General features: G+C 34.4%; 1 protein-coding gene, 1 long non-coding RNA gene, 1 other non-coding gene and 1 pseudogene across 7 annotated transcripts; 2 read left to right on the forward strand and 2 right to left on the reverse strand.

The window, feature by feature from the left end:
* Positions 1-16,910: 16,910 nt before the first annotated feature.
* LOC105804801 (sugar transporter ERD6-like 14) lies at positions 16,911-20,770 on the reverse strand. Of its 4 annotated transcripts, none has more exons than XR_008191149.1 (18): positions 20,506-20,770; positions 20,363-20,425; positions 20,196-20,285; positions 20,063-20,122; positions 19,781-19,846; positions 19,621-19,686; positions 19,478-19,553; positions 19,328-19,392; positions 18,973-19,065; positions 18,807-18,887; positions 18,637-18,721; positions 18,500-18,543; positions 18,352-18,414; positions 18,210-18,269; positions 17,888-17,941; positions 17,659-17,806; positions 17,357-17,471; positions 16,911-17,269 (listed from the first exon to the last, which is right to left on the reverse strand). XR_008191149.1 is itself a non-coding variant. In XM_012637573.2 (18 exons), exons 1-18 carry the CDS (start codon positions 20,695-20,697, stop codon positions 17,145-17,147), a joined length of 1,455 nt encoding a protein of 484 aa, XP_012493027.1. In that variant the 5' UTR covers positions 20,698-20,767; the 3' UTR covers positions 16,911-17,144. The 4 variants fall into 4 exon arrangements, 3 of the variants coding, with proteins under 3 accessions (XP_012493027.1, XP_052480213.1, XP_012493028.2); XM_012637573.2 differs by having other exon boundaries at positions 17,750-17,806; positions 20,506-20,767; XM_052624253.1 differs by having other exon boundaries at positions 17,750-17,806; positions 20,591-20,741.
* Positions 20,771-24,406: 3,636 nt separating this feature from the next.
* On the reverse strand, positions 24,407-24,513 carry LOC128035066 (small nucleolar RNA R71). Its single transcript, XR_008191471.1, has one exon. It is a non-coding gene; the product is annotated as a small nucleolar RNA R71 (small nucleolar RNA).
* Positions 24,514-34,212: 9,699 nt separating this feature from the next.
* On the forward strand, positions 34,213-47,877 carry LOC128034726 (calpain-type cysteine protease DEK1-like; annotated as a pseudogene).
* A 9,567-nt stretch (positions 47,878-57,444) lies between these two features.
* LOC105804808 (uncharacterized) lies at positions 57,445-58,194 on the forward strand. Of its 2 annotated transcripts, XR_008191154.1 has the most exons (3): positions 57,445-57,515; positions 57,631-57,693; positions 57,790-58,194. It is a non-coding gene; the product is annotated as an uncharacterized LOC105804808 (long non-coding RNA). The 2 variants fall into 2 exon arrangements; XR_008191153.1 differs by having other exon boundaries at positions 57,631-58,194.
* Positions 58,195-62,061: the final 3,867 nt, after the last annotated feature.

Genomic DNA, 62,061 nt, shown 5'->3' on the forward strand with positions numbered 1-62,061 from the left:
GAGTCAAATATAGTATTATATTGAATTGTGATTTGATATTTTTTGTTAATTGAACGAATATTTAAGTACAAGTGGTTTATCCCTAAAGTCAAGTGGTTTTGGAAAATGACGTATCGAGATCTTGGTTTTACAAATCGAGCTTGTAAATATTTTTATTAAATATTTACAGAGTTACTATATAGGTGTATTGAAGTTTGGTCTGAAAATTTTAGTGATTTGATAGTTAATTAAGGAAAAAGGACTAAATCATAAAAGTTACAAAAGTTAATCGTTATTAGGTTATAAGTGGCTAATGTATATAAAAACATGAATTGGAGGCTTTAAAAGGTAATTAAACCTTAAGTAATCTAAGTGGATGGTTAAATGGTCAATTTTAAGTATTTTATTTTTTTAATTATTAATAATTATATGTTAAGTAATAAACAAAAGAAAATATTCATTTTCCTGGTTTGGATACCACAAAAATAAACACCCAAAACACCATTGCTAAAACTTCCCAAGTTCGACCATACTAAACTCCATGCATGCAAGTCATTTTGTTAATCGTTTTCAGTAATTTCTATATTTTTAAGATAGTTGCAGCTTAATCTAGCTAACACATGGACTAATTTGTAAAAATTTTAAATGTTTTGAAATTGGTCATTGATGAATTTTGATGTTTTTGAAGTTGAATGATAGATTTAAGAGTTTTGTTGTTAAATAGGACTATTTTGTAAAGACATGTTGGTTAGTTTTAAGTTTAGGGACAAAATTGATAAAATAATAAATTTAACATGAATTTCTTGTGAAATTTTAATAACTATGGGTTGTGTATGTATAAGTAAAAATTCGCCTCAGTGAATAGCTAGGATACAAATGACATGTCATTAGGGTGTTCCTGGCATTAAGTGTTAGTGGTTATAGTTTCCAAGTACAATGTATCAGTGTCATAATTCTAGGCACTTTGTGCCAGTGATTTCAGTTCCAGGCACTAAGTGCCGGTGATTACAGTTTCTAGATTGTAACACCCCAAAATAGGAACTAGGAGTTTTAGGGGTATTTTAGGAATTTTAGCCTTAGAGTGGTTGGAACTTTTGTGACATGGTATATCGGTAATGTTTTTTATTATTATGGTTTTTAGAAAACTAATTCAATTCCTAAAAATGAGTTTAAATACCTTTAATTTTGAAATTAGGAATGATTTGTAAAAGAGTCAAAACTTAGAGTTTTTAAGAGACAATTAAACCAAATTTTAATTTTCACCCTATTTTCCTCCTTTTTATTCACAAAACCCACGTTAGTCTTCTCCATATTTTTTGTTGTATCATCCCTAGTTCTTCCTTGCTCTCCAATTCGATTTTTGATTCCCAAACTCTAATCCTTTGATTCCAATCACTTTCCAAATCATTAAACCTCCATAAAATCCAGAAAAACACCTAAAAGCACCATAGATTACTCTATTGTCAAGCTTGTGGATTTTTTAGGTTTTCGATCAAATGCTCAGTTTTTTGTCAACTAAGGCAACGATTCAATTCCTAATTATTTTTAAATGATATCTAGTCTTTTAAACAAAATTTTTAACCATTAAATCGCATGTTTTAAACAAAATTCAAAAATTAGGTTGTTAATGGTGGATTTCAGGATTTTGGGTAAAAATATGGTTTCAAAGTGTTTTTAATTAGTTTTGACATGATTAGAAGGTTTCCAAACTTAATTTGAAATTTTATTAAAGAATTCTTGAGTTTTAATGAATTTTCAGAAAATAACCATAAAACATGTCGAAAAAGTCGATATCATGAATTGAGTATTTTATTGTAGTTTAAAGGTTGGAAATTTGTCATAGGTGAATTATAAGATGAACGAAATTGGTCTTAGGCGAAAAGATTGAGTATAGACCGAGATATTTGAGTCTTAAGGTTGTTATGTTAAAGGTTTTGGTTATATGAGAACTTAGTTTAGGCTTATGTTTTTGATTGCTTGTGGTGAGTCTTTGGTTGATTTTTAAATGTATTGTTATGTGAATTTGTTATGTTAAAACTTTAGATTCATTAAGACCTTATACGTGTAGACATAAAGGCAAGGAAAAGCTAGCTTGAGCTTTCGGCTTTTTGGCAAAAGCAAAATTGGTGAGTGTTTGGAATAATTTCTCATGGACATGATTCAATGCGTTATTTGGAATTTAGTAGTAGCCTAAACCCCTACTCTAAATTCCGAGTGTAAACTTTCTCAAACCTATGTTATCTTGTGAACTATGTGCTTATGTGTTTGTGAATATGTGAATTGATATGAGATGTTATAACATGTGATATATGGTTATGATAACTATTATGAAAGTACAAATGTGTACATGTTATGATAGAGGGTTTGCGCGCGAACCAAGATCGAGTTGTCAAGTCACGGGAAACTCCTACGAAAACTCTAAAGGTTTGGATCTGAAACAAAACAGCAAAACTTAATTAGAATCAATTAGATCTGAAAACTAAAATCCCCAAATTAATAAAGAACAACCAAGAATCAAAACACTTATGAATAGTTGTTCTTGGAAGGCAAGAACATGAAATTGAGCCCCAAGATTAACTTCCAATCAGTCGAATCTATCAAAGAACACAAAACAACAAATAAATTAAAAACAAATTGCAGAATCAATGGAAACTAGTTTTAGGGATTGGACGGCAAGAAAAGAGGGATTTTTGTGATTCAAAGACGTTTCTTTATGCCCAAGGAAGTGCCGAATCAGATCTTGAAGTTTGAATGTAGTTGGAAACACAATAAAAGAATTTAAATAAGTTAGATAAGAAATCGGCACAATCAGAATTTAAAAGAAAGAATGAATAGCAAGAAATAAAGATAAAGTCCTAAAAAGCCTTGAAATCTCGAAGATTTTACAACTCCCTTCAAACGGCTCTAATCTCCCCTCCAATGAAGATCAATGGCAAGAAGAAGGCTGAAGATGGCTCCCACAATCAAAAAAAATTGTCAAAACTACTTCTAAAGAAAGCTCAAGAGAAAATTCTTGGAGAACTCAAAGAGAATTTTCACTCAAAACAAATCTGAAATTTTCAATGTAATTGTAATGTGTGTTACAAGGGTGGCCGGCCATGCCTATTAATAGGCCTTATAACTATTTCCTAATCTCATTAGGAAAACTTAAAAAAAACCTAATTAACAAATTAAGAGGGAAATTCGGCCAAGGCATTTTAATGGGCTGCTTGGGTTGAATTTTTTTACATATAATAATTCTAAAGTCTAAAAATTAAACTAATATTTAAACAATTAAAATTTTTACAAATTGGGCCACTTTAACAATTTGGCCTGATTTTTCAACTAAGTATGGTTTGACTTCTTGGTTGGGTTTGGAATCCTCTTATTGGGCCTTGCCTTCAAGAACTTGGGCTTGTAGTCCATCTCCTACCGAAATTGGTTCGTTGATGCTCGTAACGGAGATCCAATGCGCTTTGGCTGCAAGATTCGGTTTCTTGGACCAAGATTTCCAAGATTTGAAATCTTGATTTTCTTGATTCTTGAAATCGCTCCAAACAGTAAAATTGGGCCAAGATTCGGTTTCTTGATTTTCTTGAAAACAAAAAAGTGAATCTTGATTTTCTCTTTCTTTCGTGTACGCATCTAAGGCCTTGCTAACAAATTCCTGAATGGTCCCATTTAGTTTGGAACATATTTGTCTGGCCTTTGACCTCGTTATTGGGCCTTGTGGTAATTTGAGCCCATCACGTTCTTGAGGTTGGGTGGGGCCTTTGTGACTCGTGTCATTCCCCCTTCCTCAAAAATATTCATCCTCGAATCTGAAAAATCAAATGGGGACAAGTCAGCCACATTAAAAGTAGAACTTACATTGTACTTACCAGGTAGATCAATTTTATAGGCATTGTCGTTGATCCGCTCGAGTACTTGGAAAGGCCCATCGCCCCTTGGGTCCAGCTTGTATTCTTTCCTCATATGGACCCAAACCCAATCTCCGGGTTCTAGGACAATCTGTTTGCGCCCCTTGTTTGCTTTGTTGGTGTTGGCATCATTTGTTTTGGCTATTCGTTGCCTAGCCTTCTCATGTAAGGATTTCACCAACTCAGCTTTCTGTTTCCCATCTAAATTAACAATGTGTTCAAGTGGTAATGGCGCAAGATCGAGTACTGGTAGTGGGTTAAAACCATAAACAAGTTCAAATGGAGAATAACCAATTGTAGAATGAATAGATCTATTATATGCAAATTCAACAAATGGTAGGCATTCTTCCCAATTTCTAATGTTCTTTCCTACAACAGATCGTAACAAGGTTCCTAAGATCCGATTAACTACTTTAGTTTGGCCATCAGTTTGGGGGTGACATGTAGTGGAATAAAGTAATTTCATACCAAGCTTACCCCACAATACCTTCCAAAAGTGGCTAAGGAATTTGACATCTTTGTCAGAAACAATTGTTTTAAGGATGCCATGAAGTCTTACCACCTCTTTAAAAAATAAGTCTGCCACATGTGTAGCATCATCTGTTTTGTGACAAGGAATAAAATGTGCCATCTTTGAAAACCTGTCAACAACAACAAATATACTATCTCTTCCTTTCTTAGTTTGAGGCAAACCTAGAATAAAATCCATAGATAAGTCTATCCAAAGTGAAGTAGGAATCGGTAAAGGAGTGTAAAGGCCATGAGGCATTACCTTAGATTTTGCTTGTTTACATGTAATGCACTTGGAACATACCTTTTCAACATCCTTCTTCATATGTGCCCAATGGAAATGTTCTTGCAAGATGTCTAGTGTTTTGGCCACTCCAAAATGTCCTATTAAACCTCTACTATGGGCTTCATGAATCAATAAGTCTCTCATGGAACACTTTGGTATGCACAACCTGTTTATACGAAAAAGAAAGTCATCTACAAGATAAAACTTTTCAAAAGTAGTATGTCCACAATTCTTATAGATATGGCCGAAATCAGCATCATCATCATATAACTCCTTAATATGTTCAAACCGTAAGACTTTAGCATTTAATGTAGTTATTAAAGCATATCAACTAGACAAAGCATCTGCAACTACATTATCTTTACCTGATTTATATTTTATCACATAAGAGAATGTTTCAATGAATTCTACCTATCGGGTATGCCTTTTACTCAACTTTCCTTGTCCCTTTAACCATTTAAGGGATTCATGATCTGTATGTATGACAAACTCATTAGGCAGCAAATAATGTTGCCATACTTGAAGTGCACGAACCAGTGCCAACATTTCTTTGTCATAAGTTGAGTAGTTTAATTGTGCACCATTCAATTTTTCACTAAAATATGCAATTGGTTGCTTATCTTGCATTAAAATGACGCCAATTCCAATTCCTGAAGCATCACACTCAAGTTCAAAAGTATTAGTAAAATCATGTAATTTAAGAAGATGAGTAGAACATAACTTAGCTTTTAGGATCTGAAAAGCCTTTTCTTGGGTTTCACCCCATTTGAAACCCACGGATTTCTTTATAACATTTGTTAATGGGGCAGTAATAGTAGAGAAATCTTTCACAAAACGTCTATAAAAACTAGCTAAACCATGGAAAGATCTCACCTCAGTTACCGATTTAGGAGTCGGCCACTCCTTGATTGCCTTGACTTTGTCCTCATCGACATGAATACCTTGAGCACTAACTATGAAACTTAAGAATATTAGCTTATCACAACAGAATGTGCATTTATCAAGGTTGGCAAACAATTTTTCAGCTCGCAGAATATCCAAAACGGTTCTAACATGGAAAACATGATCATCTAATGTCATGGAGTAAATTAAAATATCATCAAAGTAAACTACTACAAATTTACCCAAGTGAAGCCTTAAAACGTGATTCATTAATCTCATAAATGTACTAGGTGCATTAGTAAGGCCGAAAGGCATAACTAACCATTCATACAATCCAAATTTTGTTTTAAAGGCTAATTTCCATTCATCCCCTTCCCTCATTCGAATTTGATGATAACCACTTTTTAAATCAATTTTTGTAAATATAATTGAACCATGTAATTCATCAAGCATATCATCAAGTTTAGGAATTGGATGTCGATACTTTACCGTTATTTTGTTGATTGGGCGGCAATCAACACACATTCGATACGTACCATCTTTTTTTGGTTCCAATAAGACAGGAACGGCACAAGGGCTTAGGCTCTCACGAATGTACCCTTTGTCTAGTAATTCCTCAACTTGCCTTTGCAATTCCTTTGTCTCCTTAGGATTGCATCTGTAGGCTGGTCGATTTGGTATTGAAGCTCTGGGTACTAAGTCAATTTGATGCTCTATCCCACGTAAAGGTGGTAAACCTTTAGGTGCCTCATTAAAAACATCCTCATAATCCTGCAAAAGGCACTAAAACACATTAGGCAAATTTTTGTTAATGTCAGATAAAGATAAATAATTTTGCCTAAACCTCACAAGGATACAAGGTTGTTTATTGAGTAGGGCTCTCCGCACATCTTTTTTCGTTGCCATCAAATTTTTTCTCTCATTTTACCACTTGTGGATTCACTCATATTTGGGCTTTTTAGATTTTGATTTTTTCTACTACTAGCCTCTTTTCTCTCTGTCTTTTGTACTTGTCCTTTCTCCCTTACCCCCTCGCAAAATTTCATCATCTTCATTTGATGTTTATATACATCAGTGGGATTTAAAGGAGCAAACGTGAATTTTCGGCCTTTAAACACAAGGGAGTAACGATTAAGCTTACCTTGGTGTGTAACATCGCGATCAAATTGCCAAGGCCGTCCAAGGAGCAAGTGTGCCGCATGCATTGCGACCACATCACACCATATTTCATCCTCATAGTTCCCGAGTTTAAAAGTGACCAAGGACTGTTTCGTAACTTTAACTTCGGAGCATTCATTAAGCCACTGAAGGTGATATGGCTTAGGGTGTTTGGTACAAGGCAACTTTAAAGAATCTACCCAATAGCTGCTCACTACATTCGAGCAACTCCCACTATCAATAATGAGTGAATAAGTTACCTTTAATAAAACACCGAGAATGAAAAATATTGGTCCTTTGGTTATCAACATCATCTTTTATCTAGATGTTAAGGGTTCGGCGAACTACAAGGCATTGAAAATCAGCAAAGTCCCCTTCTTTTGGTGGTTCAACCAACTCTTCGCCAATATCACTGTCATCCACAAGTTCTGGCATATCTGGATCTATTTTATCAGAGTCGGAAGTGTACTCACCATTATCTTTCAGAAGAAGTAATCTCGTGTTAGGGCATTCCCTACTATAATGACCACGCCCTTTGCACTTAAAACATTCAATCTCACAAGTTCTCTTCACATTCGAATCACCTAAATTGGGCTGCTTAGAAGGTGTTTGCGCTTTAACAGAAGCCCCTTTTTTCCAATCTGATTGCTTACTTCCATTACTCAAAGAAGACTTATTAGTAACAAAAGGTGATTTTGAACTTTTAAAATCAGAATTGGAATTGTTACCTCTGTAATATTGTGAAGTAGAGAAGGAACCAAACCTTTGTTCCTTTAATTGTTGCTCGATCTCAATGGCTTTATGAACTGCTTCTTCCAAATCAATGTAAGTTTGTAGCCTCAATGTATTAGCTATCGGCCTGTTCAAACCATCAATAAATTAAACCATAGTTGTTTCCTCATCCTCCTCCACATTAGCTCTCTGAATGAGCATCTCCATCTCCTTAAAATATTCATCCACCGTCCTACTACCTTGAACAAGTCTTCTAAGCTTTGTTTTAATCTCTCTATAGTAATGAGGTGGAACAAATATTTTACGCATAATTTGTTTCAACTCATCCCATGTCGAAATCTCACCTTCATAATTCCGATGACAATCTACCCCAAGTTGAGTCCACCAACTTAATGCATAATCTGAAAATTCCAGCATCGCTAATGCTACCTTTTCATCATCCGAACATTTATAATAACGAAACATAAGTTCAATCTTAGATTCCCATTCACAATAAGCTTCTGGATCATTCTTACCACGAAATTGGGGAATTGTGAACTTTGGTTTTGCCAAAGAGGGTTGCCCATGATCATGAAAATCATAATCTGTTCTAGGAACACATCGAGGAGCGTGCCTATGAACAGGAGGCTGGTTATCCACATCTTCTTTAATTGGGTCTCGATATTGAGGCTCTTGATTCAACCACACCTCATTGATAGTAGCATTCAAAGTTATAAGTAAGACCGCCTGTTCGTCTAACTGTTGTTGGAACTTTGTAAATGCATCATTATGGTCATTATCAACTCGACCAATCCCAGACATTTTTTTATTCAAGAACCTGCAAAACAAACACTCAACACTCAAAAGGAAAATTAGCAAACCTCACCGTTAATCACTTAAAAAGAAAAATAAAATTCACAATGAGGTAGAATTTAGTCTTGTGAGTTCTTTAGTAGAGTCTATATCAACCAATTAGAAAGTGTATGAACCGAAACTACCAAAGAATCCTAATTTGCACTAGGATGCCAAAAACTGACGAGACACCAATTGATTTGTGTCGCACCGAGGAAGAATTGTGCACACCTTAAAATCCTACTAACACAAGAAACAAGAAGGTGCTAGATAGTGTAAAGGGAGAATAAAAACCAAACAAATGAAAACCTACAGCTAAGAATCAATAAAAATTGCTAAAACCAGAAAACCCAAAAAACTGCGGAGTAACTTGACAACTTCGTTCGAGGTGTTCCCGATCTCCAAAAATCACGAAATTAAAACTGGAATGTCCTTAAATATTGAATTTTTGATCTGGAAAGTTTGGGCACCAAAATCAACCCGCTGGATATTTTTTTATTTTTTATTAGATTTTGTCTTTTTCAACTTTTTTGACCCTTTCGACTGTTTTTTTGCGGGAAATATTTTTTTTATATTCAATCACAGTTCCAAAAATATGCATGTAAAATTTTAGATCAATCAGAAAACGTTTACCCACTCGAATGAAATTTTTTCCAAAAAGTTTTCTGGGTAAAATTGCTGTTTGTAGTTTAAAAAATAGAGATCAGTTTAGAAATCAACCAAGAACACCCAAAACGCCCAAAATCTGATACCAAATGATAGAGGATTTGCGCGCGGACCAAGATCGAGTTGTCAAGTCATGGGAAACTCCTACAAAAACTCTAAACTTTTGGATCTAAAACGAAACAACAAAACTTAATTAGAATCAATTAGATCTGAAAACTAAAATCCCCAAATTAATAAAGAATAGCCAGGAATCAAAACACTTATGAATAGATGTTCTTGGAAGGCAAGAACACGAAATTGAGCCCCAAGATTAACTTCCAATCAGTCGAATCTATCAAAGAACACAAAACAACAAATAAATTAAAAATAAATCACAGAATCAATGGAAACTAGTTCTAGGGATTGGACGGCAAGAAAAGAGGGATTTTTGTGATTCAAAGACGTTTCTTTATGTCCAAGGAAGTGTCGAATCAGATCTTGAAGTTTGAATGTGGCTGGAAACACAATAAAAGAATTTAAATAAGTTAGATAAAGAAATCGGCACAAGCAGAATTTAAAAGAAAGAATGAACAACAAGAAATAAAAATAAAGTCCTAAGAAGCCTTGAAATCTCGAAAGATTTCACAACTCCCTTCAAATGACTCTAATCTCCCCTTCAATGAAGATCAATGGCAAGAAGAAGGCTGAAGATGGCTCCTACAATCAAAAAGATTGTTAAAACTACTTCTAAAGAAAGGTTAAGAGAAAATTCTTGGAGAACTCAAAAGAGAATTTTCACTCAAAACAAATCTGAAATTTTTAATGTAATTGTAATGTGTGTTACAAGGGTGGCCGGCCATGCCTATTAATAGGCCTTATAACTATTTCCTAATCTCATTAGGAAAACTTAAAAAAAACCTAATTAACAAATTAAGAGGGAAATTCGGCCAAGGCATTTTAATGGGCTGCTTGGGCCAAATTTTTTTACATATAATAATCCTAAAGTCTAAAAGTTAAACTAGATATTTAAACAATTAAAATTTTTACAAATTGGGCCACTTTAACAATTTGGCCTGATTTTCAACTAAGTATGGTTTGACTTCTTGGTTGGGCTTGGAATCCTCTTATTGGGCCTTGCCTTCAAGAACTTGGGCTTGTAGTCCATCTCCCATCGAAGTTGATTCGTTGATGCTCGTAACGGAGATCCAATGTGCTTTGGCTGCAAGATTTGGTTTCTTGGACCAAGATTTCCAAGATTTGAAATCTTGATTTTCTTGATTCTTGAAATCGCTCCAAACAGCAAAATTGGGCCAAGATTCAGTTTCTTGATTTTCTTGAAAACAAGAAAGTGAATCTTGATTTTCTCTTTCTTTCGTGTACGCATCTAAGGCCTTGCTAACAAATTCCTGAATGGTCCCATTTAGTTTGGAACGCATTTGTCTGGCCTTTGACCTCGTTATTGGGCCTTGTGGTAATTTGAGCCCATCTCGTTCTTGAGCTTGGGTTGGGCCTTTGTGTCTCGTATCATGTTATGTATATTTTAAACCTTCGTAACAGTGTTTTACTATAAATGCAAATATGAAATGATAGTGCACGGATAATCGGTAAGTGATATGTGTTTGATTTCAGATATTTTGGCCTTGTGATCTTGAAATCATTAGATATAGTTGGCATGCCATAGGATTGTAAGTACTCACTACATCTACAGTGATTTTGGGTGTTGAGGCCCTGGGACATGTTGGAAGGATAAGGGAATGTGAGCTAAGCTCTATTCAACGAGACATGTGAGGGGAAATAAGGAGAGTGTTAGCTTTGTGCTTCACTTTTGAGACATGTTTGACTCTGTGAGTCTATGTGATGTATTGGACATCCGTATATCTGATGAGTGATGATAAAGCTCACTTTTATATTTCATAGCTCAAGTGTCAAATTATCTTAAAATGTATATATATGTGTATTGTGATGTATGCCTAAATAAGTAGGTGGTTGCTATGCAATTTATCTATAAACATGCTATGAGTATTGTAATATATGCTTGAGTGTTGTGTGATTATATGAGTATTGTGATATATTCTTAAATGTTATGTGATTATATATGTAATGTGATATATGCTTAAAAGTGAATATGATTACCATGTTAATGAACTAGAAATAATGTACAAGTATATTATGACACTAGAACTGGAACTGTTGAGGTTGTGCTATATAGTTGTTTCGTTGATGCTGGATGAATTGTTTGCATAGTAGTTGTTCTAGGCATTCACTGAGCTTGTTAAGCTTACGCACTCCTTTCTTAAAACCCTTGCAGGGTAGTTAAGTGTCGGTGTGAGCGGTGTGGTTCCAAGAGGTGATCCAAGCAAGTACGTTTTCATTTTTTCGTAGGTGTTATTGTTATTTGTTTATGTTTTGGGAATAAGGAAATGTGGTAGACTTTTAATGATATTTTTCAAGATGTGTTGAAAGCTCCATAGCTTAATTGCTCTTAGGATTTTGAGAATTGAATCGTATTATGCTGATTACATTTTAAACTTATTTTCGATGTTTGAGACTATTATTACGACCGTTTTGATGTTTATTTGATGATAATATGATATCATGATGAATTGGTACAAGTGAGAGTGACTGATATTCCTAAAAATATTGTATTTGTATTGGTCTGAAGTAGGGGTATCAATATTCGTGTTGTAAACACGGTACCTCTGTGATTTTGAAATGTGTAGGAAGCCAGAATCGCAAATTGTTATTGATACCATATCACGATTATTGATACTCGAGGTAATTTTATCTATACTTTTTCAATTGTATCTATATTTTCTTGTGTTTTGATTTTAGACAAGAAACAAAATGAAAATTTGGTATCGATTTTCCAGGTGGTATTGATACCACTTAAGGAAAATATCGATTCCCATGGTTTAGTATCAATACCTACGTGATTGTCTTAGAAATTTTGCTAAGTGATCCTAATGCATATGTCTTAGAAATTTTGCTAAGTGATCCTAATGCATGTTTAATTATTATTATAAGTTTATTTAAAGTATGTTTGACATGTTCTAATGATGATTGATAAATGTTTGACTAAAAATTTATAAGATCACTGGTAAAGAGGATGATTTCTTAATAATGTGACAATTGACTATGAGTATGATATGAGACGGTGGTGTTGCATCTTGATATTAGGGCTTGGCGACCAAGCTGGGTATAGGGTGTTACATAGGTACTATATATCGGTGGTGGATACCATACCGATGGTTGGAATCTAACATTTTTTATAGATTCTTGTCAACTTGTGTGAGCATCATCGAGTATTGGTTAATGTCCCGATTGCCAGCCTCTGTGAGCATTAATTTCTCGTGTATCTGAAATTAATTTACTATAATTCTTCAGACAAAACAGTTAATGAACTATTCAAAAATGGATCTCATGGCATTAAGTGGTTGTACAATTACGTGGTAATGAATTTTGGCATGTGAAACAAGTAATCTTAGTATCTTGCAACGTTGTATATACATGTCTAACCATGTGGTATGATAGGGAATGTGGAACGAGGCTTGGAAATTCTAGTTATGCCATATTCAAATTGTATGATTAAAATGACAGGTAAGTGTTGTTTAATTATACGAACTTACTAAGCTTTATGTAAGCTTACCTTATTTTGGTTTTCTTCCTTGTAGATTGTTAGATTCATGCTATCGATTGGAACATCGTTGGAGATCACACTATTCGTCAAATTTTTCGGTAGCTATTTGTTTATTTTGGTCTGGTTATAAGTGGCATGTAAATAGGGTTTTGGTATATGTATGTTTAAGATCATTTTGCCATGTTTTGTGCTATTTGTAATATGAAATATGTTTGTTGATGTAAATCCTTAATGGTATTTTGGTTTGGTTTGATATTTAATGGCATATGGGTGTTTGAAACCTATAATGCATTGTTAATTTGTTGAATTGTGTAACACGCCAAACCCGGCCTAGAAGTTTAAACTGAATCTGGACAAGTTACACCAACGTATTGAAAATTGATTTTAGTAATTATCCAGAAAACATTCAAAACTTTACTTGATTCGTGGCGGAAAATCTTTTGGAGTTTAAGGTTGAAAACCAAAATCCGTTTTATCGAATTGAGTGATTTTTTAGTTTCGCGTTAGAAATGATCAACTACTAATGAATTTAGCAAACATTAAGACGAACTCAGAAACAGATTACAAACTCAAAAGATCAAAAACATTTCTACATTATCGCAAAACAATCAAAGCTCCCACACATTGTTCGGTCCTAAGTTAAAGCCTTACTTGAACGAACTAAGATAAAACCAAGAGGTGAGCTATAAAGCCCAATGTATAGCCAACATCAATTACGATTAACATAACATAACATATAAGTCAAAGTAACACAGAAAACTTAAAAGCGATTATAAGACCAGAACGAAACAGATCAGAGTATCACGGAGGTTTCCATCATGCTAATACAACAAAAATCCCAAATAGAACAAGACAAAGCATAACATAATAAAATAAAACAGAGTATAGCAGAACTGAATAGAGCTACGTAGAGGATGTATTTTTATGAAAATGTAGTATTTTTCAAAACAAATCAGAATGCAAATTTATCAGAAAACATCCTACCCAACTCCGCTACACACCAAAATAGAGTTCCCCTGGGACTCGTCCAACCAAATCACACAAACAGATAACTGTGGACAGTGCCACCAGAATTTTGCAAATAAAACTATCATATCAGATATATGTGATCAAGCCCCTACATTGCAATGAAGCTGCAAGAATAGAATCGTGGATGAACACCAGATAATACATATCATCAAACTGCCAGAAACTTCCCACTTTCACATCATCCCAAGTTCCATGCAATGTGTCATGTCATGCATATACAAAATCAGAGTGATAAGTATGTAAGTCATGCTATCATACAGTAACAGAGTTAGTAAGTATGTGAGTCCATGCATTATAAAACAAATTATCAAAAAATAAAAAATAATATCATATTTTCCATGAAGTCATATGCATGGTTATAAATCAGAATCAGTACCAATCAATTCAACATATTCGGATATCACATGTTCTTAAAAAACAGAGTAATGTAGAGGCGTACCATCAAACTTAATAGAATACAAATCGTACATAAATAGTTCGTATACCTTAAACAAGAACACATTACGTTTTGACTGACCCTACTTAATTAGGTTCAAACATAGAAAATATACGTACAGATCACAAGTTGTTCATCATCAGATATCAAGTTATATAACCTAATTCAGATTGTACAAACCTTACAGTAGGCTTGCATTCGTTTTGAACGATGTTTGTAGCCCGAGGGAAAAATCCCAAATATTGGCCCACACACCCGTGTGGTTTCACACGGCCCAAAAAGCTGGCCTGTGTGACTCCACATGGTCTGGATCACACCTATGTCACTTGCTCATGTGGTCCTAATTCGTAAATTGTGAGTTACACGGCCTAGACACCGAAATAAAACGTTTAAATTAACATCTAAACTGAAGTACGTCGAAGAACTTCAACACCAAATATCAAACGGAGTTAGACGCTTACCTTTACTCGTAAACTGAAACACGAAACTTAAATCGTTAAAGAAACGTCACTCTCAAGATCTTTGCCTAACAAAACTTATGCGAATAAGAAAATTACCCTTTAGAAAAAGGAAACATAACTTTGTTTATCATAACTTAAACAAACCAACTTCAGAGAGGACACTTACAGTTCGATTGAAGATTAATAGCACAAGGGAATTTGGCGTAACATTTTGGAAAGATTCAAATAACATATCAACGAAACGAGGGAAAAGAAAAATATAATTGCAGTGAAGAAAAACAAAAACAAAAGAAGGGAAGAATGAACGTTTTGAAGAAAAAGAATGGGGAAGGAAGTTAATCAACCTCTTAAAGAACATAACAAAACTAATTTAAGGAATATCATAAAAACATTTTCCCCATTGCATACGCAAAAATTTGAACACAAGACCAAAGGTATACTTAAACTTAACCACTAAATTCTTAACATCAATTGATCAAAAATAACTTATAACCCATATTTCCAAAGCAAAGAGGTTAATAAAAAATAGAAAAATTTCAAGAAATAGGATTCGAACCCATAACCTCACACACATAACAAGAACATCTAACCACTGAACCAAATCAAGTTACTTGTTCAAAATTTCCAAAATCTCAACTCAAAATCGAGACATGACTACTCTTGATTTCACAACTCAATTTCTTCTAACTCAATTTTTGGCATGTTATAAATTGGTATTTATATGATAAGCTAATTGGTGAATTTCAATTGATGATTTTGGCATTTAGTAATTGGTGTTGATTTGGTGAATGTACAAGTATGGAAAGCTAGTTTTGTTTAGGTTTGGATGGTTAATGCTTATGATTAAATTGTGGTACCAATGAGGGCATATTGGTTAGACACTTAGTTTGAATGTGATTTTCCATGTTTTGAAAAGTTTTGGTACATTTTATGTAGGTTGTTGGCTGACAATTGCATGACTTGTGGTCTAAGTAATTTAGGTTGAAATTGCTTGTTTTATACGCTACTTTCACATATGCACGGCTTGTGACACGGTCTGCCACATGGGCGCGTGTCCCACATAGTTTCATGACACGACCATGTGGTTTGTTTAATTTTGGTACAGGTTTGTCTATACGGCAACAATTAGTTACATGGCCTAGGCACACGATCGTGTGTCTCAGGAGTACACGACTTAATTTTATTACACGGTTAGACACACGACCATGTTATGGGATCACACAGTCTTAACCTTGTCACACGGCCATGTGACCTTAAGACCGTGTAACCCCTGTTTTCACTTTTCACCTGAATTTTTGTAAAAGTTTCAAATTAGTCCAGATTTGTTTCTGGGCTGTTTTAATAGCTTCTTATGCTCGATTATGATGGATTATCATTGAATGATTGTAATTATACTATGTTAAGAAGTGTTTAATCATTTATGTTGAGATAGTGAATAACATTGATGTTTTACAGTTGTAATACCTTATAGCTCAGGTCAGGTGATCAAACCGGGTATAAGGTGTTACATGCGAACCCTTATGTTAGAAAATGAAATATTATGCCCCAAGATGTGATTGGATTTGTAAAAACTTAGTGTTTGCATAATGTTAATTCATTTTTTTTCTAATTCCTTATGTGCTACCATGTAAAGTTGTTAATTTAGTGAAGTATTCTGCTGTTGTGAACCCAAAAGCCTGCAAAGTGAGTTCGCAAGCTTGAGTTGTCTTATTTTTGTGCATATTTTACTTTTGTTTACACTTATTTATGAACCCTCAATTATGCATGAGAAAACTTAACTTCTTTTTTTTTTTGTATGCGAGACCCCCACAAGTATGTGAACTCTTATTTGTATGGGAGCTGGTTAATAGAGTTTTGCTGTAAGTACTTATTTGTCATTCTGCGGCACATTAATAACTTAAGCACATTCTATGTTGTTATCTGCTGGTGTGTTGGAGGTTAGATTGAGAGTTAATGTAGAGTCACTTAGGTGACTAATGTGAAGTTCTATAGCTCTGGTTTGACAATCGGACCAAGTATAGGGTGTTACAATCAATTCATAAATTGTATTCTAAATAACATAAAAAAATTATGCAACAAATGAAACAACTAGTTTACTTGTATTATAATCAAATAACGAACAACACTTGTAATTTATAACCATATATAGAATATTTATTGTTTTAACATTAATCTTAAAGCATATATCAGGGCGATAAACCATTATTCTTTCTTTATATATTAAATTCTTATAAGAAAGGCATGATATAAAAATCTTAAAATGGTTAGAAAAAATAAAAATAATTTTTAAAATATAATTGCTTTGAGGCGTGCAGATCACTTCCAAGATAAAAAAGAAAAAGAAAAAAAACCTTGAACACTCCAAACAGAATTGTAAAATTGACTAATAGAAAAGTCATTTATCTAGACATCTAATAAGTGTATCTTTTCATGATATACTCTTTCATAAATATATATCTTTTGATGAGATACTCTTGGCTTGTGTTGTTTTACAATACAACTTTACATAAAGTTATACCTACAAAAGTTGTCTTTATAATCCAATTATTTGATCAATAATTATTAATTATTACTTAGCAATAAAATATTATTATTACCAACATTACTGTCTAGTAACACCAGCAGCTAGAGTGATCAATATTTAAATCAAATTGCTATTTCAATCTGAAGAATGAGTAATTGATGCTCGTATTTCCTCCAATGTTCGTCCTTTAGTCTCGGGTACCATTGTTGCTGTTAGGATGAAATTTGCAAAGCTAAAGGCTGAAAATATAAAGAATATTCCTGAAACAATGGCAAAAGAAATGCAGTGGTTGTTAAGGTCAAAAAGCTTGAGAAATATTATGAAAAAAATGAATAGGCATCAATCACCTGTTGAGCTCCATTCAATTAGGAAGTTGAAGTAGTATGCGACAAGCCAACCAGTGAAATTGCCCATAACATTACAGATGCTTCCTGCTGAACCTTTTACATTTATTGGAAATAACTGTGGCAGAAGTAAATATATTTCAATATGATGCAAAAATGGATGACCGAATAAGTAAACAAAGGCAAACACCTATGTTACTTAGAGTGAAGTGTGAGTGTCGGGTGTTGACATGTATCCGACGTAGGTATACTCAAATTTTAGTAGTTTTTTTCATTTATTTGAAAGGCTTTTGGTATCCTCATACCCATGTCTGGATATGGTTGGACACAGGTGTCGAATATGGTTACTTCAAGAAAAATGAAGAGTTGGAGCAACATGGAACACAATTTGCAGACCTCTGATAGTAATAGCAATGGTAGTACTCCGCCAAGTGCATATGAGCCCATGTACATCTGAAAGCATTATCCAATATTTAGAATTGCTAAAGGAAAAGGGGAGAAAAACAGAATGGAAGGGGAAAATGGATGACTTGCCAATACGCCAATGAATGCCACAATAGGACTACCTTGATCCCACCAATTAAAATCCTGCTCAATATTGATCATTGTATTTGATATGTTAGGACATAGTGAAATGCAGTAATAATATCATCTGGGGGAAAATAAAGGCACGTTTTTAGTTATAATGACCGGGCTTCGAATGTTTCTCCTGCATCATTGCACGATATCCCCTTGCTTACGCTTACATTGATTCAAACTGAGGGAGAGGTCATAGGTACTTGTGAGGGAAATAGAACTATCTTAAGGGATAATACCTTTGATGTAAGCATACGCGAGGGTGATGAAACATTAGTACCTTTAAGAAGAATGATACTCCTGTGAGGAAGCTACTAAAGCATAATCCAGCTGATGAAACCTGATTGACACAGTTAAATCATTGTTCAGTAACAATGCATTTTACTTGGCAGATCATTACAAAAATTTTATCCTTGGCTAACCAGTAGGAGTGGTCGTCTTCCTAATTTATCAATTAAGGTTGCACCCAAAATACCAATTACTGTCTGTAAAACAGAACATTTCTTTAGTTACTGAGACATCATCTCATCAATGGAGAAATTTTCTATCCAAAATGACAGTGAAGCAAACCTGAGTAGCAGCTAATGTGATGAGCCCGACCATGCTAGATACACCTTTCAATTGTCATAAAATAGAACTTAATGTAGTTGAACTATTCATAAATTTTCTTGAAGTGCTATGGAGATTGTTAAGGCCAGTAATATTACCAGCTGAGACAAAAATAGCACCAGAATAATATGCAAGCGCATTGATTCCTCCCAAATTCATCAGGACCAACACTCCAGCAACAGTCTTTAAGGAAAACAAGAGATATATCAATGGATTATATAGCAAATATAGAGAAATTGATCAATTTCAACCAAGTTACGTGTCTTACAAGTAATGGCCGAACATACTGCTTTTGAAATATGTCTAAAATTCCTTCACTCGAGAAACTTTTAAGAGATTCCACATAATCCTGTAAAAAGATAAGCTCAGACAAGCAGAAATTGAACCATTATAAAAGTTTATACTTTTTTCCTAAGAAAAAAAACAAAGGTTACTTTTATTTCAGTTGCTTCATGAGAAATATCAGCTTTATCTCCCCTGAGGCACAACAAAGCGGCTTCAAGCTCTTTCTCACGACCAACTTTTGCCTGCACAGAAATATTCTCAGTGGCCATATATCACAGAGGAGATTTCAACCAAAATAGAAAACTCATGATGATCTGCTATGATATATTTGTAGAAACTCAAAGCCATTTGGTAGCTGTAGGACAAAACTAGACATTTCCATAACAAAACGGACAATATCTTGCTGGTTAGTAATGAGATTTTCTGTTTTCTTTTTACTTGAGCCTTTAAGATAGGCACCGAATCGTAGCTGTAAAATTTAAAAGAAACTCGAATTGTACTCACCAGCCATTGAGGAGATTCTGGTATGAAGAAGAGAAGTAGGAGTTGAAGCAGACCGGGAATCGTGGCTGTATGTAAAATCATTCAATAACTGTTACAAAACTATCTGATTGCCTAACCAATTTCCAATGCAATTCAGGAAGTTCTAGTTACCTAACAGAGCCAATGTGCGCCAATGGACAAAGGAACCAACAACAAACATGAACGACGCGCCCCAACCAGTTAAAAACTGCAGAACAAGTAGTATAAGAACCATGAGCCAATAAGTGCATTACAGGCAATGTTTGATTAATGACCTGCACTATGATTGTAAACCTTCCCCTGACATTCTTTGTTGTTATTTCTGCAACGTAGATGGACGCCTGTTTGAGATCGAAATGGTAATCCATTGTAATTCAACATTTCACAACTAATGGATAAAAGAAAATGTATCAAAGCAGACTTCAAATGAGTTACCAAGTAATTGGAAATTCCATTTGTGAATCCTAGTGATAGTCTTCCAAGGTTAAGCAACAAAGGGGCCTTTTGAAAACAAATGAAAGCAAGCAATGTTAAATTGATCATGACAGCTTAAATAATCCTGAAAATCCTCTAATGGATCCATCATTGCCTTACAGCCAGGATCCTAGTTAGCATTGTGATGGAAAAAAACCAATGCAACTTTATATCCGACTTTGTACATAACTCGAGCATGTCGTAAAGAAAAGCTTATGAAAGAATAAGCAGAAGAGCTGAAACCTTTGTAAATGCTATGGCAAGCCATCCACCGATGTAGAACAAATTCAAGATCCACATGGTCTGGTTCGAGACATGGGAGCTAGTTTGTAAGATTTTAGCAAATTAATATTCAATAATTCTCCAGAAGGCTTACCATTTTCCGACCAAACAAATCTGTTATCTTCCCACTTATTGCAGCACCTATTAGTGATCCAATACTTAGAATTGAACCAAAAAGTGAGAACTGCAGAAACAGAGAACTGGCTGTCAAATTGAAACCTCTTAAAAATCGGAACATAAATAGTGGATGGGTTGTTTAACCTCAGCCACAGAAAGTCCCAAGTCTTCCATGATTGAAGATTGAGTAGGCGATGAATATCCTATCTGCCATGCAATCCAAGAAATTAGTAAGTTCCATCATTTTTAAAACTGTTCAAAGAACAGTTCAACGAAAAGGCACGTACGGCACAGCCAAAACCAAAGGTAATGCAAGCAGCCGTAAGGGTGCTAAGACCAAGAATGCTGGTAAAATTGGAAACAGTCACCAACCCTTCATCCCCGACACCAACACCACCATTTTCCTCATTGTAAACAAGGTTGTGGTGTCCTTGTCTGGAAAGCAAACGCTCAGTTGCCTCGTTTCTTTGCTGCTCCATAGATTGTTCCTCTTCGAAGATGCTAAAAGAATCAATAGTAAATTTCAAATAACAATTTGTAAAAGAACAAAAAAATTCGTTTTCAAAATTAGTGCCGTAGATATAACGTTACCACTTAAGAAGATTGTACAGTCATGTGGTAAAACTTTTAATTGATGTGACAATCATTATGATTTAAAATATTATTTATATGAATATATATTTAACTGTTAAATTATTTATATAAAATAAATAATTAGAAAATTTTAATTTATGTCAAACTTATATATGGAGAATGAAATATAGTAGATTGGATTGTTAATATATAATGGAGAGGTGTCCACTTACACCATTCTAAATTTTAAGCGGTTTTATATCCTTTCATAACTTATTATTATAAGTTTAATATTTTAACAATCCAACCAATGAATTTATCAAATTGTTTATACTTGTTATGCATGTAAATTTTTGAATCAATTCGATATCCATATCACATCAATACAAAATATTATCTATATTAATATATTTTTAATAGTTGAATTTTTTTACATAAAATGAATAGTTAAAATATTTTATTTTATGTCAAATTTAAAAGCATAATCTATATTATTGAAGCATAAAATATAACGATTGAGTTGTTAAAATATTAAACATATAAAAAAAATTCTGAAATAGTGTAAAATCACTTAAATTTTACATTGGAAGTGAATTCCTCCCTTTAATGGGTTTTTTTTTTTATAAAATTGACCAAAAAGTTTTTATTAATTATGAAAATGATCCACTTTCAAAATCATGTATATAAATGACTTGTTTGCTACAGTGAACCTCAGTTGTATCGTTGCCATTGGTGGCACCACCCCTAATAACTCCCCAATCATTGGCTAGTTTCTTAAAAAAATAATTTCCAAGGGTGCCTCCATTGATATTGGCGGCAGCAGTATATATACAGGTAAGCATTAGCAACTAAAACCACCGTATTCTGAAGGAAAAAGAAAGAATATACATTTTAATAGGTGTCGCCGTTGTCATTGGCGACACTAGTTTATATATTTGAAAAAAAAAAGCCTGCCAGAAAGTAATTTTGGTATTGCCCTTGGCATTGGCGACACTGATCTCTTTTTTGGTGTTGTCATTTTTATTGGCGGCACTGATTTAAAAAAATTAATTTTTTTGGTCCCTCTATTTCCATTGGCAACATCGGTGGCAAAAAATGGTTTTTTTTACCTACATTACCATTGGCGGCACCAGTGGCACCGGTGGCAGAAAGTGATTTTTTTTTCTACCTACATTACCATTTGTGGCATCGGTGGCAGAAATTCAATTTTAAATTGAATTTTATTTGGTGTCGCCAGGGTCTTTGGTGGCACCAACCCTTACATATACTGGTTTTTGTGGAGCATTGTTGTAAGTCTTCAACTGGAAAAGAAAAAAAAAAGAAAGAGAAAGTTTTGGGTTTTGTAGAAGATGAGACAAAAATTGTTTTAAAGATGTATAACTCGTTATTTTTTGTGTACGTTATTTTTGACGGGGCAATTATAGAACTGACGTTGGTTGTGTATTTCAAGGTTGGCAGAAAGTAGGGATGAGATTTAATAAGAGTGTGAAGCCGGAACAAATGAGACGAAAGATCAGTGCAAAAATAGCTCTCCATCGTGGAAAGGCGATGTCAAAATTATTCTACAAGTTTCCAATTTCCTCAAATACATGAAAATGTACGAAGATGGAACTGGTAGATGATTATTGATAAGCTATAAAAGTAACAAATTTTAATCTAATTCTTAATGCGTTTTTGGATGATTAATTATGCAAATTAGTGAATTTGATGCTTCTAATACTTTAAATTCATGTTTCTATACTTGGGAGAGCATTTGGGAGTGAAAAGAGCGAAAAATGAGCCAAAATCGGACAACTAGAGTTGTTTTCAGGAGCCGCACGACCTGGGCATTTCCATACGGGTTGGACACACGCTCGTGTGAGCCATATAGGCTGGACACTCCCATGTGCCAGCCCATGTCGATTTCGCACCTTGCTTCCCAAATACGTGAAAAATCCCAATTTTTAGGCTTTCTGAGCATTCTAAAGTCTATAAATACCCATTAGAAGAAGACATAATGGGTCAATCAGAGAAGATCGAAAAAAACACTCGAAGAACGCCATTGGAACCAACTCGGAAGCAGATCTCTATCAAGATTGAAGATCTCCCTTTAATTTCTTTTGAAGTTTTATTGAGTTTCTTTATGTCTTGTGGTTATTCTGATTTTGAGATGTTTCTATTTAGGATTATGAATTAATTCCCTAGATGCCTAGGGAGGATGAAACCTATGATGAATCCTTTTATTTAATGTCTATTTTTACGCGATAAATATTTGATTCTTGTTCTCAATTATGTATGCTTATTTCTTGTTTTAATATTTCTAGGATATTAATTCATGTTTAATTTTTTTAATTTAGTGGAGCAAAAGTCCCTGCTTAAGAGTAGATATAGCATAATTGAGTGGAGTTGCATGCAATCCTAAAAATAGGACGACATAAATATAACAAATTAGAGTCAAATCTAATAGGGGAATCCATAAATCAAGTTAATGCAATGATAAGGGTTTTAATTAGAAAGATATTTCAATTAATCAACCTAAAGTCAGTTCTTCTTACTCTCGAAAGAGATATTAACATAATTTAGGGATTTCTATGGATCAAGACACAAGTGAATAAATCGTTTAATTCAGATTCATAATAAAAGGTGAAGTCTAAGTGGATTCTTTCCTGGGTATTGTCTATCTCATTGGTTAATTTTTTATTATTTCTTTGATTCATTCTCTGTTGCGTTCTTAGTTAAATTAGTTTATAAATTTAGATTAAAGCACATCACTCCAAATTGTCGGCTAAATAATAGAAAAACAATAATTACTAATACTTCTAGTCCTCGTGGATACGATATTCTCTACTCACCATAACTATACTATTGTTCGATAGGTGCGCTTGCCTTTGTCGTATTTATAGTTAGTTTAGTGACCATCAAGTTTTTGGCGCCGTTGCTGGGGAATAAAATATTAGGAACACTTTATTTTTATTAATTTAGCCATTTTTATTAATTTATTTATTCTTTTAGTTCAATTTTTACGTTCTAATTTCTCTTTTATTTGTTTCTGGCAGGTTCCTTTAGTTTATGACTAAAAGAAACCCGTATGGACCATTGTTATTTGATACTGAAATTGAAAGTACAACTCGTAGAAACCGTAGAGAAGCAAGGCAGAGTCAAGAGAATATAGTAGACGAACAAGAGGAAATTATTATTACTGAGGAAATGGGTGATAAATAGAATAGTCAGCTACCTCCCGCAGTTGTTGTAGTTCCAGATCTTGTTCCTCGTACTATGAATGACTATGCCAAACCCACTCTAACTAGGGTTGAATTGAGTATTCTGAGACCCACCATTGCTGTAAATAATTTCGAACTGAAGCTGAACACTATTCATATGGTACAACAGTTTATTCAGTTCGATGGTTTGCAAGACGAAGATCCAAATACTCATTTGGCTAATTTCCTAGAAATCTACGATACTTTCAACATTAATGGCGTCACTAACGATGCCATTCGTTTACGGTTATTTCTTTTCTCATTGAAGAACAAAGCTAAACATTGGTTAAATTCTTTACCACGAGGTTCCATTACTACATGGGCTCAAATGACCGATAAGTTCCTTCTGAAGTAATTTCCACCGGCTAAGACAGCCAAGTTGAGGAATGATATCTCCTCCTTTATGCAGATCAATTTAGATACCCTATATGATGCATGGGAGAGGTATAAGGATTTATTGAGATGGTGCATTCACCATAGGTTACCTCTATGGCTACAAGTTCAAACCTTCTACAACGGTTTGAATCCCTCAACAAGGTAGTTAATTGACGCAGTAGCTGGTGGTACTCTGAATAATAAAACACCCGAAGTGGCTTATGAATTTATAGAAAAGATGGCACTGAATAATTATCAGTGGTAAGTTATGAGGATGAAGCCGGTGAAAGCAGCCGATGTTTTCAACTTAGATGTAGTCACCATGTTATCAAATCAGATAGAACAATTAAATAAAAAATTGATGGCTTCTATGTTTCAACGCAGGTACATCTAGTGATGCAATGCGATACAAATGGAGGAGGAATAAATAATCTAGAATGTTTACCCTTCGCTCCTAGTACAGAGAACGAAAAATCAATTATATGGGTAACAACTCTAGGCCTCAAAATAACCCTTATAGTAATTACTATAATGCAGGTTGGAGGAACCATCCCAATTTCTCTTAAGGTGGTCAAGGAAATCAAAGAGCACAACTCCCTTCGAGCTTCCAACAATAACCTTACTAGCAAGACAAAAAGCCGAACCTCGAGGAGATGTTAACAAAGTTTATCTCGGTGTCAGAAACCTACTTTCAAAATACTGAGGCAGCATTGAATAATCAACAAGCATCAATTCAAGGGCTCGAGAACCAAATAGGTCAGCTTGCTAAGTTAATCTCAAAAAGACCACAAGGTAGTTTGCCTAGCAATATCGAAACTAACCCAAGGGAGCAGCTTCATGCAATTACTGTGCGAGATGAAGAACGGTTACTTGAATCTGAACTAGAACCAAGGGAAGAAATTGTGATAAATAACGATAAGGTTGAGGTAAGCCAGAAAGAGCAAAAACTAGTTGTTTGAATATAAACCTTTAGTTCCATATCTTAATGTGACAAAGAGAGACCACACGAACGAACAATTTGGTAAATTTTTTGAACTTTTAAAGAAATTACATATTAACTTACCATTTGTTGAAGCTCTTTCCCAGATGCCCAATTATGTCAAATTTTTAAAGGAGCTTTTGGCAAACAAAATGAAGCTAGATGATTCATTGACTGTGGAGCTAACTGCAGTTTACTCAGCCATATTGCAAAATAACTACCCAACAAACTGAAAGATCCAATGAGTTTTACTATTCCTTGTTTAATTGGTAGTTTGAATATTGATAATGCTTTGACTGATTTAGGGGCTAGTATTAATGCCATGCCCTATAAAATGTCTATGCAATTAGGTCTTGAGAAACCCAAACAAACTAGGATGAGTATTCAATTAGTGGATAGAACCATTAGATATCCTAAGGGTGTTATTAAACATGTGTTTGTTAAAATAGATAAATTCATATTCCCTGTTGACTTTGTTGTTTTAGACATGGATGAAGACAGTGAGGTACATTAAATTTTAGAACGACCCTTTTTAACAACTGCTAGAACTATAAGTGATGTTGGTACAGGTGAGCTAATACTTCGTGTAGGTGACGAATCGATTACTCTTCAAGCTCGTGATTCTGTTAGAACATCTAGTGGTCAAGATGATTTTAAATCTTTTGTTAATGTTAGTGACCATGTGGCTCAACCTTCTTTGTAGGAAACCCCTCGAAAAACCGTAATGGAGCCATGTTCCAGTTAATGCGACAGAAACAAAATGATTTATGATGAACAAATGTTACAAATCAATGAACTAGATGAATGGCGAACACATGTTAAGGAGAAATAAAAAAAGCAAGATGAAGAGCTAAAGAGATGTCATGATGAGCATGTGGATGGAACACACCAATTTAAGATTGGAGACAAAGTACTACTAGACAAAACAGATCCAGGAATTGCCCCTTCGAAGCTTGATGCAAACGGATCAAACCCATTTATGGTACTGAATGTCTTCTCCCATAGTATAGTCGAGGTAACTTATTCTGAATTCGGCACATTTAAGGTAAACAATATTCGAATTAAACTTGATTTTGGTAATAACATTGATAGCGAGAAAGAGGAGCCTCGGCTTCGTAAACCACTGTGATCGTGCGAATACAAGGTAAGTCGAGCTTAGACTCTAAATAAGCGCTTCTCGGGAGGCAACCCGAGTGTTAACACTCTGCTAATTCTTTTAATTCATGTTAGTTTTTTAACTAATTAATTTTAAAAATTAAAAAATAATTTTGACCTACACGGCCTGGCCACACGGGCGTGACCTAGGCTGTGTGCACAATAAGGGGTTCGACAGTGAGTTACACGGCCTGGCAACATAGCCATGTGACCTGAGACTTAATTTTTCAAAAATTCGAAGGTTACATGGCCTAAAATGGTCCACACGGGCGTGTCCTAGGTTGTGTGAAACATGGAGATAATTTTTTTCAATTTTAAATCAAGTTAGAGAGTTACACAGGAAAGGCACATGGCTGTGCGAGAGACATGGCCGGGCCACACGGGCATGTGGGTGGCTATGTGACCCACATGACCTCTCCCACTAGTTAGGAGAAGCGAAGGAGATACACGACTTGGGCATATGGCCGTGTCTGCCACACGGCCTGGACACATAGACGTGTCTGAGGCTGTGTGAAGACTAGGCTTACTTTTTAATTGCACACGGGTAGAAAACACCTTAAATGGCCGTGTGACCCAAACCTTAAAATTTCTTCCTCAATTTGTCTCTTTCTTCTTCCCCAAACAAGCCAACTCCTTTTCCCCAATCACCCACCTCCTTTCCCTTCTCCCCATAGTTGACTAACCCTGCCACTTCCCACGCGCGACGCCCCATCGTTACTCTGGCCATTATTTTTCGTTGGTCTTCCCCTTTTACCCTTTTTTATTTTATTTTATTATTTATTATTTATTTATTATTTTTTATCTAATTTAATTATTTGTTTTATTTTTCTTATGCTTAGATTTTAATTTAATTTTAATTTATTTATGTTATTTCTATTATTTTAGTATTTTTACTATTACCTTTAATTTTATTAGTACCATTGAGTTTATTTCTTTTCTTTTTCGTTTTCGTTTTATTTTTATTTTAGCTTTGCTTTTATTTTTTTAGTTCCTTTATTTTTATTTTTTAGACTTATTTAATAAATTATCTTTTGAATTATGGTTTTATTTTTATTTTTATTTTTATGGTTGTTTCGATTGAGTTGTGCCCTCTTAATCTTCTTTACTATTTGTGTTTATTTTCTTATTAGTTTGCTCGGAATCATGCACTACGTACAATTCTGCTTTTCACCATTCTGGCAATTTTATACAATATTCAAGGCAGGTTCAGTTTTCTCCCTCTCTTATGATATTCTACTTATACTATGATTATATCTGTTTGTACATTGAGGACAATATACATCTTAAGTGTGGGTAGATTATTTATATAATTATTAGAAAATCCCTGAATTATGTCTTGTATTTAAGTAATTTTCTCATACTTCTATTAGAATGATTTTTTGTCACTTTGGGAATTTTTGTTGATGTGTTTTGGATTAATTTGTAGATATTTGTGTATTGGTTGATTTAAAGTTTAAGACATGAGAGAATCAAGCATGATAAATTATTTTTCAAAAATTAAAAGTTTTTAGGTTGTTTCCCTAAATTGAAGTATTATCTTAAAGTTTGAGATTTGCAAGTTTGACATAAAAAACCATGTTTTTTTTGTGAGATTTTGAGCCTTTAGAGCATGCATTTTTCTTGCTCATTTTATTATTGGTTATGAATGTGTCAACCTGATTTGTTATTTTAGAACTTGTTTCTATTATGCATGTCGAGACCACACCTTTGATTTGATTTATTGAGATGATAAAGGCACCAAGGTTTTAACCCACCTATCCCATAAAAGCCTACCTTCGTAATTAACCCTTAGTGAACCCCGTTGAGCCTAACACACCGTTTTTCTTGATTCACCCATTAATGTTAACCCATAGCTCATGTTTTCGTTGAGACTTTTTCTCGTTTTATTGACTCTCTTTTTGTCAAGATTTGATTTGGTTAGTTGCCTAACTATGCTCTTCTATTTGATTTGCTGAATTATTTATGATTTTTCTGGATAAAAAAAGAGAGAAAAAATTGAAAAAAATTGATTATTATTTAGTTCTACGTTGATTGAGCTTGGATAGTTAAATTTATATTTTGAGGAGAAGCTCATTTTTATTCTTGAATAATCCTTGATTTATGCTTGTTTTTAATTCATCATTTGTCTAATTTTTCTAGTTTGGTAATTCATCAATTCGATCTCAATTATTACCAAATTTTCTGGCATTTCTCCACACCCTTAACCTAAGCCCTGTTACCTCTTTAAGACCTTTTGATTTTTGTATCATCTCATTTTATAGTGGTGGAGATTTGATTTTTCATCCAAGCCTATGGTAATGACATTTCTTGTTCAACTTTTGAGCGCATATTATTCCCTAGATACCTAGGGAGGATGAAACCTATGATGAATCCTTTTATTTAATGTCTGTTTTACACAATAAATACTTGATTCTTGTTCTCAATTATGTATGCTTATTTCTTGTTTTAATATTTATGTGATATTAATTCATGTTTAATGTGCTTAATTCAGTGGAGCAAAAGTCCCTGTTTAAGAGTAGATCTAGCATAATTCAGTGGAGTTGCATGCAATCCAAGGAATAGGACGACATAAATCTACTGGATTAGAGTCAAATCAAATAGGGGAATCCATAAATCGAGTTAATGTGACGATAGGGGTTTTAATTAGAAAGAGATTTCAATTAATCAACCTAAAGTCAGTTATTCTTACTCTCAAAAGAGATATTAACATAATTTAGGGATTTCTATAGATACACAAGTGAATAAATCGTTTAATTCAGATTCATAAAAAAAGATGAAGTCTAGGTGGATTCTTTCTTGGGTATTGTCTATCTCATTAGTTAATTTTTATTATTTCTTTTATTCATTCTCTATTACGTTCTTAGTTAAATTAGTTTAGTAAATTTAGATTAAAACATATCACCCCAAATTGTCGGCTAAATAATAGAAAAACAGTAAGTACTAATACTTTTAGTCCTCGTGGATACGATATTCTCTATTCACCTTAACTATATGATTGTTCGATAGGTGTGCTTGCCTTTTTTGTATTTATAGTTAGTTTAGTTACCATCAATGACCTAGGCACTATGTGTAACATCCCATTTCTCAATAGTGTCTTAAATAGTAGTTTCGGGGCCACAAATTCGAAGAGTGAGTCTGTAAATATTATTATTTAATATTTACGAGTCAAATATTGTATTATACTTTATTTTGATATGGTAATTTATGTTATTTGAAAGAATAAGTAAGTTCAAGTGGTGTGTCCCTAAAGTCAAATGATTTTAGAAAATGAGGTTTCGGGACATCGTTTCTATAAACCGAACTCAGAAATATTTTTAGTAAATATTTATGGAGCGATTATATGGGTATATTAAAATTTGGTTAAGAACTTTTAACATTTAAATCATTGATTAAACGAAAAGGACTAAATTGTAAAAGGTGCAAAAAATTAAATTCCATTATTCAAATGGATCGAAAAGCTTTGAAAAGATAAACTAATGGGCTTGAGTGGTAATTACACCATATTTAAAGTTAGTGAATATTCATGGATAGGTTTCTTGGGAAAATCTTCGGCCAAGGCTGATTTCTCTTGCATGGTAAGATTTTAAACCCCGTTTTTAGTAATTTTATGTTTTTGAGATCGAATTAGTTTAATCTAGCTAACCCAGGGGTAAATTTGTAAAACTGTTAAAATTTTAGGGGCTTTCCATGAATGATTTTTGGGTGATTGTGAATTTATTCGATACAATATTAAGCTTGGTTGATAAATAATCTTATTTTGTTAAGTGATTTCTAATGATATTAATGTTTAGGGATTAATTTGTTGAAATATTAAAATTCATGTAAATATTGGGAATTGATAATGGATATGGGCTGACAATAAATCATATGAAATTGGGCTATCTAGTATTTTGATTACATGTGGATAATTCATGAAATTCAAGATTTAAAACTAAATTGCATAAAAGGTAAAATGACGGGGTAATTTTGTAAACCGATGATAGAATGACTTAATTGAATAAAAGTGATATTGTATTAATTGAATGAAAATTATTATTTAGATCAATAAATGCTACAATTGGATTTAAATCAAGGAAAAAAAATAAGGTTTCGATTAGTCGTCGACTCTATTTTAGTAACCATTCTAATCGAGGTAAGTTTGTAGAAGGATTAAATTTTTATATCTGTTTTGGATGGAATGTTAATTAATATTTGTGATATACATAATTAGATGGACAATTGTGTATTAATTTGGTATAATGCATTAAGTTGTGAAGCTAATGAAATTAAAGTCTATATATGAAAAATATGAACTTCACTAATGTGTAATGGAATGGTACAATGGGATGAAAGGAAAGAGTTTGGATGTGTAAAATTAAAAAAGTTGTATTTCATGAAGCATGTGTGAAATGATATAATATAATGAAATTTAAAGAATCGGATATATGAAAAGGTCTCGTTTGAACCTTGTGAATACTTAGGATACAAATGGCATTTCATTAGAGATTATACGGTTTTGGGTGCTAGTCATGGATGTCCTACTAATGACTGAGGTCCTACATTTGTTGCGGATTCTCCATAGCTCGTCTGAGAAGCATCGTGTAACTAATATCCCGTCTCACAGCTCATGTGAGCAGGCCCATTTTACAGCTCGTGTGAGCACTAGTGGAAAGGTTATGGTTATATGAAAAGGCACACTTTGTGTGAGTATTCACGAGTATCCAATGTAATTTTATATGGCTCAACGGGTAAGTAAAGGTTAATAGAAATGCATGTATAAAAACTTAATGTAACTAATGTTCATACGAAATGGAAAGATGAATATGCATATATGAAATAAAAAGGATGAGAATTTATCATGTGATGGATGAAATATGCATGGAATTAATTTCTTAATATATGATATGTTTCATATATGTTATGTTTACTTATTATCTACTAACTATGTGGATTCAAATGAGAAGAATTTGTAATGGATATATATATATGGGATGGATGATATATAAAGCCTAAATGCTTATTATGTATATTCCATGAATTATTTGAAACTTATATGTAATGTTATACTTGCTAACCTTATGAGGTGGTGTGTATAGTAAAGGAAGTTTGGCATATGATATGACGAAAGTATGTCTGGTTGTTTAATTTAATATGTTTGGTAAGTTTAAGTTTCCTTTATACGAGCTTAGTAAGCACTGGTTGCTTATATAGTTGTTTTCATTGTTTTGCAGATCATTAGAAAGCTTGAATAGTTGGAATCAACATCAGATCACGACCACACTATCCTTTGATCTATTTTGGTAACTTTTGAAGATATTGAAATGGTTATAGATGGCATGTATAGGATTGTATGTTAAATTGGTATGCTTTGGCTTGTTCCAAGCTTTGGCATACCTTAATATCTTTTGTTAATGGTTGTGTATGGTCTTTTGAAATTAGGAAAGAAATGGTTAATCGATATATGTGCTTTGGCATGTATAGGGATTGTTGCTACTTTGGTAATTTGGCATTGTTATGAGTTATGCCAAATTTGAACATGTTTAATGCCTTTTGTGTTTTGGTTTGTAAATGTATATGAAATAATTATATAGGGCTTGATGTCAATGAGGCCAATTGGTATGTTTGGTGGTTTGGCAGGTGCAGAATTTGGAGAAAGAAATAAATGAGTTAAGGCTTGACGGGGAAAAAGGTTGGACAATTTGCCACCTTATAGGCCGTGGCAATTCAGGGAGATGACTGAGTCAACACTTATTGCTGACCAGTTTAGCCCAGATTTACTTATACTAGAAAAATCTATCTAAAAAAGAGGAAAATATATCGTGAGCTGTTGGAGCTATTCTGGGAAGGAAAAGCCTATAAAAATCCAAAAGAGGAAACCCTAAGTGTTGAGATCTAGAGGCAATAATAGAGGGTAACGACATAGTAGAGATGAAAAGAGGAGACTAAAAGCAATCCCATTCAGCTATCATAGGACACTGTGTCGTAAATTGAATTGATCAAAACGATGTTGGGTGTTATTTCAAACTTGAATTTTAATCGCCAACTCATGAGTTAAATCTCATAGGGTTAGGATTACGTGATGAAACTTTTATTTTCTTTAATAGTTGATTCATGTGTTTGAGTTAATCTATTGTTTCATTCAATTGTTCTTATTTTTTAAGTGTATGCGTACGTTCCCTAGAAATAGATGAATGTGCAGTACACTATAAAACTGAAGCTAATTCTGAAAAGGTTAGATTAGTTGGACCGTAATTGAATGATATGAACAAGTGCTCAACAGATACTTGCAATAGACTCTAGACATAGAGTAACGTTCATGCGGAAAGAAGACAAAACGATGTAGGGTACTATGCTAAGGCCTTTAGACGCAAGCCAGGTAGCTTGAGATTTTTCTCTCGAAAGAAGTAGGTCACTTTAAGTCTCTTCTAAGTAGTAGATTAAGTACGATTATGCTGAGGCATTACTAAAAGTAAGAGAAGATTCTTAGTAATCCCAACCTTCCAAATCAACATCGTAGACCTTCTATCCATTACCGTAGTATCTTTGCAGTAGAATCCTTAGTTATTTATTTATTTGTTCTCATATTATTGACAAAATTATTCTCATCATTGCCATCACATATTTTTACTCATACTTTGCCTTAGCATTTTCCCATATCAGCCCATATACAATTCGCACTCATCTTTATTATTTTAATCTATCACTGGATACTTACCTCGGTTTTGCCATAACATTAATCATTATCATAACTTGACCATTTCTCTACCTAATTCGATCCCTGTGGAGACGATCTCACTTATCACTTTATTACTTGATTCGACGTGTATACTTACACAATTCACATATCATATTCACACACGATAAGTTTTTGGCGCTGTTGCTGGGGATCGACAATTTGGTGAAAATTGGTTTTGTTATTTTACTTAGTTCCATTAGTTTTATTTAACTTAGTTATATTTAATTTCTACAGGTTTTCATCAGTGCATGAAAAGAGACATTCTTACTAACAAGGAATATCCTTTTAACCTAGAGATCAAAAAAACTTTACGAAGAATACAGAAAGAACTTCAAAAAATAGCTAGGAACAGGAATGATCCTGGTCTCAATGATATCTGAATGGTCAAAATGGTAATCCTCCTGTTCATAGGGTGATAGATGACTAAGATAGACCAATCCAGGAGCATGTTGTGCCAATTTTAAATGACCTGAATCCAGGGATAGTTAGACCACAAATATAGGCTCAGCAGTTTGAACTAAAACTAGTAATGTTTCAAATGTGGCAAATAGTAGGATAGTTTGGTGGACTACCCACTGAAGATCCAAGATTGCATTTAAGACTTTTTCTAGAAGTTTGTCACTCATTTAGACAACAGGGTGTGCCTGAAGACGCCCTGAGACTTAAACTTTTACCATATTCTTTAAGAGATCGTGTGAGAGCATGGTTGAATGATTTGTCGTCGAAAACAGTGGCATCATGGAATAATCTTTGCCAGAGGTTTTTGTTACGGTATAATCCTCCAAATATGAATGTCAAGCTTAGAAATGACATCACATCTTTTCGACAATTGGAGGATGAAACATTATTTGAAGCTTGGGAACAATTTACAGACTTAATTTGAATGAGTATGATGCATGGATTTCAATGCTGAACTCAGATGGAAATATTTTATAATGGGCTAAATGCACATACGGGGATGGTAGTTAATGCTTTCGCCAATGGTACTTTGTTAGATAAATCCTATAACGAAACATCTAAGATTTTGGAAAAGATTGCCAACAATGGTTATCAATATTCTACCACAAGAGTTGGGACGGCAAGAGAGCTACTGGTACTATAGAGTGGGATGCAATCAGCTCTTTTACAGCCCAAGTATCTTTTTGGCTAATATGATTAAAACAATTAAAATGCCTACTATCGCTCAAGATGAAATTAGTCGAGCTATCGTGTGTTTATTGTGGTGAAGATCATGTGTTCGATGAATGCCATCAAACCCAGCATCCTTGTGCTACATGGGTAATTTTGATCGAAATAGTAATCCCTATTCCAACACCTATAATCTAGGGTGGAAGTAACATCAAAACTTTAGTTAGAATAATCAAGGTGATGGGAATTTTAACAATGCGGCAAGACAGAGTGTCAATAGTGCGTCACCTGGTTATAATGAACCTATGCCGAGGTAAAATGTCCAGTAAATTCAGGCTTCAAGATCATCATTTATTGAAGAATTGCTGAAGGAATATATAGCCAAGAATAATGTTGTAATTTAGAGTTAGGTTGCATCTCACCGAGCTCTTAAGAATCAAGTGGGGAAATAGTGAATGCTCTAAATTTGAGGCCACAAGAAGCATTGCCAAGCGATACCCGAATTTCAAGATTAGAAGGGAAGGAACAGTGCAAGACCATCACTCTTACAAGTGGAACTCAGCTTAATGACGTTGCTCAAAATGCCACGGTAAGAGAGGATAGTTCGAATAACAACCATGTAAAGATCCCAGAGTCATCTAACAAATGAATTGAACCTAAAAAGGATAAGCAACAAAATGTTGTGGCAGAATCAAATCAGGTTGTCAACAGAAATGCCATGGCAAAACACTATCAGCAACCTGAAGGACAACCACATTTACCTTTTCCTCAGTGATTTCACAATTCCAAGCAGGATATTCAGTTCAAAAGATTTTTAGAGATTTTGAAGCAACTCTATATCAATATACCGCTAGTAGAAGCTTTGGAGCAAATGCCCAACTACGTGTAATTTATGAAAGATATATTGTTAAAGAAGTGCAGATTGGAAGAATTTGAGACTATTGCTCTCACTGAAGGGTACACAACAATGCTGACAAATAAATTACCTTCAAAGTTGAAGGACCCAAAGAGTTTTACCATCCCATGTTCAATTGGAAATCATTATGTTGGTAAGGCGTAGTGTGATGTAGGAGCAAGTATAAATCTAATGCCTGTGTCTATTTTCAAGAAGCTAAGAATTTGAAAAGCAAGACCTACTACAGTTACGTTGCTACTGGATGATCGATCCTTATTTTTTCTATAGATTTGAAGAAGGGAAATTTTAAGATGTACTAGTAAGAGTAGATAAATTTATCTTTTCTATGGATTTCCTTATTTTAGAATACGAACCTGACCAAGATGTGTTGGTTATTCTTAGAAGACCTTTTCTTGCTACTAGCAGGACTTTAATTGATGTACCGAAAGATGAACTGACCATGAGGGTAAATGATCAGTATATTACCTTCAATGTATTTAATATTTTGAAATGTGTTGATGTTAATGATGAATGCTATGCCGTTGGGTTAATAGAAACAACAGTGGAGGAATTCATCAAATATTGCCATAGCAATTCTAACAGTTACGAAGACTTGCTTGAAAAGAGTGATACAATAAGTTCTAGGGAATTCGGTGAATTTATGGCAGCCAAGCAGATAGTGGATAGACCAAGGAAGAAATTTGGACCTTTGGATTTGTCAAATCGACCTTTCCATCCTTCTGAACCTTCTATAGAGGAACCTCCTACACTGGAGTTAAAACCTTTGCCACAGCATTTGAAGTATGCATATCTGGGCGACAACAGTACTTTAGTAGTGGTAATTTTTGTGGAACTAACACCTGAGCAAGAGTCAAGGTTGTTAAAAGTTCTTCAACAATTTAAGAGGCCATTAAGATAGGCCTTGGCTGATATAAAGGGAATTAGCCTTGCACTCGACATGCATAAGATTTTGTTAGAGGATTGCCTTAGCAATTCTATTAAACAGAATTGAAGATTGAATCTGATCATGAAAGAAGTTGTCAAGTGGCTTGACGCTAGCATCATTTACCTGATTTTCGACAGCTCATGGGTGAGTCCTATGCAATGTGTACCCAATAAAGGAGGTATCACAATGGTAAGTAATAACAATGAGCTCATATCAACTCGCACTATCACGGGATGGAGAGTATGTATGGATTACCACAAGCTTAATAAAGAAACGAGGAAAGACTATTTTCCCTACCATTCATTGATCAAATGTTGTATAGGTTAGTTGGGAAAGCTTTCTACTATTTTTTGGATGGTTATTCAAGATATAATCAGATTTTCATAGCCCACAATGACCAATAGAAGGCAACTTTCACATGTCCATATGGCTCTTTTACGTTCAGACGGATGTCGTTCAAGTTCTGTAATGCCCCGATAACTTTTTAAAGTTGTATGATGGGCATATTCTCTAACATGGTGGAAAATTTTCTTAAAGTCTTTATGGATGATTTTTCTGTGTTCGGTAATGATTTTGAGGATTATTTGAAAATTTTGGAATTGGTTCTGTGCCGTTGTGAAGAAACAAATCTTGTTTAAATTGGGAGAAATGTCACTTCAAGGTTCGTGAAGGAATTGTACTGAGGCATAGGATATCGCAAAGAGGAATTGACCTTTTAGAAGTTTATCAGAAGTGATAGAAAAATTGCCACCTCCCACTAGTGTCAAGGGTATTAGAAGTTTTTTAGGTCATGCAGGTTTTTATAGAAGATTTATTAAGTATTTTTCGAAGATATCTCAATGTTTGTGCACTTTGTTAGAGCAAAATAAACCTTTTAATTTTGGTGAATAGTGTTTTGGTAGCTATTGAAGAGTTAAAGAAAAAAACTCATAGTAGCACCGATTGTAGTAGCTCCACATTGGACACTACCTTTTGAACTCATGTGTGACACTAGTGATTATGATGTAGGAGCCATGTTGGGGAAAAGGAAAGACAAAATACTACGGGAAATATACTATGGTAGTAGAACTTTATCTAAAGCACAACTTAACTACACCACCACGGAAAATGAGTTATTAGTTGTGGTGTTCGTATTTGATAAGTTTCGTTCGTATCTAGTTGGTATAAAGATCATAGTTTACTCTAATGAGCAAAAAAGATGCTAAGCCAAGGTTGATTAGGTGGATACTGTTGCTACAGGAGTTTGACTGAGAAATTAGAGATCGGAAAGAGACTGAGAATCTAGTGGCTGATCACTTGTCGAAGATAGAATCTGGAAGTAAAGGTAGTCATGATACATTTATTAAAGAAGAATTTCCAAATAAATAGTTGATAGTAGCCACATCATTACCTTGGTATACCGAAATAGTGAACTATTTAGTAAGTGGTGTGTTGCCACCTGATCTCAACAGTCAGAGAAAATGGAATTTCTTCATGATGCCAAGCACTATTATTGGGATGAACCTTTCTTTTTTAAACATTGTGATGATCAAATAATTAGGAAATGTGTCCCTGATGATAAAATGCATAGCATTCTACAGCATTGTCATTCAGCTCCATACAAAGGACATTTTGGAGGAATGAGGATTGCTGCTAAAGTAATTCAGTTAGGATTTTATTGGCCAATTTTGTTCAAGGATGCTCACGAATTCTATCAGTCATGCGACCGTTGTCAGAGAACAGGGAATCTATCTAGGAGACATGAAATATCATTGTAAAGTATATTAGAGATTTAGTTGTTTGATGTATGGGGAATAGACTTTATGGGTCCATTTCCATCATCAGTGGAAAAGGTGTACATACTGTTAGTAGTGGACTATGTCTCTAAGTGAGTCGAGGCTATTTCTCTTCCCACTAATGATACAAGGTCAGTAATGAAGTTTTTACATAAGAACTTTTTTACAAGATTTGGCACGATAAAAGAATCATGCTGCGGTAATTTGAACTCAGACAACAAGTGTTGTTATTTAACTCTAGGCTCAAATTGTTTCCAGGTAAATTAAAGTCTCGCTGGTTAGGTCCTTTTGAAGTAGCCCAAGTGTATCCTTATGGAGCTGTTAATATCAAAGACTTGAAAAAGGGGGTCACATTTAAGGTTAATGGGCAACGCTTAAAACACTACTGGGGTGCCTATGTGGACAGAGACAAGTATTTTATTGATCTTCGGGATGTTTGAGATAATAATTTATTTCATCTTTCTTTTCTTTAATTGTTTTACCTTAATTTTATTTTTAATACTTATTTTATATTGTTTTCATTTCTTTTTTCATTTTGAAAAAAATTCTACGATTTTTAGAGGTAAAATAAAAAAATGTGAATTGAGTAGTAGCAATATTAAGAGGAGTTTGCCGTAGCATTGCGATGAATTGGGTAGTGGACAATGTGAGGTTGATCTGGCAAATAAGTTCAAGGGGAAATATGTTATTTTTGTTGGGCCAATTCTATTATTAGGTGAGCTTATAGAAGGGAAGTTAAACTTTTTGGGATTAGGGCGCTTCACATTTTTCCCTCCTAAAGTCATCTTAATTTTTTGTTCTCCTACTCTACGTCATACAACTTCCCTAGCACATTTCACTTTGGTTGAATTGTCATCACTATCCCCTTATTTCTCTCTTCTCAACCTCTCACGTTCTTAAGTTTCTCTTAAAGTTTTCATTTTTATTACTTTTTCTCTTCAATATCTATGATTTTTTCACTACATACTCCAAAATTTCTTCTAGTTTTCTCCAATGGCTCGCATCAAAACTGCCTCAAAAACTCAGAATCAACAAGGGCTAGTGCTGCTCAACCAAAAACATTCTTCAACATTGCTGCAGCCACAAGATACAATAGTAACATTACGAAGCGGCCTTTTTATTTTGAGCAAAATTTCTTGTTTAAAGATAAACCACACATTGGATACGATGAGTCTTTGTCGTCTATAGTGGAAAAACATGGGTGGAATATTTGTAACACTCCAAACGCAGCCTAGACGTTATGGCCGAATCTGGCGATGTCACATGATAGTACGTTTGAAAACAGTATCATTGCTAAAACTGTTTTCTGTTTAGAACTAATCATTATCTTTCATAAATTCTCAAATCGTGATTCATTTCCAAAACGCTATACTTTGCAGAAGCTTTTAAAATAGTTTGCGTGTGTGTGGTATTTTGATAAAACATTCATCTCTTTTGAAAGCTCGAGTTTTACCTACTTCTAGCAAATATAACCAGAAAACAATATAAAATCCAAATTTTAAGTAAAAATCCATAGAGGCCATTATTATAGAAAAATACCCCCAAAATAAAACTTGAAATTGTAAATAAGTATCAAATAGCAAAAAGGAGTCATGTGGCCACCGCTGAGTCCTCCGCCGCACTGATCCGCCTATGTTTGGGGATTATCTGTACAGATTAAACAGAAGGGGTGAGTTTACATAAACTCAGTGTGTAATCCCCATGCAAACAAATAGACAATAACAGATAATCTTGGTTTGGGCCTAAACCCTTTTCAATACCAGTATCAATATCAGTATCAGTTTAGGCCATAGCCCATTTCAGTAATAGTAAGCATTAGGGCCTTAGCCCGTCACAATACAGTAACAATGATAGTTATGTAGTTGTAAAATCCTACCCAACCGGCCTTTACACTCTATCTCCGTCCAACCCTACACTCCATGTGGGGATATAATCAACCTACCCATCCCTACACTCCAAATAGTATCGAATGCTGCACTAGACAATAGTTGCAGCTAAGCTACCAGTAAGTTAGGCTTGAAGCCTTTCAACACTTCCTCTAATCAATATCAATTCCCATTCCAATGCAATGCATCATACGGACATGTCATGTTATCATGTATAATCAGTATAGTGTATATATCATGCTCAACATACAAACATACATTGCTATCTTATATAGGCATATAATTGTCTTTCAATCATTTAAGTCAACTAGGGGTCTAGGTAAACCTACCGACCCTACAGTAGGTCCACAGTTGACTTGGGCTACCCGTGCAACCTTAGCAGTCAAACAGTGAAAATAGGCCTACAGCCCATGTCGCATGCCCATGTGGCCAACACGCCTGAGTGGCCTACATGGCCCAAAATGGTCTTGGCTGTATGGATCTCACGGCCTGGCCCAATATTCCTATACGCCAGTGTGGTTCACTTGTATGGGGCCCATGCGCTCGTGTGTCCTATACGGCCCAATTCGGCCTGGCCCATGAATCGTACATGGCCAGCCTCGTCGATCACACGCCCATGTTCAATCACACGGCCTATCACACGGTCAGCTACACGCCCGTGTGGCGTCGACAATCACATTTTTTGGCTTTTCGCCGATTTCCATTTCTAGAGTTGTGTTTACACACCTGTTACAGATTCGTAGCAAAACACTTCTGAGCTTGGTAATACCTAAAAGAAATTGATCAACACACTCCCTATTAATCACCTCAAAAGCCAAATTAAACCAACCCAACCACTTACATAATTTAAGAGCGATTGGAACTTACCTTTAACGCCTCAACTTGGTTTACCTACAAAGAAGTATAGGAAGGGTCTCAATCCACGCGATTTGCTGCTGAAAACAAAGCGTAATAACTAATGAAAACACAAGAAATAAAAAGGAACGATTTTTTACGAAGCAATGACCACCCCAAATTATTATAACCTACCCCTTACTTACCTACGTATAACCAGCAAAGGAGAAATGCACACTTTGTCTTGAAGGATCGAAAAGGATGCACAAAGATGAGAAAGATTCAAGGGCCAATTCGGCTGCACTAGAGAAAAGGGGGAAAAGAACAGTATGGATAGAGAAAAGCGTCAGAAAGGCAGAGCATAAAGCTGAAATTCGACTAAGTGAGCAAAGTAGGTGCGTGCAGAAGCAGAAATTGAAAAAAAAGAAATAAACTATGACAAAGTACCGAATATAGGAGAGTGAGAGGAGAGAAACGACAGCACGTGGGAAAAAATTACAGAAATCAACAGAGAAAGACCAAGAACAGAAAAAAAACTGAAAGAATGAGTTGAGTAACCGAATTTGCCACCACCTATTTTGGTTACCTTCAAACTCTTCTATCCTTATTTTTCTCCCCAAATCTCTCAATCCACTCCACAAAATTGTCCATCCCTCTCTCAACCACCTAATTCAAATTCCATTCCAACTCTTCAGTAGTTCAGTTAGATTAAAACACAATCACGACACTAGCAGCAAAATAAAATACTCCCTGGCGCACACTAGGACTTGAACTCAAGACCACCAGCATTTTGACACTCCACTTAACCACTAGGCTAGCAGGACCATTTTGACATATTTTTACCAAATTTTCACTATAAGCCTATTGAACAAAAGCAAGGCTTTATTTAATTAAAACAAAGATTTAGCTCAAGACAAGGCTTGAACCCAAGACTTCTCAAACACTTCCCAGAACACTTAACCACTGAAGCAGACATATATTTATGTCACAAAAACTTAGAAATAAATATAAGAAAATTTTGGGGCATTACAATATTTTTTGTCTGCAACCCGAGGATGTTTTATGAAAAGTTGTTTAGGATTTTTATGCCCATATCAACCCTTCAGATTCCCCTTTTATTTACGTAAGAGGTACTTCCATTCCCTTTGATGAAGACCGTATTAATGCTCAATTTAGTTTTGTAAGGATTCAAGATGAGCACATGTCGTTTGTTGAAAATATTATTGTTGAGGGTTTAAACCAAGTATTAGAGGATTTATGTATTAAGGGAACACGATGGACTATTTCCAGCCAAGAATGTTATACTGTCGAAAAGGCTTTGTTGAAGCCCATTGAGAAAATTTTGTATCATTTTCTGAGACGCTGAATTATGTCGTCGATGCACAACACAACTGTTTCAAAAAAGAGAATGCTTTTGTTGCACTCCATTATAAAAGGAAGAAAGATTAATGTTGGAAGGATCATATTTCAAGAAGTACATAGGTGTGCTAATAAAAATGTGGGTAATTTAAATTTCCCCTCACTTATTACTGCCCTATGTCGAACTACCGAAGTCCCTCTTAATGCGGAGAAGGATATCACCCTTAAAAAGGGTGGGTTGACTAGGACCTTGTTTTCCAATATCCAAGGCACTAATGCTACCAGGACAACCCAATATAGTAATGAATCACTTCCTCTGCTACACTTACTCCTACGAAAACACCTTCAATTTCACGTAGCTCCCTTTAATAGCAAATATTTCATTCCTTGAAGCAATTAAAATAGAGGATGTCACTTTTTGAAATCCAGCAGTTTCACTTGGCTGAGGAGATGGCATAGGCCCAGCAGCAGCAAGCTGAGTATTGGGCTTATGTGAGGAGTACGGATTTGGCTTTAAGGAAATCCCTACAAAATAATTTTAAGAAGCTAATGCCAGAATTTCCTATCTTCCCAGCCACCATGCTCCTATTTGCTGATGGCGCCAAGGAGCCCACTCAAGCTACTGCTGAAGCACCCACTCAACCCGCTGCTGACACCTACTTAAACTACTATTGAAGAACCGAAAAAGACGACATCTCTAAATGCTGAGAAGGAGGAAGAAGGAGAAAAGGATGATACTGTCATCACTACTAAGGGTAAGAAACCAATTCCACCTTTGCCACCAACGCCCATGTCTACACAGGACTGTGATATTAATTATTTGATCATTGAACTCACAGAAACTTACAAGGGAGGGAACGAAATGACCTCCAAAAAGAGGAAGTGGCGATACTAAGTTAGTGCCCGAAAGTCCACTCATCGGGCAGAATGAAGTATCGATGTGCTAGTCCAAGCCAACTAAGTTTTTTTCTATCTCTTTCATGAATTTTGCATTTTATTTTCTTTTGCCATGACATTTTTTGTAAAAAAAATTTTCTTTTGGTTGTTCTCCTATATATCTAGTCATGCATTGAGGACAATACATCCCTTAGGTTTAGGGGTGTATTGTACATTGAATCTGCATTTTATATTTAGTATGTATGATCATTGTAGTTTAGTTGAATCTATTTTACCACGGCAATGTAACTATTACGTGTTGTTTGCCTATGAAGAGTACAATATGTACTTGTGATGTTCAATGATGAGCTTATATTCTTTAATACACCTAGAACATGTGATAGTGGATTAGGTGAAGTTAGCTTAGGATTGGTTGCTTGAAAATTAATTTCTGAAAATGAGATGTTCTATACTCAGTTTTTTTGGGTTGTAAGGAGTATCTTTTAAGGAACTTAGAGCCTTTTGAAGCCAAATTCAGTCATTTTTCCTTGGCAATATTAACTAAAGGATAGCAAGCACTCCAATGCTTAGAATTGTCGAGTAGGTCAGCGCCACTTTGTTTGCTCCATCGTGTTGTTGATGAGAATAGTGAATTTAAGTAAGAGTGTGTAATAGAAAGTAAATAAATTAGCAACACTCCGCTGTAGTAACAGGCTAAGTAGCTAAGGAGGTAGTTGTTTTCTCCATCCATCTTCTAAGTTAAAAGCATTAACTTCAAGACTGGTTTCTATTTAAATTGTGACATGATTGAGTACTAAAAAATTCTGTGTATGCTCTATTGTGATTTTCAAGTCAAAGAATTTTGTGACATGCTAAATCCCCTAATATACATATATTTTATTTTTAAAATAATAGTAAGTTTGTACAAGTATGCTTAGATCAGGAGTAACATTTGTTTGGGTAACAAATGAACTGAGTAGCTATGAGATAACTGCTATGGCCAGAACATATATGGAACTTAGAAAATCTTATTTTTAGTGAGTAATTTTCTACACTACCTTTCTTAAATCACACATTTGAAACTCGAACAGGTTTTTAACGAGGAAAGATGGCTGAGAACTGATGTATACATTGGTATTCGAATAGATTGACAATACAAGATTGGTACATGCAATGACAATACTACTGCATACATGCATTCTTGCATGTTTTTCTTGAGGACAAACAATAATTCAGGTTTGGGGGTGTGATAACTCTTTAAAAGAGTTATATTTCATACCTTTAGACTAGCTAATTGCTTGTACTTGGGTACATTTAGTGGCATTTTAGGACATTTTATTAGTGTTTTTATTATTTGCAATAGGTGCTTGGACTATGTTTACATGTTAGATACATTTAATTTCGTGTGGATGGGTTGTGTTTGGTGGTTTGGCATGTGCAGGATTTGGAGAAAGAAATAAAGGAGTTAAGGTTTACCAAGGTAAAGGGTTAGACAGTTTACCACCTTATATGCCATGGTAATTTAGGGAGATGACTGAGTGAACACTCATTGCAAACCAGTTTCAGCCCAACTCCACTTGTACCAAAAAAATTTGTCTAAAAATAAGGAGAAGATACCGTGGGCTGTTAGAGTTATTCTAGGAAGGAAAAGCATACAAAAAGTTGAAGGAGAAAGCCCTAAGTGTGAAGATCCAGTGGCAACAATAGAGGGTAGCGATTGAGTAGAGACGAAAGAGAAGACCGAAGGCAATTCCTCTCAGCCATCACAAGACACTATGTTGCTGGATTGGGGATTGGTTTGGCAGAAACCATCTTCCTAAATTCTTCCATTATTTCTTATTTTTTTCTTTGTAAATTGAATTGATCAAAACGATGTTGGGTGTTATTTCAAACTTGAATTTTAATACCGACTCATGAGCTAAATCTCATAGGGTTGGGATTACATGATGAAACTTTTATTTTCTTTAATAGTTGACTCATGTGTTTGCTTTAATCTGCTGTTTCATTCAATTGTTCTTATTTTTTAAGTGTATGCCTACATTCCTTAGACATAGATGAATGTGTAGTACGCCCATAAAATTGAATCTAATTTTGAAATGGTTGGATTAGTAGGACCGAAATTGAATGATATGAGCAAGTACTCGACAAATACTTGCAGTAGATTCTAGACATAGAGCAATGTTCATATGGAATAAAGACAAAACAATGCAAAGTATCGTGCTAAGGCCTTTAGACATAGGCCAAGTAGCTTGAGATTTTGCTCTCGAAAGAAGTAGGTCACTTTAGGTCTCTTTTGAGCAGTAGATTGAGTACGATTATGCTAAGGCATTACTAAAAGTAAGGGCCTATTCCTAGAATCCCAACCTTCCAAATCAACATCGTAGACCTTCTATCCATTATCACAATGTCTTTTCCATAGCATTCTTAGTTATTTATTTGTTCGCATATTGTTCACATAATTATTCTCCTTGTTTCCATCACATATTTTTACTCTTACTTTGCCTTAGCATTTTCCCATATCAGTCCATATACAATTCGCACTCATCCTTATTATTTTAATCTATCACTACATACTTAACTCGGTTTTTCCATGACATTAATCATTATTATAACTTACCATTTTTATACCTAATCTGATCCCTGTGGAGATGATCTCACTTTTCACTTTATTACTTGATTCAACGTGTATACTTACACAATTCGCATATCATATTCACATGCGACACCGTGTAACCCCTATTTTAGAAATTTTCATGTTTGGCTTGAATTTTTTGTTTTGCTTCTAATAAGCCCTAATTGTTTCCAAACTGTCTTTAGGGCCCCTTAGGGTCGATTTAAGGCTCATAAAAGTATTTATGCTATAATTAAATTATGTTATCAGAGGTTAATATATATAAATTGCATACTGAATTTTGTTTTTCGATGTTAAAGCTATGTATTGTACAATAATACTCTGTAACCCTAGTCTAACAATGAAGATGGGTTAGGGGTGTTATATTTAGTGGTATCAAAGCTACGATTTAGTCGGTTCTCAGACTGAACGTAACATGTATAGAGTTTAAAAGTACATGCCATTTTATAACTTATTGTAGTGTGATGTCTCCTGACTTTGATGGGTTTTATTTTTCACATATATAAAAAGATGTTTTCCAACCGAGCTAATTTCAATGAAGACGAGACTTATATTTCAGTCCTCGATTAAGGGACTGTTCATGATGTACTGACATTCAAGAAGCTAGAGAAGAGATTTATATTATTTTTATTAATAATGAAGGATATGTTTGATGTGTATATGAGAATCAAATTTTGTGGCTCTACGATCTCTACCTCTCGTGCTTAAAGTCCTATACAATGGAATATTCACAAGATTTTTGTTAATTAAATTAGCAAGTGTGGAGTCAAAGAGTTTAGCGGTAAAATGAGTAATAATTTGGCCAAAGCCAAGAACTGGTTAGCAACTATAGAGATTTATGGATGAAATATTATATCTTTCCGAAGATTATCTGAGATGTACGACGCCACTGTTAAAAGAAGATATTATTTACTAGTAATCAACTTTAACAACTATGGTATCGAAAAGACAGATTAACTAGGATTTCTTCTGAATTTATTTCTGAAAGAATTATGTCAGCAAACGATATTTAGACAAGAAGAAAAAGGAAGTTCTTAAGTTGAAGCTGGGAAACAAATTAGTTGTGGATTTCAGGTGAGAGTAGTTCAACTCGGTAGGTATGTTAATAAGATAGTACCGATTGAAGAGGAATTATGTCCTTGTTTCAGAGAGGGATTGAATAATGAGATTAAAATACTTTTCAGTGCAATGGAATTTTGTGAGTGGTAATTCTGTTTAATTAGACTCGTGAAATGAAAGAGCTGAGTAGTTATTTCCAGGGCCATTAGGGTTTTATGACAAAGATAGAATGGAACAGAATAATGTGAGACCATCGATGACTTCAGTAGCCAGTGCAGTAGTGTTTGAAATGTAAATAGATCTAAATGTAGCCATTATTGCCGAGTATTTTACAATGACCTCAACTAGGTATGTTATGTGCTCTTTTATCTATAGTGGCATGGACGGTTGTTTTATCTCTAATTCTGATGCTTATCATGTTGGGATGCTGGCTAATCATAACATTAAGTAGAGATATTGTTAGCCTGGCTGTAATAATGGATGACATTGCTCTATTATTGGTGTTCTATTCAATTATGCTTTGGTGGAGGACTCGTTGGCAAAGATCAAGTGTTGTTGCTTTTCTGTTTCTATTGGTTGTTGCTCTGCTTTGTCCATATAAATTTTGTGTTGTTTATGTCACAGCTGGTTCCAGTGCGTCTAAGTGATATTCTTCTTCTGAATTTTTCTTTGATGTATCAGCAATTGCCTTAGAAATCGTTATGCTCTTTATATGTCGCATGGTTTTCAATGGAAATGGCTTGTATGTGGACAAGTATGTCCGGAGAGATTATAAATTTGTATACTCTGATAGTATAGAAATGGATCCTGTGCTTTGTTTACCAGAACCACCAGACCCAAACGAGTTATACCCTCTGGAGTTTAGTAGGGCTTCACATCTTGGACTTATTTACTTAGCTCCCTTGTCGTTCTTCTTGTCTACTCTATCCTATATGGTCTGACTGCAGAGGATGCACATTGGCTTGGAGCATTGTATTAGCTATGCAGTTGTAGCATCTGTCTTATTAGGTGCGATAATTTCTTGCCATTTTTCAACTACAAACCAGTTAGCTCAATAAAGAGATGCCTTTCAGAACATTGTGATCCATCTAAGGGAAGGTTTTCGTAGGAAGGAGCAAAAGTAGTTCTTCTAGTTCATTTGCTGGTTGTGGCTTAAGTGTGAAATGTAGTAATAGTGTTGTAGGTCATTCTACAAATATCATTGAATGTAGTAGTCAGAGTATGGTTCAATGATCCGATGTTAATATTTGGAACAGTCTTTTTATGTATTCAACTTCTAGCTTTCAAGAAGGGATAAATAGTGATAAGTGTGTAGACAGTGAAAGACCAAGTTTAACATCACATAGCAGTTCACATTACTCCAATGATCTCGTAATATGTTAACAAGTCAAAATTGAGTATCAGGTTTTGTATGAACTATTACGGTTTGTTATGATTTTTGAATGGGATTAAGAGCGAGTTATGATATATTTTATGTCTGGATTCTTTTTGACGACAAGCAGAAAGACTTAATTTGAATAGTTACTATCAAGTTGATAAAGTCGATTCAATTTGTTCTAGTTAGAACAGATTAACCACTCGAAAAGCTAGTTGAGACATGTATCTGAATTTACCTTTAGATTCTGAAGTGAATTTCATAGAGCTATGGCACTAATAGACAGACAGTCAGAATGAGAAATTCAAATTCTAGAATATATAATACAAGGTTATATCAACTAGATCAGAGATAGTTGGGAAAATGTTATTATGGGTTAAATTTGTTTTGATAATAGCAGCTATCAGACTTGTGTTAAAATAATATTGTTTGAAGCTTTTCATGAATAGAATATAGAACCCTGGTATGCTAGGCAGATAGAGCGACAACAAGTTAGTTGAGTCAAAGTAACCAGAACTATTATCAATTGAGAGTTACAAATGCGGATGTGTCAGAAATAGCATTTAGAATTTGTTATGGATATTACGAATTTTGGCAAAACTCTATGAATTAACTAATATACTTGGAACCTGATGATCTGAGCTTTTTGGTTTTGTTTTGATAGATGATTTATTAGGAATTTCTCTACAGTTGTACTGCCAATGACGAAGCTATTACAAGAAAACATCAAATTTGTTCAGTCAAGTCAGATATCTACTTCAGTCTCAGCCACAGAAGAATTTATTGTTTATAGTAACGTTTCATTCAGATGGTCTTAAATTATGCTGGTTTGAGTGTTATGAAGTTGATGGTTAAATTGTTAATTCTTTGGAGAATTTTTTAGATGCAGAGAAAAATATTTGAGTATGTACATTGAACAATTATGGGATTTTATAGGACATCCTATATGAGGTTCATGACATTGTCTATTTGATCTACCAGACAGCGATGAAATGTATAACGCTTTGAGACAAAGTTACTGGTGCTCAAGAATAAAACGTGAAATTTTAGAGTTTATACTGAGATATCTGATATGCCAATAGGTCAATGTAGAATATCAAGTATTGTTTGTAATATTACGGTCAAGTATGAGTTCTGATTGGGAATGAGTTACGATGGATTTCACTTATGGACTACCTTTGAAGATGAGAAAGAAAAACTTGATCTGAATAGCTATTATTAGGTGAGAAATTTCGAGGACGAAATTCTCGTAAGAGGGAAGAGTTGTAACAACTCGTTTCTCAATAATGTTGAAAATAGTGGTTTCGGGGCCACAGATCCGACGAGTGAAGATGTAAATATTATTATTTAATATTTATGAGTCAAATATTGTATTATATTTTACTTTGATATGCTAATTTATGTTATTTGAAAGAATAATTAAGTTCAAGTGGTGTGTCTCCAAAGTCCAATGGTTTTAGAAAATAGGGTTTTGAGACCCCATTTCTATAAATCGAGCCCATAAATAATTCCCAAATTCATTTTATGGAGCGGTTATATGGGTATATCAAAATTTGGCTAAGAAATTTTAACATTTAAATCTTTGATTAAACGAAAAGGACTAAATTGTAAAAGGTGCAAAAAATTGAATTCCATTAGTCAAATGGATCAAAAACTTTAAAAGATAAACTAATGGACTTGAGTGGTAATTATACCATATTTAAAGTTAGTGGATATTCATGGATAGGTTTCTTGGTAAATTTCATGAATTTTAAAGGTTGCATTAGTAATTAAATAATTAAAACTAAAATAAACCTAACCAAAAGTGGTCATCTTCTTCATTCTTTCTTTCAAAACTGAATAGCCATGGATAGGTGGGGAAAACCTTCGGCCAAGGTTGATTTCTCTTGTATGGCTAGATTTTGAACCCCGTTTTTAGTAATTTTATGTTTTTAAGCTTGTATTAGCTTAATCTAGCTAGTTGGGGGTCAATTTGTAAAATTGTTAAAATTTTAAGGACTTTAGATGAATTATTTTTGTGTGATTGTGTATTTATTTGATTCAATATTAAGCTTGGTTGATAAATAAACTTATTTTGTTAAGTGATTTCTAATGATTTCAATGTTTAGGGATTAATTTGTTAAAATATTAAAACTTCATGTAAATATTGAGAATTGATAATGGATATGGGCTGACTATAAATCATATGAAATTAGGCTAGTTGGTGTTTTGATTAAATTTGGCTAATTTATGAATTTTAGGATTTAGGACTAAATTGCATAAAAGGAAAAATGTTGAGGTAATTTTAAAATAATGATGGAAGGACTTAATTGAATAAAAGTGATTATTTAAGTTTTGCAATTGTATTAATTGAATGAAAATTATTATTTAGATTAAGAAACGCTACAACTGGATTTAAATCGAGGAAAAAAAACTAAGGTTTCGAACTAGTTGTCGACTCAGTGTTAGTAATCGTTCTAATTGAATGAAAATTTTTTATTTCTGTTTTGGATGGAATGTTAATTAATATTTGTGATATGCATAATTAGATGGATAGTTGTGTATTGATTTGGTATAAGGAATTAAGTTGTGAAGCTAATTAAATTAAAGTCTATATATGAAAATTTGAACTTTACTAATGTGTAATGGAATGGTACAATGGAATGAAACGAAAGGAAAGATGTTGGATGTGTAAAATTGAAATATGTGTATTTCATGAAGCATGTGTGAAATGGAATTGAAAGAGTCGGATATGTGAAAAGGTCCCATTTAAACCTTGTGAATACTTAGGATTCAAATGACATGTCATTAGGGATTATACGGTTTCGAGTGCTGGTCCTGGATGTCCTACTTATGGTTGAGGTCCTATATTTGTTCCAGATTCTCTACTGCTCATGTGAGCAGTATCGTGTAGCTAACATCTCAACCCATAGCTCGTGTGAGCAGGCCCATTTCACCGCTCATGTAAGCACTATTAGAAAGGTTACGATTATATGAAAATGCACACTTTGTGTAAGTATTCCCGAGTATCCTATGTAATTCTATATGGTTCAACGGGTAAGTGAAGGTTAATGAAAAGGCATGTATAAAAACTTAATGTTACTAATGTTCATACGAAATGGAAAGATGGATATGCATATATGAATTGAAAAGGATGAGAATTTATCATGTGATGGATGAAATATGCATGGAATTAATTTCTTAATATATGTTATGTTTTATAGATGTTATGTTTACTTATTATCTACTAACTATGTGGATTCAAATAAGAAGAATGTGTAATGGATATATATATATGGGATGGATGATATATAAAACCTAAAAGATTATTATGTATATACAATGAATTATTTGAAACTTATATGTAATGTTATACTTGCTAACCTTATGAGGTGGTGTGTATAGGAAAAGAAGTTTGGCACATGACATGATGAAAGTATGTTTGGTTGTTTAATTTACTATGTTCGGTAAGTTAAAGTTTCCTTTATACGAGCTTACTAATCACTAGTTGCTTATATAGTTGTTTTCTTTGTTTTGTACATCATTGGAAAGCTCGAACTGATGGAATTAAAGTTGGATCACGATCACACTATCCTTTGATCTACTTTGGTAACTTTTAAAAATATTGAAATGGTTACAAAAGGCAGGTATAGGATTGTATGTTAAATTGGTATGCTTTGGGTTGTTCCAAGCTTTGGTATACCTTAATATCTTTTGTTAATGGTTGTGTATGGTCTTTTGAAATTAGGAAAGAAATGATTAATAGATATATGTGCTTTGGCATGTATAGAGATTGTTGTTACTTTGGTAATTTGGTAATGTTATGAGTTATGCAAATTTGAACATGTTTAATGCCTTTTGTGTTTTGGTTTGTAAATGTATATGGTATAAGTGTATAGGGCTTGATGTCAATGAGGCTATTTGGTATGTTTGGATTTGTTGGTACCATTTTTATATATATGTGTGGTTTGGTTTGGCTTGTTTAATTTTAAGCATTTTAGAATGTGGTCATTTGGTTATAACTAGCTAATTTGGTAAGCTATGGTGGAATTAATGAAAAAGAGAAGTGTTCATGTTGTAACTATGTTATATAGTTACAATGTGATAATGAAGTTTTGTTCATGTATGGTTTTATTGAATGAATTGTGGTGCCTTTGAGTGGCACATTGGTTAGATAATGTAGGATGATAGAAATGGTACACTTGTGTGTGTTTAAGGTGTGTTTAGGTAATGTGATTGTGTGGAAGGAAGGTATGGCTTGGTGTGCAAGCATAGGCCTTGAGTTGTCTTGTTTTAGGGGCAAATTTTGGATCACACGGCTCGAGACACGGGCTGTCACATGGCTGTGTGCCACACACGGTTTCTCCACACGGCTGTGTGTCATTTTATTTTCAAGTGCAAGTTTCACACGGCCTACGATACTACCGTGTGACCTAAGCCAATAAGTTGCACGGTTAGTCACACGGGCTGGGACATGGCTGTGTGTCCCATAGTTCGAATTCCCACACGGCCTGGGTTATGTCACACGGCCTGGCCGTACGGCCGTGTGACCCTTGTTTTAGAAATTTTCAAGTTTGGCCTAAAATTTCTGTTTTGCTTCTAATGAGCCATTGATTGTCTAAACTGTCTTTAGGGCCCCATAGATTCTGTTTAAGCCCCATAAAATATTTATGCTATAATTAAATTATGTTATCAAATGTTAATATATAAATTGCATATTGATTTTTGTTTTCAATGTTAAATGTCTTGTATTGTATAGTAATGCTCCGTATCCTATTTCGGCGATGGAGACAGGTTAGGGGTGTTACACTATGATCGCAATATGGTGCTACTAATGTAGAGCTTGGAACATGCTACCAATAGCCTTTTTCATCGTAGAGTCAGAGAAATTCAAATCATGGGAATTTTTCCTGACAAACATGCGGAGGCATGTTGTCAACCAAGACTACATTTGCATTATATCCGACAGGTTGCAGAGACTAGTTGTTGCGATTAGGAGTTTTGGGGTTCCATTGAGGTTTGTCTACTGCATCCACCACAGCCCGTCAACTTTCATCAGGAGTACAAGAATAAGGACTAGCATAAACAACTCATGAACATGGCTAAAAAATATTGTTTTTATTTTATTTTTAACATTTTGAATCACTTTGCTAAAAGAAATGGTAATATGTTATATTGGAATTGTAAAAGTTGAATGTCAATAATAGAAATATAAAACGATCGCAAAGCAATAAGAAAAGAAAAATAAGAACACATAGATTTTTCGTTGAAACCCTTTCGGGAAAAAACCATGGGCAGAGGAGAAGAAAAGTCACTAATGTTAAAATTTGAATGATATAAGAGGAGTTTTGACTACATCTATTTATAAGTTGAAAAACCTTATTCTAATCAATGTCAAATAGAAGAATAGTAGTTCTATACAAATTTTACTTGTGCAACATGGTCCGTATTTTATTTCTTTAATAGGAATTTTAGTCACACAACTCTAACAGGAATACATAAGCAGCGTACGAGTTGGAACCATGTCGATTTAGGCATAGGCTGGTGAGGCTGAAGGCTGATATGGTGGGGGTACCGAATCCTTTATGACAGTGGTTGGGTAGCATGGAACCGTGGCAATGGGCTCAAAGTTATGACCAACCTTATAGAGCCGGTTAACTCTGTCTTGAAATGTACACGTCATTTGTCAATTTCAATTGTTTTGTCAACTACATTCTACAGGTTGGCAACATTGCTACCAAGAATGGGGCTAAGACAAGTTAATCAAATGGAGGTATGACATTTGTACATGGAGAAGGTTAGGAAGGCCATGGAAGTCAACGCTCGAAAGGTGAGGTCAATGGATGCAGAACTTTATTCTCGAAACATTGAGACTTTCTGGGTGCAAGAGTACATCAATTGTCACGCAAGGGTCTCGGCTAGGTCCCAATGCAAGTGTGGGAGGTTCTAGACTCTTCGATATTTGTGTGGGCATGTCCATCTAGTGTGTGCATCCGCTAATCTGAATGTTGAATAGTATATCAACGAGGAATACAAGCTGGAATGCACGTATTTGGGCGAACGAGTTTCCCATATTCTGAGATGTCTTGACTTGGGAAGTACCTCTGCCTGCATTCAAGTTGGTGCCATACTAGGGACTACATAGGGTACCTAAAGGTCGACCATAGATCACTAGGATTTGTGATGACATGTACGTTAGGAGGCGATTGAACCAAAGCATTGCGAGCTGTGCAAAACAATTGGCCACAGTCGAAACAATTGCCCATGTCGTAACTACCATGCTGGACAATCTTCACGGTCGAGGGGAAGCTAAAATTATCTATCCAATGTTCAATTATACTACCTTTTTTTTCCATTCTTTGCAGTTAATTTATTATTTTTATTTGTAATTTCTTTCCATTATTATTTTTTATATGAATTTTTTAAACATGTAAGAAGAAATCATGTTATAGTTAAAAAACCTGAAATTGTGTCAAACATTTGAATAAGTAAAAAACATTAATCAACGGCCAAAAATTTATAGTTATTTGTACCAATTTTTTAATTTTAATAAGCAAAAAAGCTTTACTAGTGTGGAGATCTAAATTTCTTCAACAAATATATATAATTTCATAATTACAAATATGGTATAACTTATCAAATTTACAAATATACACCATTTCAAAATTACAATTATGGTATAACTTGTCAATTTTAAAACTATCAAAATTAGCGGGAACTAGGAGTTGTATCATCTTGGCAGGTGAAACATTGCAGTGCCCTCCATCGGCAACAGGGTTGTTCATTGTGGTCCTTTTCCTCCTCTTTCAACCTGTCATTATCATCATCCATGTATAGCCCTTGAAGTGTATTCAGCACACCATAATAATTGTATGCTAGATCGAAGCTTGGCCTTAGAGAGGTGGAGTACTGCGAATAATTGGGTGCCGAGCCAAACAATTTAACCATCATTGACGATTATGGTTGCTGATAATTAGAACTGTAACTAGGCATCTCTGCATTATATGTGTAGGTCTCAGAACCTGAACCAAAAGTGTCAACCCACAATTCTAGGTGGGAAGAAGTAACTGCCGATGAAAAGTGTAGGTTGGGAGGTTGAGGCTTCGGCTCGAGATCAGCCACAAGTTGGGAAGCATGAGACGATTGACCTCGACAATGCCATGGTTCACTCGATCTTGATTGTTGAGGCCCTCGTCGATTCTTGTGTTCTGGTAATACCATGAATTGCCCACCATATAAATAAGGTAGCCCATGCTGCATGTACCAACGTTGGTACTCGACGTATGGCATGTTCCATAGTTCTATATATTGTTGATGTTCTGTAGCCCAGTTATTTCCTTCTTTTCCTCTCTTGCTGCTCCCGTGGACATCATCAAATCTTTATGTATCGTCCGAAATATATTGTCTACACTCAAATTCTCACAGAACGAGATTGGCATTGTACCACTCCACCGTTGAGAAGTTCAACACCGACACATTGATGCACCACACATTTGCATGTTGTTGAACCTACAGTTGAATGACGGCCATAACATCCAGTGTGGAATATAGCATCCACACGAACTACATAATATTTAACACGATATTAGTTACACGAGTCAAATAACATGATCAAATTAATTAAATAAAATAAATATACCTTAATTAAAATATATATTACTTGGTCGCCAGCGTATGCCTCGATCATTTGGAAGTAGACATCTAGTGTCTCAGACTGTCTAATACCTGGAGACGTTACCCATCTAAAAATGAATCAAACTTGTTAGCACATATTCCAAATAAAAAATAAATATTCGTGGTTCAAGTTAAGTAAATTTTTTTGCCTATTTACAAGTGGCCACATATGTGGTTAGTGACCCACTGATGCCAGAAATAGCATCCTGTACTGAGCTTAGGACTGCAGCAATATCAAGCAATCGAAAATATATTGTGTTTCATGCATTGTCACTCGAAAAAGCTCTCGATACAACATTGTCAATATTACTGAGCCCCAACTGTAAGAACGAGCCTTGTACAAAGTAGCCAATAGAGACAAGTACATAATGTTGACCTTATTATTATTTGTGTATGGCATAAGTACCCCTTATCAACTACAATATATATGCTCGAGTAGTGCCTATCAACTCAAACTTAGTGGCATTGCTCGATAAGTGTTGGAACTTTTCATTTAACCTGGAAAATTTCAAACTGGTGAGTTTGGCTTCCCCATCGCCAGGAGAGCGTCCAAGCAACTAGTAGTATAGGGTTGAAGGTTTGGCCACTTTTTTTCGACTCGTGACCACGTCACCATCAACTGAGAGCCCAAGTTGCATCAAGATATCTTCCAGAGTGATGGTACAGTCCCCACACGGCAAATGAAAAGTGTGAATCTTTGGGCACCATCGCTTAACCAAGGTGGATATTAAGTCTGCCCTAAAGTCGAATATTCGAACCAATGTTGCTTATCCAAATCCGACAGCCTCTAAGTACGATCTGTTCTTCGGACGATACCTAAAAATCAATTCGCGGCCTCAACATCTAGTTCTCATCTTGTCCGTATCATATAACCAATTTTTTTTAAATTAGTTGAGTAAATATAAATTATGTCGCAACCCTATTATTATACATATAATATTTAATAATAAATATAATAATATTTTATCGTCCCATTTATCATCAAAGCAGTGTGATCGGCAGCTCGGAGTAGAGAACTCATACTGATATCTGTATAATTTTTTTTGAGAAAAATCAGGCTAGTATATTGAAGAAAGAAAAGGAACTAGTGGGCTAACAGAATCCACAAGCCCACCAGAAAACAAAAACAAAACCCAACATTAGCAAAAGCTTAATCGATTTCCAAAGAAAAGACAAATGAAAAGTTAGAAATTAAAAGGAGACATCCAGTCTAATAACAGCTGGAATCCAATCAGCATTTTCGCATTTAATGCACCGATTCCAGTCCCCAGAAAAGTAATTTCCAAAACCCAACCATTATTCCACTTTTCTTTTTTCTTCTTACGCAGAGACCCCCAATCAAAGATCCCTAAATCAGGTTCCCTTCTTCTCCGCCAATCCATCTCCAATGTGGGATCCTTCCGATCAGGTATGTTCTCGATTCTTCTTTCATTGCATTTCTAGCTAAGTTGTAAGCCATAATATTTGCAGATCTGTTTGTATACTGAAAGGTTATTTGGTGAAAAAATTGTTTTTGCTGCTGAATGTTTCGTATTATACCCCCAATCACCGATTTATCAGTCTTCTCTGAGTTACTTTTTTTATTATTGATATTGAGTCTCCTTCGATGATAATTGATGTGATCCCCATCTGTTTTCCCATAAACACTACTTGGAGGTACGCAAGGGCCTCTGCTGCAAATGAAGAGGCCACCTCCCCATGGATCTCTTTTTTGAAGACAAGTACCTCCCCCAAAGCATTTCTAGCCACCACCCCTAAGACTAATTTTTCCCAAGAGTCATCGAAATTAATTTTGACAGTAAAACCATCTGGTGGGCACCAACCCACACATTCATGCCTCATGGTAAAATCCAGATTTCACACCCCTCCAGTTCCTTAATATATTTGTTTATCCATGCAGCAATTTCTGGACCCTTACTCTTTTTCCCTCATGTAATACTTTGTTTTTGGCCATCCAGATCACCCATAAAGAGCAGCAAAATACTCAACATTGAATTTTGGAACTGTTCTTCAACACCCAGGTAAGCCACGCCCAGTGTGACAAAATTAAATTTGTTAATACCCAATCCAAATTCAAGCTAATCCAAATTTCTTGTGTCACTGGGCATTCTCTGAAGATATGGTCAATGTTTTCAGCAGCTACACTACATCTAGGACAGACTACCATCAAGAGCAATCTCTTGCACTGAAGATTAACAAAATGAGGAATAAAATTCCATGAAATTTTCCAAATTAGGATTTTTGTTTTCCCTGGAATGTGAATATTCCATAATTTTTTGGTAAAATAAATTAGCCTTGGTCTGTAAATAATTAGGAATAAAGGTAATAGTTTATAAGCACTTCTCACTGAAAATTCTCCCGAGGCCTCCCCCTTCCATGCCATGAAGTCCTCATGAAGTTCCATTACTAAAGGAATTCGCACAACTTTGTCTGTTTCTTATCTAGAGAAGGTAAAATAAATCAAATCAGACTTCCATTCTCTCTTCTGTTCATCAATAAACTCTGCCACTTTACTTAGTTCACTAGAGTTCCTAATTGATTCCACCTTGTAACTTTCAGTTCCAGGGAGTCGTGCATCACCAGTAATTGAAATATTCTTACCCGTTCCTGTTGGAACATTTTCAAATATTTATAGTGTTCCAATAACTATAAATGAATGGTGTAATTAATCAAAAGATTATATTATTTGATTTTTTGGAAAAAAATTATAACTATTTAAATAATATTATTTGAATAGTTATAATATGAAATGACTAATTATGTGTTTATTTTAAAGGCATTATTATTCAGAAAGACACCTATTGATGAAAGATGTCTCTACAAAGAGACATGAAAATTCCTATAAATAGGAATAGGATTTCATTTGGAAAACACACCAACAAATTATAATATTCTTTCTTTCCTTCCTTCATTTTCTAATATTATTAGATTATTTTATAAAGTATTACTACAGAAATCCTTTGTAGAAATTGAATTTTTGTTATATATTTCTCAGTGCATAGTAAACTATTCTCGTCAGTGCAAAATGCAAATAGTCATTGGCTTCATTATACCCTCGAGGTTAATTTGCTTGGAACTCATTTGCACACCAAAGATAGGTGGTGGGGGATAATATAACCTTAAAGATAGTGGCTTGATACACACCTTGGAGTCATGTCTTATTTTTTTTATATTCGAGTTTCGTTAATGTGCTTGAGATTTTCCTCACTGGAGATTTGTATTAACAATTTTAAGGTTATAATATTCATGATGACTACCACAACACATGAATGTGGAACACTAAGGGAGTTGGCTTCCAACTTTGTCAAACTTGATTAGTTTGATGGTGGCAATTTTCAACGATGGCAGACAAAGATGCACTTCTTATTATCAACTTTGAAGATTGCTTATGTTTTGGATACTCCAAGACCTGAAGAAAATAATAACGACTCTATTGCTGCAACCCGAGAAAGACAAAAATGGGACAATGCTAATTACATGTGCATAGGCCACATTTTGAATGGTTTATCTGATGGTTTGTTCGAAAACTACCAAAACGAGGTCACCGCTAAAGAATTATGGGACAAATTGGAGACAAGATACATGACCGAAGATGTTACAATTAAGAAATTTCTTGTCAGTCATTTCAATAATTATCAAATGGTTGATGGTCGTTCTGTTATGGAACAATTATGTGTTATTGAAAAGATGTCGAATCAATTCAGGCAATATGATATGAAAATGGATGAAATGATTGTTGTATCATCCATAATAGACAAACTTCCTCCATCTTGGGAAGACTTTAAAAGAAGTCTAAAACATAAAAAAGAGGAAATACCTCTTGAGGCTTTGACAAATCATCTTCGTATTGAAGAAGAATAACGAAAACAAGATCAGAACCTATATTCAAAAAATGCCAAAATGCATGTTGCGAAGGAAGTACAGACTACTAAACCATTCAAGAGAAAGTTCAAACAGACTAATAGAGCATCTAAGTTGAAAAAGAAAAAAAAGGCTCATGCTATCATTGTGGAAAGCCGGGACATTTCAAGAATAAATGTCAATTTTTAAAGAAGAAATCATCTTCTAAGGCTAATAATAACGAAAACTTCATTGCAATGATATTTGAAATTAATATGGCATAAGATGATAATACATGGTGGACTGATACGAAGCAACCAATCATGTGTGCAAAAACAAAAGCATGTTCACAAAGTTCACACAATGTGAAAATGACAATGTCTTGTACATGGGAAATTCTTCCACTACAGCAATCAAAGGCAAAGGGTCTATTGAACTACAATTCACTTCTAGAAAAGTTTTAACCTTAAATGATGTATATTATGTACCAGAAGTTAGGAAGAATTTAGTGTCTGGAAGTCTGTTGAATAAGTTTGGTTTCAAACTTATTTTTGAGGCAGATACGCTTATTTTGTCTGAGGGAGGAATTTTTGTGGGGAAAGGGTATATGTATGAGAATATATTCAAACTCAATATTATTAATAAAAATAAAATACTATTTCGCTTATATGGTTGAATCTTTTGTTTGTAGCATTATAGATTAGGTCATTTGAATTATAGAAAATTGAATGACATGTATAAGTTAGATTTAATTCCTATTTTTAATAATAATATTGAAAAATGCAATACATGTATGTTGTCTAAAATTACAAGAAACCCTTTCCCTAAGGTTAAAAGGAAAATAAAATTACTTGATTTGATACATAGTGATTTATGTGACTTGCATAATACTCCTACATTAGGTGGAAAGAAATATTTTGTTACTTTTATTGATGATTGTTCTAGATATTGTTATGTATATTTATTGCATTCAAAAGATGAAACGCTTGATAAATTTAAAGTTTATAAATCTAAAGTTGAACTTCAGTGTGAATCATTTATCAAGTACTTAAGATCGAATAGAGGTGGAGAATACTATAATCCAAGTTATTTTTAATCCACTGGAATTGTCCATCAAGTTTCAGTCACTTACACACCACAACAAAATGGTGTAGCTAAAAGGAAAAATAGTCTTGATTGAAATGATAAATTCAATGTTATCATATTCAGGTCTTGGATAAGGTTTCTGGGGAGAAGTTGTTCTAACAGCTTGTTATACATTGAATAGAGTTCCTAATAAGGAAACTAAAGTAACCTCCTATGAACAATGGAAGAAAAGGAAACCAAATATTAATTATTTGAAGGTTTGGGGTTGTAGAGCTATTGTCAAAGTTCCAACACCTAAACGTAAAAAGTTAGGTGAAAGAGAAATTAAATGCATATTTATAGGTTATGCACATAATAGCAAGGAATATAGGTTCATGGTAATTGAACCAAATGATTCAATTTCAATTAATACTGTTATTGAATCAAAAGATGCTATTTTTGATGAAAATAGATTTAATTCTATATCAAGACAAGTACAGCCACAACAATTGATTCATTATTCAAATGAGAATGAGATTCCATTGGAACAAATTGATAATAATGATGAATCTTGTCAAGAATTAAGAAAAAGTAAGAGGATTAAAAGGTCAAAGATTTTAGACCAGATTTTATTATGTTTCTTGTAGAAGGAAAAGGTGAAAGTATATGTAATAAGAGACCTTATTGTTATAATACGGAATCCGATCTTATTACATTTGAAAAGGCAATGAAATCTCAAGACTCTACTTTTTGCAAAGAAGCAATAAATGATGAGATGAATTCAATAATGGGAAATCAAACTTGGATCTTATTTGATCTTCCACCAGGTTCCAAACCAATAGGTTGTAAATGGATCTTCAAAAAAAAAATGAAGGTCGATGGAACCATTGATAAATTTAAAGCAAGGTTGGTAGCCAAAGGTTTTACACAAAAACAAGGTATTGATTACTTTGATGCCTATGCTCTAGTAGTAAGAATTGCTACAATTAGACTCTTAATATCACTTACCTCTATATATAATTTGGTTTTTCACCAAATGGATGTTAAAATTGCATTTTTAAATGGTGAATTGGAAGAGGAAGTGTACATGGAGCAACCGGAAGGATTTGTTGTTCCAGGACAAGAGCATAAGGTATGTAAGCTTATTAAATCTTTATATGGACTTAAAAAAGCACCAAAAAAATTGCACCAAAAGTTTGACAAGGTTGTTTTAGCTAATGACTATAAAATAAATGAATCTGATAAGTGCATATATAGAAAATTTGAAAATGGAAAAGGTGTCATAATTTGCTTATATGTAGATGACATGCTCATTTTTGGCACAGATTTGGAACAAATAGAAAACACAAAGAAATTCTTGTCAAACAACTTTGCTTTATCACAATAACCCTAGATGAAAGCACTATAGCTTTATCACAATCACATTACATTGAAAATGTGTATAAAAAGTTTGATCTTTTCAACTATATACCAACATCTACACC

This window comes from Gossypium raimondii, chromosome 11 (assembly GCF_025698545.1).
Source record: "Gossypium raimondii isolate GPD5lz chromosome 11, ASM2569854v1, whole genome shotgun sequence".
In the NCBI taxonomy this organism is placed as follows: Eukaryota; Viridiplantae; Streptophyta; class Magnoliopsida; order Malvales; family Malvaceae; genus Gossypium; species Gossypium raimondii.

Coding starts and splice junctions, on each gene's coding strand:
- LOC105804801 (XM_012637573.2), bottom strand. CDS start 20,697: ATGGAGCAGCAAAGAAACGAGGCAACTGAGCGTTTGCTTTCCAGACAA. Junction 18,415..18,499: donor TCACATTAGCTGCTACTCAG/GTTTGCTTCACT, acceptor TCTGTTTTACAG/ACAGTAATTGGTATTTTGGG. Junction 17,942..18,209: donor GAGTATCATTCTTCTTAAAG/GTACTAATGTTT, acceptor AATATTGAGCAG/GATTTTAATTGGTGGGATCA.